This window comes from Coturnix japonica, chromosome 7 (assembly GCF_001577835.2).
Source record: "Coturnix japonica isolate 7356 chromosome 7, Coturnix japonica 2.1, whole genome shotgun sequence".
Classification (NCBI taxonomy): domain Eukaryota; kingdom Metazoa; phylum Chordata; class Aves; order Galliformes; family Phasianidae; genus Coturnix; species Coturnix japonica.
The window spans coordinates 11,133,256-11,205,344 of NC_029522.1; the positions used below are offsets into that span (position 1 = coordinate 11,133,256).

Below are 72,089 nucleotides of genomic sequence, written 5' to 3' on the forward strand. Positions count from 1 at the left end.
AATTATACCAATAGGTTCTAAACTCCTGTTACTCCCTTTCATATATGAACAACAGACACATATACTGTGTAAGAATTCTTCAGATTAATGTCATCATTTATACTGTATTTTTTTCATTATATTTTTCAGATGAGCTGCCATTGTTTCTCGTACTTTTTAATTAAGAATGACCAAGTTTTTGTATCAGTTTTAATAAACATAGTGATTGCTCAGCTCCCCCTGATCGCAAGATATTGGTTGTTCTATCATGGGGCTAGATAAAGTTGCTTCACTCTCAGGTTTCAGATGCCTCAGAGTGAAACGTACTTTAAACATCTGCTTTATGGTTCCTGGAACTAAGACAGTCATAATCCTAAGTGTAGACACGTATTTCCTCTCTCCTCTTTCAACAGTGGAAGCTCCGTGGGACCAGATGTGAATATATGAAATAGTTAGAAGAACAAATGAGGGGACACAGGATGTGTCTTAATCAGTAGCTTGATGGTATGCAGAGGACGATAATGTCCTGCATAGCACCTGTATGGTAGATAGGCTGCAAGAGGAAGATCCTGCAGGAAGTGAGAGGAAGTCAGCCTGTCTGTGCATGGCACAAATCTCATCTCCAAATGCAGTGCCTTCTTAAATGGTCTGGAGCACAGGCCTTATGAGGAGCGGCTGAAGGAGCTGGGATTGTTCAGTCTGGAGAAGAGGAGGCTCAGGGGAGACCTTATTGCTCTATATAACTACCTGAAAGGAGCTTGTAGTGATCTGGGGGTTGGCCTCTTCTCTTGTGTAACTGGTGATAGGACTGGAGGGAATGGTTACGGGCTGTGCCAGGGGAGACTTAGGCTGGACGTTAGGAAATATTACTTCTCTGAAAGAGTGATCAGGCAGTGGAATGGGCTGCCCAGGGTGATGGTGGAGTCACCAACCCTGGAGGTGTTCAAGGAACATTTGGAGTTTGCGCTGATGAACAATGGTTTAGTGAGAACTATTGGTGACTGGTGGGTGGTTGGACCAGATGTTCTTGTAGGTCTTTTCCAACCTTGGTGAATTTGTGATTCTGTGAAATATATCAATATAGAAATAAACATATGAAATACACATAGCTATACATTGAACTGAAGCTGAAGGCTTCCCAAACTAGCTAAGCCAACATTTCATCAAAAAGTTAAAAAAATATGTCACATTCATAGTCTTGCATCTGTTCTGAAATAAAACATAAATTGGCTAAAAAAATTAAATGTTTCTGTCTAGTTACTAGAAAATAGTTCCATGTTTTGCTGAAATGCTGTTTTCAGATCTTTCAACATGAAACTGATGCTCCTATGATATGTGATCACAAGAGATACCATGACAATCTCATATCTGTAAAGTGTTTAAAGAGAATGTTCCAACAAAATCTCAAATACAGTCACCCTACAAGTCATATGGAGCTCATTTTAGTTCCTGACATAATTTATTCACTTAGGTATGTATGAGCAAATGGCTGCCACTCTCCAGTGGTGAACTGGTCCTATTAGTCATTGGAAACTTCATAGAGAGAATGATTATTTATTTAAAAAGCATGTGTGTGTGTGTGTGTGTGTGTGTAGATGTGTGCAGCTGATAACTGTTTTTTGACAAAAATTTCCTTGAGTCAAAATCAGAATTTCTGCACCGTGCCAAAGACAGAAGCATGAAGAGCCGCTTGCCTGAAGGCTGTGGTAGTTAGCGGCGAAGAGAGACATGCAGACTGCTGCTTCCTTGCCTGATCCCACATCAAAGGGAAGGAACATTCTCAGAACACTGACTATCCTAGGATAGTGCTCACCCTTTCTGTACTTTCAGTAGACTACTTTCAAGGCTGGCATATATTACTGATTTTTATTGCAAAACCCTGAGTGGCTGCAATTTTCTCTGATACAGAATAGGAAATTCTTATTGTGAAGCATAACAGATATAATAGTAAACACCATGATAATTTATTTGTTGTATTAAAGCTCTCTAACGTTTTCTTAAGAGAATATGTCATCAGCACTGCCCTGTTACAGCATGGATCAACATCAGATTTAGTGATGAGTACTATGAATTGCTCTTTTCAACAATTTTGAGACACTTAAAAGTTCTTCACACAGCAGAAACTGGTTAAAAATTGTCTAGTGGAGACAAGTGGAGGTGGCCCTGCCTATAGCAGGGTGCTGGAACTAAATGATCTTAAAGTTCCCTTCCAACCCAAGTCATCATATCATTTTGTGAAAACTCTTAATTATTGTTTGTTCTTATGCAAGAAAGATCCTTGATCTGAAAACTCATACATCTTGTATTTTTGTGCCAGTTTTTGTGCTGCCAACTAGAAAGGTTTGAATTTGATCTGTGCTGGTAATAATTATTTTACAGTTTGTAGGTATTTATGCATGAGAGACTGTAGATCATCTTTTTGGAACTTTTTTCACCCCACCCCATTCAAAATAAAATATGTTAACACACTTGCTATGAGAACACTGGAAGCTGCTTAGTTCTGTGGTGAGACAACACATAATCAGTATCTCTTGAATGTATTTAATATGTGATAATATTTGCAATAATCAAGAAGCGTACAGTATAAATGAGTACTAATATAGTATTTGCTTTGCAGTATCTCTAGGTCTGACTCAAGACCAGACATATCAGGCAGAAGCAAAGGTAGATAGATACTTCAGCAGTTAAATAGATGGTGATTTCCACCTCTGGATTCCTAAGTGGTGAAGCAGAAAGCCTTTCCCCTTTGTTGTTTCTGCTGGAAGGGGTGAGTCCAGATGAAAGCTAAAACTTATACAGACACATCATAGAGAATTATGTGCACAGCAGTACAGATGACTGGAACAGAGGCATGGAGAATTGAATGGTTGAGGTGGGAATGCACTGCTGGGGTTTGCCTAGTCCAAACTCACCTGTGGAAAGTGGGGTCAGTTGCTCAGGGCAGTGACTGGCTGGGTTTTGAGTACCTCAAGGGATGAACACTCCATACCTTCTCAGGGCAGCTTATGCCAGTGCTTGACCACTCCCAGCAAAAATGTTTTCTTGAATTTAGGTGGAATTATTTCTTGTCCAATTTCTATTCCTATTTCTTGTCATGTTGTCACAGCCTGGCTCTGTCCTCTTTACCTGTGCATCGCCCTGACCCAAGTATGGATAAACATGAATAGGATGCCTCTTGAATTTTCCCTTCTTAAAGGTAAACATTCCCAGTCTCTATGAAATCAGGAATAGGCCTTGCCATACACATGAAATAAGAAATGATTATAATGGAACACACATCGAATTTCGACATACTTCAACATCCACTCTACATGCTGCAGTTCCACTGGTACATTCTTCCCTCACTGGAACATCTATAAAGCAAATGCTTTTGTATTTGTACTCTTGCTCCCCAGGTTTATATTTGGGAATTCATGATAATACTGGAATAACATAGATGTAAATTGCTTTCCTCTAGACAATTGCACCTGAAAGTATTTATACATATGAATTTGCATGTGTATGTAACACAAACAACATCTTGGGTGTTTAATCAACCAGTTAGACTGTTAGGAGATTATACTTTTTACTTACTTTAAGCAGATTGTCTGCAGGCTGCTCATAGAGCTCTGTGATCATTTTTTGCAGGGCTGATTGCTTCCTCTTTCTGTACAGAATACATCCAATTGCTCCTACCACCAGTTGTGTTGCAGGAGATACTGTGTTACACAGGTGAGCTGGCTGGCCTACAGGGTAAATGGTAGATCAGTTACAAACCTGGAGTTGTTCAGCTACACAGTGACAAAAAGTAACACCTTTCCCTACAAAGCAATTATCCCGCTTGGAAGGCATTGCCATGCCATGACCTTCAAACAAGATGGAGTACACTGTGTATTTTAAGTGTTGATGTTATTTATCAAACCAAATTGCAATTTGCTATCACAGGCATCAACGAGAACATAAGAATATACCTGAGCCCTCAGCAAGTCAGACTAATGATGTTCTGCACTGTTTCTGCTGTGCATTTTGGAACAGTTACCAAGAGCTGATGTCTGCAGAGAGTATAACAGCATGGGAAGTTTGCTATGAAATATCCCCAGAATACTGTTTTAGCTTTCCTTCACCAACAGCTCAGGAACTTCACAAGGTGGTTTCTGTGTATTTAAAAACCTTAAGTGATTTCTCTTCCATGGATTTACACTGTCACTTTTTGAATTCCTAAAAAGAACCTTGAACCCAAGTAAACAAAAATGCTCAGCTGTTTTAGTTGTTCTGATCCTGTTCTGATCTCTTTGTCATATTATAAGAAATGGAAAAACTTGACAAAAACGCAAATGGCCCTGAGAATGGCACAAAATATCAGTGGTATTTTTCAAAGCCTGGAAACAATGAAATGTTTCTTTTTTTAGATGAAAAACTTTAATGTTTCCATATCAGCTAGAATTATTTGTAACTATATTGTATAAAGCTAACTTAAAAAATCACCGCTTGCTCCTCAGTAAACCACTAACACTAATCATCCAACTATGAAAACATGACTAGAAGGAAAGATGCAAATGGACAAATTAATTTTTTCCCCCTCAGTTCCGTTCTTTCTTAAAGAAAAAAAGACACTCAAACCAGTCCATCATGCAAGCATTACAGAGCCCTCACTGATGTCACTAGAAACAGCGTAACCACAGCAACCCAGCAACCCTATGAGAAATAAAGTGGCGTGACTGGCTTTGATTTATATATTTATTTATATGCTTGTTACTGCTTTGTTCTTACTAAGCTCGGTAGAAAGAAAAGAATGGCTTAGTTCCTGAATTAACATGTAATGCCCAAATCAATATCTTGTGCCTTGATCAATAATATAATTAATTAAGGACTTGAATGCCATGTTTTGTGGATTGCATTTACAAACAACCTTATGCATTTGCATGCTTCTCATCATATTATGAACACCAACAAAACAAGCAATGGTTATGTATTCTTGGGGCACAACAGGCATCCTTCAGCATCAGGTGTAAATAAGCCTTTAAAAAGGCCTGAGACCACAAATAAATACACGAATACATCCAAGAGTACCTTTGAAGAGGTATTCAGCAGTGTCTAAAGGGATGCTTTTGCTAAAGATAGGATAGTTAGGCCAATAAAAACATCAGTAGCAATACTTATCTCTGTGACATGTACTGAATGCCACTTTGTCACTATGGTCTTTCCAGTAGCCCAGAATTGCCTTTGCTGGTGCAGTACAGCAGACTGTCTAAGCAGAAATAATTATAGAGACTGACCAAGGCAAGCAGCTGATTTTGAAGTCAAGGGAAAAAGGATTTATGCATGTGAATTTTCAGTAGTCACCTGAAGCAATTGGATGAACAACAGATCCATAAACAGTTCAATGGAGAAAAACAGGAATTTTTCACATCAGTTTTTCCAGGGCTAGCTAAAAATGTGTAGCTCCAGTTTTGGCCTGGTAGGAAACCAAAGGCAGCTTCTAGCCAGAAGGATATTCCTGGGGAATTATTAAGTTTAACCTTGGGAAAACTGCTATGGTTAGATTAAGGATTAGATACTAACGTAACATCGATACTTAACATCAACAGGAACACAGCAAGAACAAGGCGACACCACCTTTCACCTTTTCTGATAGTCATCTGAACAATTTAGGAGAGTATGAACCTCAGTAGGGATACCAGATGAGAGCAAAAATACTTAGTCAAGTATCTTGTCTCCCAGGTAAGCATCCAACAAAGAATGCTTAGTGGAGAGCATAAGAATGTAGTAATGCTATCTCAGAATCTAAACAAATTTGCAGGTCAAAGACTTTTCTGGGGTTGATGTCTTTGTAACTCAGCTGATTAAGATGAGGACAAGGAAAATCCAGGACTTGTCATAATTTGTATTAGCAACATGGACAGTTCTGTTCCCCCAGCTTCATTACACTGTAGGAGAATCCAGCAGATGCTTGATGTCTCCTCTGGATATGGGTGTGATACGCTGCGGCTCAGTCAGAGCTGCTTGAGGCTACAGACCCCAAAAGGAGGAAGCTCTTTGGCTAGAACAACAAAAGCGCCCCTGAGCAAACTTTCACTTTTTACTACCAGTAACCACACAGCTGAGATTAGAGACCAAGAGTAAAGAGCCTACTCTTTAAGGTTTGCTAGCGGTCTATCACAGGCAAGTGGGGAGCTGCAGGTTTCTATAAGATATGTCCACGTCTCCCTGGGCCAACTCAATGTTAGCCATGAACTAAGCTCAGTAAGGATTTATCCTGAGAACAAGAGAGTTCTCAAATCTACCCTGAAGTGTATAAAGTGTGCACTAAAGCCACAGAATGACAGCTGATCAAGACAGGGACTGAGCAGCTGCAGAGCTAGCTATTACAGCTAGCTATTACAGCTAGCTATGGATGCTCTGTCTTGGCCCTACTGATCTTACAGAGGAACATTAGCTGTTGAATATAAAATACGAAAGGAGGAGGAAAGAGATGAAGAGGTGTACTTAACTACCATTGTCTCAGTGTTCATATCCCTCCACTGCTTTACAAGTTCAGCAGTTGTTCCCACTACCTTTCAGCAGGTGAAGGAGGTACGTGACAAAGGCCAATTCATGAGAATATCCTCTGATGGTCTGTAATGTCAACAGGGTAAGTGACGTTTTAGAGTAGTCACTTCAACATTTGTGCTCTCTAGAAACACAGATATCTGATTTCTATTGTTTTCTTCACTGTCATCCTAATTTTTACTCCAAATCCTTTTTCTTGTGGTGACAGCAACAAAGCTGACTGCAAAAGGGGCACTTCAACCCTTTCCTTCTAGTGAACTCTGAAGGAACACAAAAGTCTTTTGACCACAAAAAAAGCCACATTTCACTGGATTAGAAGTAGCCTGTGACAGAAAAAAAGCACATCAGAAGAGTTTATGATCAACTTGCCTGCCAGCTCCTCATTCTCAAAGTCTGGTTTTTGCTTGCAAGTTTAATGTTGGTTAAATCAGTGATTTTCTGAGTGCCAGAAAACTCAGCTGTGTTCTGTGTGATCCTTGCGGAGTTTTTTTTCCTCTTCTCTATAATGTTTTCAAGAACGCAAGAGTAACACCTTTGCAGTTACTTCCTTGCTGTGTTTCCCTGGTCTCTGACATTCAGTGTTCTCCTCGGCTCTTCCCTGGCCATAGCATATTCAGCCAAGCTGTTGCCATCTTTGTACCCTGGAACAGTTCCCAGCTTAGCCTTCCCTCCTGGGGGAGGCACCATCAAAGGCACCATGTACCACAGCAGCTCACACAGGGGCTGTCTTTCCTTGGCATGGGCAGGGCAGCCCCCTGCCCAGAGCAGCTCCGGACCCACAATGTAAGTGCCCTCCTGCTGCAGGCTCTGGGTCTGCCGTTCACACTGGAAAAGAAGATGATGCCTTTGATCTCTGAAGTCTCTACGGGGCTGCACAAAACTGTTTCTGGACAGGATCCAGAACTCAGGATCATTGTAACAGAATCCATCTTGTTATCAATTTCTTTGGCATCTCCAACTTTGTAGCAATGCCAGGATAAGGTATTAGCACGGTTTTCTTTCTCGTTCTCTTGAGGATACCATTAAATGTGTGTTTCTCTGTGAAAATTCTGTTCTTTTTCTTAGTTTAACAAGTGCAGGCAGTGCCACATACCTCCTTTAACACACTCCGCATAACAGAAGTTTCCAGATCTTGTACGGTCGCACAAGCTCCTCCGGTCAAGAGTGATCACAACTTTAATCTTATCAGTTAACTGCTCTGATTTCAGCAGGGTCGTCAGCACAGCTAGGTTGGGGAATCATTACAGATGCTGCAGCGAGGAGGAGTACCTCCCCCTGATGCCGCCCCGCTCTTCACGCAGCCCCTCCCCTCAGCCTCCGCTGCTCCGGATCCCTGACCTGCATGCGGAAGCTTGTGCCGGCAGCGCCCTCGTGCGGCCTCCTGGCGGCGGTGCAGGCATTTGGCCGGGCTGCTCCTCGAGCCCCCCCTGCCGGAACACCCCGCCCGCGGCTGCTGCTTCTGTCCGTGCGGAGCGCATGGGACCGGCAAACAAAACCCGGGGCGGAGGGCGGGCTGTGAGCCGGGGCTAAACCGCGAGCACGGGCTGTGACGGCTGCGGAGGGGACGTGACCAAAGTCTGACCCAAAAGACTCGAAAGTTAAATTTTCGAAGCGGAAGCAGGCGGCAGCACGGGTGTCCTAAACCACCTCCGTGCTGCTGGTAATCCAAGCCTCGGTTGCGCTGTTAGAGCCGTCCCTGCAGTTTTCAGCACGTCGTTTGATTTCTCCCTTTTCTACAAGAATGCATTGCAGTTTCGGGGGCTACCCATCTCTGTAGGGGAGAGCTCCCCTTTGTTATGCTGTCAACGCAAGCGCAGCGAATGTTTACCTTTATAACGTAATTACATCAGTGCTGAGATAAAAGTCACACCACAAACCCCAGCTACCACTACAGCATGCAGCTTTTTCAGCCCCAGTCCCTCCAAGGCAGCTGACCAGATAACCACATAACAGGAGTCCCTGCCCCACTGCAAGCTTTGAAACTACTGGGGTGTGAAGATGTTAAAGAATGTGCTTAATTCATTGCTGTCACACCCACAAGAGGCTTAAATTCAAACCCAAGAGCAGAATCACTTTCATGGTCACCCAGCTCAACTGCAGGTAGCTCCACACGTTCTGCAGTGCTCTGCACAAGATAAACTGTCAGTGTTCCCATGTATGCACTTCATTTGCATTTTGCATATTTGTTGCCCACGCTGGACATCCTCATTGACTGCAACTTGTTTACACACCTAACAGGGAGTGATGCTGATGGGGAGAAGAATTTAAAGCCATCACAGAAACTTAAAAATAGCACAGTGAAAATCATTGCTCCTTTCCTCAATTAGAAGAATGGGAAAGGACAGCAGTCTGGAGGTTTTCTGCTTCAAGGCTGAGGGAATGACCCAGAGTCCTGGGAATATGGGCTGGACACTGAAGCGTAGGACAAGAAGCTGCAGGAGACAAGACACAATTTGTGTCACTGTGTCTCCTCACAGTTTCTTGAACACCACCTGCTCCTCACTGGCAGGGCAGTTTCAGAAATAGAAAATGTCTTGACTCTGTGTAAGCACTGCTTGGCAACAATTAAAACATCTCAGTTATCTATGCTGCTTTCATCTGAAATTCAAAGCATAGCAGCATGTGAGCTACTATAAAGGAAAATTAACTCTACCCCAAACAAATCCAGCACACAAGTTAGAAGTGAGATATGAGGAAAAGGAATTTATCACTGAGATAGTAGTTATGGGTGCAAGATTATGTAGAAAGAATGTAGCCTTGGGGCAGGAGGAACCACATTTCAGAAGAGTGCATGTGCCGGAGGGCAGCCTCTGCCTGAGGAGGTGGCAGAGAGAGGCCAGGGACCATGAGGTTAGAAGACGAAAGAAGTGAGATCTGAGAGGAATGTTTGGATGAAAGACAGTGAAAATCAAACAAAGGAAGAGGAGAAATGAGTGAAAATGGAAAAAGGAAACACGTGTTTGTGACCCAAAGTACTTAGTTATAGGAAGCGTGTCATGGAAAAACAGACTGCTTGTACCCAGGTGGTTGACTGCAACCAACAGTTGTATTTGTAAGAAACATTTCTAGTTGCAGTCATGGTGTCTTTGTGAAGTAGGAAAGCACTGACAGAGGAGAGAGGCAAAGTTGGAAAGACTAAAGGGGTTGAAAGGCAACAAAGGGTCTTGTTGGTGTGGGACTACAAGGTGAACATCTCTCACACTCAGCCCTGAATGCTGTCTTTTAGCTTGAGAACACACACACTGAGTGCCCAGGTTCTGCTGGCTCATCATCAAACACCGTCTGAGAAAAAAATATATATATTATTGTGATCAGCTTTCAGAATGCTGCCAAACGTACCCCAAAGGGTACTGTGGGCTGGATCATTTTGAAACAAAGGAAGCAGTGTATTCTAGCAATCCCAAATTTACTGGGACACAGAAAAGGAGAAGGTGTAGCTCCAGATCTGAGCATAAAAGAACTAAAGAAAGGGAACAAATACATGTTTACTGGACAGCAGAACTTGCTCCAATTGTTCTAGCTTCTGCCAGTTAAACTCTCACTCAAGGAGAGAATACAGTTGTCATTTCTGCACTGGGGTAACTGATAAGGTCCCTGAGAGAGGAGGGCAGAATTGAGATGCACCAGAACGGATATTTTGGTTTAAAAAAAATAAAAATCACTATCAAAAAGATTTTTCCTGGCAAAATGTTAAATTTGGAAAAAAGGCAACATGTTTTTGAATCCTAACAACCCTTATTTGCTTGAAAGCTTGTTTTTACAGAAAAATAGCTAAAAGTAGAGGGAAAAAAAAAAAGAGAGAGTAAATCTCTCTTCAGGTGAACAAATCTTTAGCAGTGGTAATGAAAGAAATTAAATCACTCTTCGAAGAAGAGTAAACCTATAATGCAAAGTAGGAGACAATCTGTAACCCTGTCCTATTATTCACAATTCATTTGATACCACTGCATGAGCATTACAGAGATATCAACCTCAGGCACCAGAATTACTCTTTTGCATTTTCTAGCAGATGTATGACAGTCAGGAATGCTAAATGCATCTAATTCGTTAAACATCATTTAGAAAATCTTTTTCTAATGTGCTATCTGCCCTAAAAGTATTATTACAAACATAATAAATAACCAGTTCTAAATGGTTGTAGAACACTTTACCCTAGAGTGTCCTAAGGCATTTTCTGGATACAGATGGATCACAGGCCAGAATTCAGTGTGCAGCACAAAAGCAGGAAGGGAAGGAGAAAAACCCTGGGGCATTGAGTTAGCTGTCTCATAAGTTTCTCATGTCTGCACAAGAGCAAGCCAGAACATCAGGGTGGAAGTCTGACATAAGTGAGCCTCCAAGATGCCATAGGGATGAATGAATCCTTGTGACCCCAATCTGGTCTTCCACCAAATTCCAGGACCAGGACTGAGAGGAGCCTCCTGCCCAATGGATGTCAGCTGCCACATGGAGCAGCACCAGCAGCTTCAGTGGGGGAAGCCTGGTCACCACCAGCAAGCAAGCACACACATACTGTAAGCTAACTTAAATGAGAAGTCTCTGATCAATGGCTATCTGCAGGGAGTATGTTGTTGATGGCAACAGCACCTATCATGACAGATTCAACCAGAAGTAACCTTTGCGGAAGTGGACATCAAAGGTAATTTAAGAGTATCTATCATCTTCCTGTCTGTGACAGCAAGACATGAGATAGGAAAAAAATAAGCAGTAAACTCCACAGGTGTGGGCGACAGCTAATGCTGACATAGCTGTAACGTAGTCAGGGGTTAAATAAAAAGGTCCTTCTGATTATCATATAATTTCCCCCATTGCCCACAAACCACTTCCTTTGCTACCCATGAATCCTTCTCCATGTTCACAGCAGACAGAAAGCTGATGCCTCTTTGTCAGGCAAGCATGAAGTCAGTTGCAGTAATTTTCTGTCTCCTCTGCTTTCAGTTTGAAGCCTTCTGTGGTAAGTAGTAATTTGGATTATTCTCCTTGTAGTGATGTTTCTACGGAATATAACCTCCCCAGTGAAGGGAGAGAGTAAATGAGATGTGATAGCAAGGGGTTGGAGAAATTACAATAATTAAGGGAAACAGCTGCAAAAAGGCTGCTCCCAACTTTAAGGTAGATAGAGCTGGTGGGAGTAGAATTCTTGCTAGCACAGGGTGTTTAGGCTGAAAGAAAGTACAAGTTTTCATTGTTTGTATTCTCTAGCTCATCTGCTCAGTGTTATCCTCTAGCTGTTTAGACTGTAGTGCTCTAGCCAGCTTCCATCGCTGGGCACTGAGTCTTACAGCAGCATGACAACAAATAGCTTAATAACAAAAGCTAAGTTATTGATATTAATTACGGTCATGCTTGGGTACGGAATTCTTGTACTGTGAGAAATGTCTATAGCATGTGAGAGTGGATGAGATCATTGTGATGCAGGCTTGAAACGTGGAATGACTTAAAAGGAGGTATAGCTCTTCCAGTGCTGTGTTTAAGGGACAGGGTTGAAGAGTGAGCAAAGGCTCGAAATGGTGGTAAGGTAACACTTTGCTATAGAAAGGGAAAGGGGAACTTCACAGAAACCAAGACAAAGGGTAACTGTAGATAGTTTACATTTAAAAGGGCAGGGAAAAGGGGAATTACAGATCTATCTAAAATGCAGTTTCCTGTAGGAAGAAATAGGCTGCAATTCTAAGGGTGAAATTTTGCTTGATACTGGAGTTTTCCCCTTCTTTCTCTCTTCCTTCTGACCCAGAAGATACAACTTTGGGCAAGGCCTGGTAAGAGGAGATGGCAGGTGGAAGAGATTGTTTCCAGTGAGAAGTGGTATTTCTCACATTTTTTTCCTTACAGTGCTTTTGCCATAACAAATATTAATTATTATCATTATTTGTAAAAAGAAAAGAACAGTAAAACACGAGCTTGATGTAATACACATTAGCACTATACCCTCATTTAGAGAGTGTGTTAGCAGTCTGGAACTGTGGCAGATTTTTGGGAGTAAAAACAGAATAACTTATGAGGGTGTTTATTTGTGTAGTTTATAGCAAGCTCTACTTCTGATCTTTGGATTTTGATTTCAATGTAAATAGCTCACAGAAGGTGATATATAAGTGTGTATATATGTACTGTGTAATTTGGTAACCAAACTGTGATAAAGAAATCGTAAGTGCATGAAGCCTCTTATGTGGATGAACACTGGCACTGAGATTTCAGAATATGGAGCAGTAGGACTCCACAGCACACGAGGTTCTTGGCTCTAAAAAGCTGTACGTGAGGTTTTGCAGGCCAACATTTGCAAAGCATTACCACTGTTTACCCACAGATCTTTGGCTGTCAGGGGGAAACAATGGTCATTTCCCAGAAGGGTGTCTGAAACACCACCAGCAATAGCTCCTGTGATAGCAGTATATTTTATATCCATTTCCATATTTCACAACAGATCTTATAGCTTAAAAATAATTCAGAAGATAGTTTCTTTGAGTAATTATGGCCGTTACAAGCTTTGCCCTGAAGCACTGCTTTCCTCTCTTAACCTCTGATTCTCAAATGATAGGAGCATGTTAATTTCAGGTTTATGACTGATTACACTGAATAGGCAGTATTATCTATGAAAATGCCTTGAAAGGCTAAATAACTGTAGCTGCATAAAATAAAACAATATACAAACAATATAGACAAAACTAAAAACAGTGTGCAATTTCTTTATGTGTTTAGTAATAATGAAGCAGAAGTGCTTGTTTTAAAAATGGAGTCTGCACCATACTCAATCATTTTCAGAGACAAACACATCCAAGTGAAATTATGCTTGTTCTTTTAATCAGATAATTAGTTTTCTGAAAGCTGGGGCAGGTAAAACAAAATGCAAGTAAACCAAGCAAGCAAGAATACTCTATTCTATTCTCCTACCATAAAATTCATGTTTTAAAATTAATCTGTTAGGACCAAAATGTACAGTGTATCTTGATATTTGCAAATGGCACTGGGTCTGCTGAAGAGCAATGAGAAAGCTCAACACTGCAGTCCCATTAAAATGAAAATAACCCGCCTTTCAGTGGTCTCCATGTCCAAGCATCATTACCACAGAAATTTCAAAGCTTCTGCCAAAGTATTTCCCATTGCAGTAAAGACGAAAGTAAGTAAGTCTATCAAAACAGATGAGATGGACGTATCTGTTATCCAGGTAACCTCTTATAGAAATTTACATGACTGTAAGTGCACATATCCTGTGTATATGCAAGTGTACATATGGATGCATATACACACACACACACTTCCATAGTTCAGTGCAACAAGATGTTACTCTCTTACACGTGTTCATCCTCTGGATTCACTTGACAACATGATCTGCTTGACATGAAGTGAGCTAAGAACAACTCTATGCAACACCAGTGTGACACTTCTATAATATCAACGAAAGATTTGTTTCTTCTTATCTCAAATTCCTTGTTGTGGTTTAACCCTGCAGGTGGCTCAGCACCACACAGTTGTTCGCTTGCTCCCCCCTTCCCAGTGGGATGGAGGGTGGGAGAATCAGTGAAAAAAGGTAAACTTGTGGGTTGAGATAAAACCATTTACAGAGATAGAGAAAAGGAGAAGGATAATAGTTATGACTACATATATATGTACGTGTGATGCACAAGTGATTGTCACCACTCCCTGACTGATGCTCAGCTAGTCCCCCGAGCAGCAGGAGAGAACCAGATATACTCCCACCTCCTTCAGAACTCCTTCTGCATGGTGTCATATGGTATGGAATATCCCTTTGGATATGAGTCAGCTGTCCTAATTCTGTGCCCTCCCAACTCCTTGAACCCATCTCTGAGGGTGGCTTTGGCTCTGTACAGCAATGCTTAGCAACAGCTATGAACACTGGTGTGCCGGTGTGTTAGCAACATTGTTTTTCTCCCAGAATTAAAAACATAGTGTCATAGCAAACACTCTGAAGAAAACAATTCCATCCCAGCTGAAGCGAAGACACTCCTTGAATTACAATTGAATCCACTGTTTTATGAAAAATAAATGGCCAAGTGCAAGTAGTTTTTCTACTGAGCAGTGATGTTCTTATGTCTATTTTCAATTATAACAATAATGTATTATTATATTCACTTTTTTTTTTTTTTTTTTTAATATATATATATTTTGGGAGTGTTATGAGTAAATCCCTCACTGTTACTGTACATTTTAACCTCCATGTCCTATCCTCAATTCCCCTAAATGTACATTTACTCTGATAGTGGCTTAACAAATGACATTGCAAATGCATCTGGCCATTACCCACAGTGTCCATAGGATTACCCTGGGAATGAACCAATACAAATGAGCACAGGAGAATGGCAGTCAGCTGTTGGGAGAGGGAATAAGCTACATTTTATTATGCAGAGAAAGAGAGAATTCACATCAAGACTGATGCAGAATAGCTAGCGAGCTGGAAATTCATATCAAACCTCATTCGTGTTTATCCATGTAGATAATTTTGTGTTTTAATCTCAGGCACTGCTAGTCTCATTTTAAAATGTGCTCCCTTTATACTGTGCTAAACACACTCTTCTGTATGGTCACTTGTTTCAGAAGAATACTAATTGCATCACATTTTGCAGAATGCTCAATCACAGAAATACATTACCAAGTCTTTCTTGAAAATAGCCAGTTACAGCTTCTGGGCCTGAAAGGATGCAAGATGATCTTTCAGCTTGCCACAAGGTCACATGAACTTTGTGCTTAATCACCTCTCCCTGCCCTTTTCCATTAAAAACAAGGATTAAAACCACAATCTCTAACAAAGATTTCAAACCACCCAGTATAAAAGGGCAATTTCATTAGCCAATAGCAGAATTAAACTGTTCTCAGAGGCAATCAGATGAATGAAATTCCAAGCTGTTGCTGTGAGCAGAGTAGCTGGGGGCCAGTGGTACTGCTGGACTCTGTCTAGCTCTGGGTCAGCACCTGCTTCCTTTCCCTCTTCTTCTTTCTCTCCTTCTTCCTGACCCTCTCCCTCACCCTCTAATTCTCCCCTAGCAGCAGTAAATGCAGAAGCATCGGCAGCCAGTGGTATCTGGCCAGTTTACACACACACCACACTCCCTGGCTTCTGCTGTACCAACACACTTTCTGCTTTCTTTCAGTATGTAAATAATTAGGCACAGAAATAATAAGTCTGCTGTTGGACCTAATTTTAGAAGTATATGCTATCAAACTACAGGACACTGAAACTACAGAGTGTTTTAAAACACCTTCATTTCAAATGTTGTTCTCATAGCAGCTGTTTTTTTTCACTATGCAATGTACAAGTCATTGAGAGCTGTTTCTTTTGACCTTTGCTGTCAGCTTGTCAGGCTGTATACTGCTCTGAAAGCTTTAACAGGCTGTATCTGGGTCTTTAGTTTGTTTAGGGCTCTATTTTAGTGTTGTTTGACAAATGGTGTTTTTTTTCCATCTTATCTGCACACTAGCAGTACAGGCTACCTTGTCTGTTATCACACATTTAAGTCCTGAAAGTGGTACAGATATTGGAACTGTTGCTGTTTGACACAGGGCCACTGGCTGTGCACAGTAGGCCAGGGAAGAATGTGATAACTGGGAAGAGAGTGAATCAAAAAGGGATAACAGTTAGTATAATTTTCCAACTGCACACCAAAAAAGCATCTTCCAGAAGTCCATTACCTTTGTATCACAATAAAAATATTTTAAACAACCCTTCTTTGCAATGTCCTTGCCAGTGGTTATAATTAAGAAGCAAGAAGTCAAAGCAGAAAGAAGCATGGACTCTAAAGGATTATCCCAGTTCAGAAAGAGAGTTGAGAACATATGACAGTATGTGAATGACAATAATCTTCTGTCCCAGTGCATATGCAGGCTGGATGTCTTAGATTATGGATGTCCTGGGAAAAAGGATTATTTATACTGTGTAATCAGTGCAGTACCAAGTACAGAAGTAAAATGCTTCTGTGGGGGCCTAGACTACCATGTAGCACTAACAAGAATATGATGATGTATCAAAATCTTTATATGCAAGTATTTACCCATTATTTCCTTAAAATGATAAAATCCTAATGTAGAGTGTATTTTAATCTAAGCTGCTTCTGAAGAACTTAAATGACCAGAAGACAGGAAAAGCAGATATAAGTTTCACGAGTTTACACCTGTCTGCGTATGACACAAACCTCTAGTTTTATAGCATTGTGAAAAAGTCTAAATGAAACACTGTTAGGCTCTGCTATGCCTACTACTGACATACAAGGTATTTCAAAATATATGTCACCAATACAGCTAGAAAATTCTCAGTGTTTCCACACTGGATGGTGATGCAGGCAGAAGGTTAAAAAAGTCCAGAATAACTATTAAAAGTGTGCCATGCTCCTGTAACAGAAGCTGCCTAAGCATGATGGACTGAAAGCAACTTGACAATCATGAATGAAGGAAGTTTTTTTCTGTTGAAAAACAAAGCTCTATGCACTGCCTGGATACTTTCTTGCTGTTAATCTTGTAGCACCTTCCAAATAGGTATTCATCCCACAAGAGGCTTTGATACAGTGTTGAAGTGCAGTGTGAGAGATAAATGGATAAAACATACCTTGAAGTGGGAAGTCACTATGGTCTAGAAACTAAATATAATGCAGGTTTATTGGCAACACTGGATTTGTGAGAAAACAACACTGTGCTTTTTAATTTTGAGTGTATTTCCTCAATATCTTTGGGGAAATTCTACTTTCATCTCAGTTAGTACTTATTAAATAAACCTATTGCTTCTACAGAAGTGTTTTATGAATTTCTAAGTGTTACATATGTTATCAGTATTAATTCCTGCTCAACTCATTTTTTTCCTACATAAATTTTTACACTTGGAGCTTTTATTGTACCATGGGATTTTACGGTGTGGCACTGAGACAAGATAAGATAGGCTTATGACACATGTATGAACACTAGAAAATAACTCTGGCATCTTAATATTGAATGGCTCAGCCTTTGTTCCTGCATCTCTCTTCCTGAATTTTAAGAAGGCAACAATTTTGTATTTTTCAGGAGCTGATACCTGCTCATCAAAATTGTGCAAAAACATCGGTAAGACATCTGCATAATTTGGTTTATGGTTTAAATGCTTTGTATTTTTTCTGACAGGATTCCTTTGCTACTGATTGTTGGCTTTACAAAAGTGAGAAGCCAAGAGGTCCTCAATTAGTTCATTTTTTCTTCTCCAAGAAAATCAAATTAAGAACGTTTTGCAGCATTAGAGAGTTGCACAACATCTGTCAATGTTTTCTGTCAGTGTTTTTGAGAAGGTCAAATATGATCATTGGATTGTGCATGAATGTATGCATGCAGTTATATTTGTCCTCTACCTCTCTCATCATGTTGATGATAAAGGTCATATAATCACCTAAGAAAATGAGTTCAAGCCTTACGGCACATCTCAAACCAGTATCTCAAAAGGAAAATCTTGTGGTCAAGGCATTATATGTAGTATATGTTTTGGGATTCAAATCCTATTTCATGTTTTGAGCTATAGCATTAGGGTTCTGATTATGAATTCTAAACCAAAGATAATTATCACCATCTTGTCTTGATTTGTCTACAAATAGGACAGCGAGACTGAAGCAGGGATTATATGACCACGTGTTCATTGGTCAAAGGAGACCTTTAAACATTTCAAATAAGTCACTGACCCAGTGCCTGTCCACATAGCAGTCCAGCTGTTAATCTCATTTATTTTCTCAGTAGTGTATGATGCACCAGTATCTCAAGATATGGGCTGCTTTGCAAAGCCAGCTTGTTCTGAGTACTTTAGGCTCTTATCACATGGTTCACTTGCTTTGTTTTAATGAGTTTCTTAACACCTTTGAGAATTTCTTCATTGCTGTTTGAGTGATTGCACTTAACTGTTTTCTGTTTTTTTTTTTTAGACAAGCTTCAGGTCTCAGACCCCCAGGGGATAGTAGAATTTGAAAATGGAAACTTCAAGTTAATATTCCAAAACCCCAAAAATGTGAATGAGTTCAGCATGACCCTCTTTAAAGGGAATGAAAGGAAGGCAATTTGTGCACTCCATGTGAATAAGAAGAAAGCTGTCCCAAAGAGCAATGTCACCTACTGCCAGGCAGAGCATTCAAATACCAGCACCACCTTCATTCTCACAAATCTGGACAGAAAACACATTGACACTTACACCTGCTGTCTGGAGAGTTTATTGCCCCCCCCTTACATAGACTGCCACTTAAAAGAAACCTATTTGTACATCCAAGGTAAGTTTACTTTCCTTCTCCCCTCACCTGAGTTTCCTCTTGAGTAGACACTAAGCAGGGCTTAGTGGAAGCAGCAGTGAAAAATATGACTGAAGTCTGCACAGACAGTTTCAAGAGAACAGAGAATACTCAGTAAGGAACTGGTGGCAAAGGAGCAGTATTGATAGAGAGCTCAGCATGCCCTCCCTGTATTTATTCATCCTATTCAGAAGGTTTGCAGCCAGTGCTGAATTCTGCATGTTGCTGGGGGCACCCAAGGTACATAGAAAAGTACTTGGGCTAACTCCAAAAGACTTACTACACCAACATTAATTATGAATTACCTTACACTTGGCATCTCTTTAATATGTTCAGTTGAAACAGTTAATGTATTTTTTTTTCTCCTCTTCTTGGTTCTCCATATAGATGAATAGCAGTACTGTATTGTCTGCTGTACTTCCTTCTCCATCATTTCCCATTTCTCAACCTCAGGGCTAAACAAAGATAGAAGCTGAAATACTGAGGCTAACATCATGTGGTTGGGTCAAATGATCTACTATCCCCCTCTGTGCTTAAAACACATTGATCTCAGAATCAAGCTGTGACATCCTTTTTTTGCCAGCAGTGTTTTCCAATGCTGTCAATATCCATTTGATCTGATAGCCACTCACTCATAACTATTGCTGCTTGTTTCATGCCTTATTGTATTTTCTCCCAGATCTGAGCAAGGTTCATCTGTGCTCCCTGGTTTGCCTTTCTATCCAAACATGACAGTCAAAAGCCCATCTTCTTTGGAGCAGGCAACCCTTTATATCACCCATGTTTCTTTCTGAATATAAGAATACACCTTCTTCACATCTCCAAATCTGAAATAGCATCATGCTCTCAAGACTGCCTCTGTTTCCTTCCAGTGTACTCCTTTAGCCTTCTGCACCAACTGTTAGGGTTTCACCTCTCCAACTGGAAAACAACAGTGTTCTTTCTCCAGCTGTACACAGTTTTCCAAGGCAGCTTTTCAACTTGGGGAAATCCTTCTTCAGACATGCTTTGTCTGTTTTGTCAGATATGAAAGAAAGAAGGGAGAATAATTTGAGAAGTTATCTATAGGGGAAAAAATGGTACTGATTCTCAGCGATGACTTATTTGCCTCCTTATCTCCAGATAAGGAAGACTGCTTTTCACACGTAATCATGTCGTGGATAATTATTGGCCTGATTGCATTTGCCCTGATTTCCTGTATCTGCTGTGTAGTAGCCTACCGCTTAAGGAACAAGGTAAGCAAGTCTCTAAGATTCTGCACAACCCTCCTTCATTGAGGTCATGGATAGGGAACTTCATTTTATAAGATTTAGAGAATGGGACAGGCACATACTCAGCAAGTAATGTATTTTTTGACAGAGACGCAGATGTTAATTTACCACTTGAATTCAGTCACTGATGACAGCAGCTCATTTAATTTTTTCTAAGACAGAATTGTCTATTGATTTAAGGGTTGGGAATCATGGAAAAGAGGAGAAAAGCTGCACGGGTCAGCAGAATTACTTTGGTAAGCAATTCACCTGATTGTTTTCTTCAGGAGAGGGAAACAAATCATCAGTGGAGCAATTCCAGCTCTGTTCTGGAGCAAAACCATTAAACAAAGAAGCAGTCAGCTCAGGAAAGAAAGGAGATCGGGGACATCAGTCATTTTTCTGGATAGTGTGTGTTTTTCACTTTTAGTTTAGTTTGTTCTATCCCAAGTTTTCTACCTTGGTGCCTGTCTATTCAGATTTCAATATTCCCACTGAAAACAGTCAGATTGACTGCCCCCTTTAGAGAACAACAGCAGGAGTGATGGAGGTTAGTGAACACAAATTAAATACACAGCATTTTCTCTCTGTTTGCAGAATCAGCAGTGTGAATCCAACTCCCATGAGTTCAACAGTGAATACATGCCCATGGCAGCAGTGAATGCAGCTAAAAAACCAAGAATCTGAGGTTGTATTAAGCCTACAAGTGCTTCAGTTTTGCTTGTATGTTTGCTTGTTACAAAGTATTCTCTGGGAAAGAAATAACTGATTCTAGGCGGGTAGATGGGTGGGAGGGGCTGGGGCAGTACCTTGTAAATGTAGCTTTTGCTGCCATGCGGCAGGAAAGGGGAAAAAAAACACAAGATCTTTGGAAAGCTTTTGAATCAGAATGGTGGGCTCGTTCCTAGAATTGCAATTGCTTCGCATCAGTGCGCAGTGATGATCTTATGCATGAGGTAGGGGTGTATACTGTTCCATTCAGATTATTCAAATGCTGTGTGATACCCAAGATCTCTCTGAAGAAGTGATTTGCTAAGATTTGCTCAGGGTTACTGGTAAGGAGCAAATAATCTGTAAGGAATTAGTGATTTCCTAACTACTCAAATATTTGCATGGTAGCCAGAATCAGTTTGGATATAGAACAGAAGCAGAGTTTGGAGTGATTCAGATAAACATACGTTGCATGTAACTTATTATCCACTTCTCTTCCAGGTTTAAGTTGCTTCTGGCACAGAAATTCTGGCAGCAGAAGTTTCCAGCTACTTGAACCTGGATAGCAGGAAATCAGCATTTCCTCACCTTCTTCTGCCTCCCTGAGCTCTTATGATGGCCCTGTGCTCAGTCATGATACTGTTGTCTAGTACTGGTACTACTAGTTTTGCTATCACCTTGCGTTTCAACTGGCAAACTGCCTGATCCACTGACTTGTGCATGAAGTGCTTACAATCTGTTAAAGATGTCAGCTTTTTGCTGAAGAAAATGCTGTGTGTGTTTGAGAGTAGATTCCTGTAGTGCCGCTACGGAGGGAACTTCTATTTTCTACAGTCTCTATGGTAAACTTTCCACTGGGAACTAAGGAAAAGACTACCTCCAATGCCAGTCCTTGTGACTTAGCAATATGCACTGTCAGTGCATTGCACAAGACCACACTAGGAGTAAGCAATATGCACATATTCTCCTGCAAACTGTGAGACAGCAGAGAAACAAAACCTGAGAAAGCACAGCAGAGACTTTACTATGACTCAGAACCTCAAGTACATGCAGCTGCATTTTTTCTTATTTGTGCTGTTGGTACATATTTGCCATTTGTACATTAGGGGCACTCTTATCTAATTAAATTCTGGATTCTTCTATCAAAAGACAAATTTTGACTATAGGTGTTTTTTAAATTAGTTCAAACCTGCAGAACTGCTCCCTCAACAAGGAGGCATGATCTCTTCATATCTTAACAGCCCAAATACAACAGAGTCCACAAAACCAGCATATTCATGGACTCTGCTTTGCAATTATCTTCCTCTTGCACTTTGACATGAAACTTTTGCCACTTCCCTAGTGGGTTTAGGGGTTACTTGACCAGCAGATAGCTCAGAGCCTATAATATGAATGAGATAATTTAATGAATGAATAAATTAATGAAATGATCCATCCTTCATTCTATTTGTGAAATCCACCAAAACTCTGGACCATAAATCACCAACTGACCCTACCTGAATATAGTGCTAACATTTGGCTGCATGAAGCAGAGCAGTGCACTGTTGAGTCTCTTTGTAGTTCTTTGGCAAAACGAATATTGGTTAGAGGATGCAATTCGGTTTGTCTGGTAAACAGAAGGCTGGTTTCAAATTTGATAGGGTAAACAGGGATCAGCAGACATGGAAAGGACGTAAACTAGCATGTCAGGAACAGAGTTTCCCTCAACAGAAGCCTAAATACACAGAGGTACTGCAGAGAGAAGGTGCAAATTTTTCACTGTGACATTAAGGAAAGGGAAAATGAGAAGGGTACTGAAAGAAGTGAGGACTGCCAGTTTAGCAGAAGCTAACCCACTAAGGAAACCAGCTCCTAGGTATGGATGTAGAGGGGCAGGCTGGCATGCTAGGTAACATTCTTTTCTGTTGTTCCATCACGTTTGCCAGTTTACTTAAGCTCCCTACTGAACAAAACCATTCCCCACAGATACATCCACAGATAAATGGCTTTAATATTTTGAAAATGGTTGATAAAAAAAGTGGATTTGAAAATTATCAGTGAATAATCTCTACAGTTTACAATAAATATTTGATATAAAATACTGTGTAACTGAGGAATCTTACTGCCTGGAACTTCCAACCAGAATGAGAAAGAAATTCGTGGAGCAAAGAATTCCTGAAAGAATGACAAAAAAATGAGGTTTGCCTTGAGACGCTGCTGTGAAAAAGATGTGTCAAAATATGCTGTACTCTAGAAAGACAAATGGATTGAACCCACAGTAACAAAGCTTTGGGAAGTCTCATGTTTCATCACTGCTTTTTAATTCTTAATACAACTTATTTTATTTGTTATACTACATGTTGTTAGGAAACATAATAACTGCATGAAAGTCATGTGAAAGAAATAAGCTCTGCAACATCCACAGTTCAAGAGGGAGGTGGTAGGGGCAATTTGTATCTGTATAGGAACTTAATGGGAAACATAAAAAGAGGGGGGAAAAAAAAGGAAAAAAAAAATTTAAAAAAGTGAAAAACAAAAATTTGGAGCTGTTTCCATGCAGTGACAGAATCACTTTGATTTGATTGATTAGTTTCCTGTTTGTTTTTTTTTCCATGAAAATGTCTTTTTTTCTTCTTGCCTTTGTTCTTCATTTCTTTTAATCCTTTATGCCATCCACAGTAATGTTTTAGGAATATTTTGGAACATTTTTCAGTTTCTTTCTGCCACTTCAAAACCCCCAAATTAAAAGGAGAGGGAAGAAAATGAATAACAGGAGAATTAGAAATAATGTGTGAAAAAAATAACATGAGCCGAATCTACAGACTGAGTGACCAAAAAGAAACTAAAATAAAAAGAGAATAAAGAATGATTCAAGAAAAATAAACAAAAGGTCCAATATTCTCATAGGCCAACAATTCAAAAAGTCAAAACTCTTCTTGGAAAATCATAGTTTTGGGAAAATACCATTCTAGCAGGAAAAAAAACTCTAACAGAAATATTTCAGCCAACTCCTGCAGAAAATCCATTTGTGAGCAGAAACACTGGTAATATCCGAACAGCCTCCAGGAAATGAGTTTGGGGGTGGGGAAATAAACTACTAAGAATCAACCTCAACCTGTTTCCTCTGTTTGCAATATAAAAGTTTAGGATTGTAACAACAATTTTCCAATTGTGCAGCAGTCCATGAAGGGAGTTCTACAACCTAGGCCTCTCCATCTGCATTTTTACAGTGAATAGAATTTGAAAAGGATTTTGTTTAGGGCTATTCCAGGAACCAGGTCTCTAAAACACATGCACACTGAGGATCAGTGGTAAAAAGAACCAGTAACTAAGAGGCTTTGATCCTTACTAATCTATCCTTGTAACAAATTGTCAAACATTTATTTAAAGTCAGTAACGCACTTTCATTCTCCCAGCCAGTGCCTCTGTGGACTTTCTGAAGTCAGTAAATCAGTGAACCCAATAGGTTTCTATGGCAAAGAACTAATTGCAGGCTAGGAATAAAAATTTACAATCTGAGCAAGCTCAAGTGAACCTAATCTTGTTAAACTGGCAATACAAACTGCTGTGAATAGGTGAAAGATATGGGTGACAACCACAGCTACTCCAAAATGTAAGTACAGAAAAACGACAAGAATCTCATAATTTGAACACCTGCATATCTTGAGGTAATTTGAAATCCATATCTCAGTGTATATTTTATAAGTTTACCTCCTAGCCTGAATTATGAACACAAATCTACATGCTCTTGGATTTTAATGATTGAATCAAGATTGCAGTTTTGTACCTAATATATAATACTGTGAAAGAAATGACATTATGAAATGATGTGTACCATTTTGCCCTATCGTGGGTATTACATTATCTTTAAAGTTCAAGTAGGCTGAAATTCTGTCATATTTCTTATGGACTTTAGAGAGATTTTTGTTTATGGCTAGAGGAAAAGAGGCTCTGCAACAAGGGGAAAGCAGGCAAATCATCAGAACAGAGATTTAAACCATGGATACACATTCTCTGTTACTGGTAAAATGTTTTACATATGGAGAGTTCATAATACACACGAATATGTAACTTGCCATGTACAAGAACATATCAACAATAAAAGCAAGAAAACTACAGGTTACTGAAATTTCTTAGTTAAAGATAAATTCAATTGTTTACTGGGGACTCCTGCCCATACAGTGTTTACTGGGGAGCTGTACTTAAGTCTTTGCTTTCAGTTTGACTTCTACTGCAATGAAACTTTTTTTCAGTGGTGTGTAGTGACAGAACAAGGGGCAATGGGCAAAAACTAGAAGACAGGAAGTTCTGTATCAACTTGAGAAAGAACTTCTTTACTGTGAGGGTGATGGAACACTGGAGCAGGCTGCCCAGAGAGATTGTGAAGTATTCTCCTGAGATATTCAAAATCCACCTGGATGCTCTCCTGTGCAATCTACTAGAGGGAACCTGATTCAGCAGGGGGTTGGACTAGGTGATCTCCATAAGTCCATTTCAGCCCTTATGGTTCTGTTATTCTGTGAAACACTCCATAAATCTAAGTCCCTTGAGTTGTCCATTCCTTCATTGCTAAAACAGTCTATTCACTGTCATAAAAATTTCCCATTTCCCTTATGGATTAAATTTTGATTTGTATTTATGTTCAATCATTATGAGTTCAAATCAGTACTGGGGGTTTCCTAGAATGAGGAATAGGAAGGATTAAATGGCTTTTCTGGCAAAAAGAGCTGGACAGGTATGAACTGGAGATATGAAGAAGAGGTCAGGGGGTGAACTTAATCTAAATGAGTGTGCCTTAGCTATTTAATTCCTCTGGGGAGTAATAAGATCTTGTATGGCGTGAGATCAATTTTTAAGAGATGAATCAGCTCTGATTATCAACGGGAAAGATTTAGTTGCTGCACATAACAAGCATCATCATTTTTTAAAAACTGCAAACACTAATGACTTTGAGAAATTGAACATCTGCATATTAAACCCTGCATCAATCCTCCCCAAATCCATCACCCACCGTATTTCAGCTTTAGCTTTCATGAATCTTACATAGTTTGTTGCCATCTCAAATTTGAGGCAAGGACTTAAGGCCTAGACTGAGCTAAGTCTTACAATCTGGTTGCTTTCCTTCTGCTGAGAAGGAAAGTATATTTGCTGCCCTAGGGTTCTCCTGAAAAGCTACGCCTAGCATATATCAAGTTGTTTGACTAAGCCTTAGGCAAGCGGTGACTTCTGTGGACTGCAACAGAGCAAAGCAAACAACTCTTAGGACATCTTGTCAGAACAAGAAATACCTTTGCTTCCAATCTGGTACTTAGAGTGAATATTGAGGTTCAAGAATATGTTGAAAACAAACTGTACATTTATGCATGTGTTATTTGGAAAGGGGTTGTGTCTTTTTGGTTAGAGCATCATTTTACTTTGCTTTTTGTACTTGTACCTCTAAGAAGTCTAGACTCACAGAAGTTTGAGAGAAGGTCACAGAAAGACATGCCTTACTGCTAAGGGACTGACTGAATCATGCATCAGGTGGTGAACATGGATCTCTTTCCAAACACCACATATGTGTTCAGTGAAACACCCCATCCTGGGGCTCTATGTCTGCACAGAGGACTGGTGGGACAGTCTGTTTCCCCCTGCCAGGGCTGTGCCATCACAGTAGGTCATGGCTGCAGTAGAAGCAGCCTGGCCCAGGTACAGCATGGAGCAGTGCAGGAGCTGCGAAGCACTTCTGAAATTCCCCCAAGCCAAGAAGTCACCTTTTCTGAATCATTTCTTTTTCATACAGCAAAGGCAAAGAGGTACAAAGAACTTCCTGCCACAACATCTGTCACACCAGCTTCAAAAGCTAAAGGAAACTTCATCTCCATCAGGACTGTGGCCTAGATGAAAGAAACCCTGTCTTTTCTGCTAAGTGTGTTGGTAATCTTTCCATTTAGAGAAAAGATGTGTTCTTTACCGGGAAACAGACGTATCAGTGAAAATGGCTGCCGATGTTGAATAATAGCTTGTGACTCATAATTTCCACTGAAAATCGGAGTAAAAGGAAATATCCTATTCACACAACATGATGAAAACTTGCATTTTATTTGATGAGAAAAGAGGACTTTTCATTTTCTTGAGAAAACTGTTAATACTACGCACAGATACTAATTCAAACACAAGAACACATTTCTCCCTCTGTAAGTACAAATATCCAAAGCAGCTTTCAGAGATCTGAATTGTGTTCCAGTAATGGGGACTCATTTCCCCTTCCATGAAAAAAGAGCACTTGGTTCATACGCACTGACAAAAACAACAGCTACAAAGAAAAATATGAAGAAAAACATTGCTACAGCTTAGATAGTGAAATGAAATGTATGCAGTGGAATTTTTTTTTATGCAGTTATACTGTCAATTGCTTTGATGCCAAACCAGATCATTACACCACATGATGATGGAATCAATTCTGAGTCATTTTCAAGATGCACTTTCTCTGCTTTCTGTGGTGCTAGAAAATGCAGACAAAGACTGTGAGTCTAGAGCAAGAGCCACAAGGATCTGAGTTAGAGACGTTCTAGTCCCGTGGCACCTTTGGGTTTCCAGAGATCTTTCCCTAAGAAACTGTTCACACAAAATCACAATTCCTGTGACTGTGCACAGTAACTTAACTCCAGCAAGTGTGCTCACAAGTGCTGTCACAGGATGAATGAATTTAAGGTCAGAAAGGGAAGTTTTTTAGTTAGGACATGCACATAGAACAAAGCTCATTCCCCATCAAGTGTACTGGGTAATCTGAATTCTACTGAAGAGTTTAGAAACTGAAATGCTCAACATTCTCCAGCCCAGTGAATGGGTGTTTGGTTCTGTCAGTGGATGCTGCAGCACTGAAACACCATGTCTCTTACCCCAGGTGCTTGACTGCAGAAGCCTGTAAATCAGGAGGTAGACATGGCACAGCCCTGCAACATAATGGTTGTATGCTTGAGGTATCATCCTGAGCATAGCCTATGATCTTCTTGTGAAAAATTCAGGGGTGAAGTTCCAAAATGGATTTTCAATGGACCTCTGGCTTGTCTCTCCTCAGACCGACTGCCAGCAACTCTGAAACTACATGGATTTTTCTTTCCCACATGCTTGCTGTTGGATTTTTAGCTGCCTCTTCTGCAATGTGCTCTTTGGCAACCAGGAGGATAGTCAGCCTGCACAGCATTGTGTAAGTACATGCTACTGACACAACTACAAATCACCTCAGCCAGGCATCTTGCAGCTGGATGCTGGCTACTATCTGTGCCTGCAAGAAGATGGCGACTCTCATCTGCCAAGGGCATGGGAACACCTGCAATAGTTTTGAGTTTTGGGAGGCTTTTTATGCAACCACCATTGTCTGCTATCTCACACACCATCCGCGCTTCCTGTGCCACTAATTAATACTGCTGTAGGAAAAGCACTGAGCATTTTTAGAGCTACCTCCATTTACAGCATCTTAAACACATGAACAAAATTCAAGCTGGCAGTGAGGCTTTGGTACAGTGACGGTAGTGAGAAAAATACTGCAGTTTGGAGGGAAGGAATTTTGAACTTTTAGGAAAATTTAGGAAGAAGGAGAATCTTCCTATCTCCCTCTTATCCTGTCTCACCTCTTTGGGTTACAGAATTCCAACTAGGGACTCTATGCCACAGCTGGTTAGTTTTATTCTCTACAGGAACCTCTGCTCGTGGTGCCTTCAGTGATTCTGGGGAAAAGGAAGAAGAGAAAGGCTTTGCATGTAGCTCTACTTATAAAGGAAGCCAGGTGGGAGAGCTGAAATCTGCTCTGCAAGCCAGATGAGGTCCCCTTTGTACTTGGGGGAAGATGTGCTCAATGTCTGTAAAGTGAACTGTCTCATTTGAAGGGAAGAAGGAAAAAGAAACCAAAGCAAAGCCAGGCAGATGAAGAAGGTTGAATTGCTCCTCTGGAGAATGTGTGTTAGAGTAATACTTTGCAAAGCCATTTTGTTTCATTATGTAAACTAGCTTTACATTAATTAAACTAGCTAACCCTAACTAATTTTGATTAACTTTAGCAAATCTGTGCAAAAGTAAAATGATTTGGACTTTACAGAATCACAGAATAATAGAATTGTAGGAATTGGAAGGGTCTTCTGGGGTCATTGAGTCCAACCCCTCTGCTGAGACAGGTTCCCTCCTGTAGGTTGCACAGGAAAGCATCCAGGTAGATTTTGAGTATCTTCAGAGAATGAGACTCCACAGCCTCCCTGATCAGCCTGTTCCAGTGCCCTGTACCCTCATAGTAAAAAGATGTTCTTCCTCATGTTCAGGTAGAAATTTCCATGTTCCAGATTTTGCCCACTGCCCCTTGTTCTGTTGTTGCACACCATTGGAAAGAGCCTAGCCCCAACCATTTTTATATCACACAAAACATATTTATAAGCAGTGCTGAAATACAGCTTCTTCTTCTCTAGTACAAAAACTCCTAGGACTGTACGAAGTCTCCTAGGTGATCACTGCTCACAACTTGCAGGCCAGCTCCAGCACTGCTACAGTAGAGCTCCCCCTGAAATCTCCCCTCCTGCCCTCAAGCGCCCTGGGATCTTTCCTTGTATGTGGCTCTCTGGGGTCCTGTTACACTGGCTGGACATTTCAGAACCAGCTTTCTTCAGGAAACTACAGGAACTAGAAATAAGTGAAATATCCTCATAATGAAACAAAGCCTATACAACCTTGAATGATAATAGTAAGCAGATCTGCTGAAAGAAGATTCTCTCTCCCTGCTTGTGTACATGACAAGCATAGGCTCCTCATAGCAGTCTGCCTTCTGAACAAACCCAGACAGTGCCTCATGACAGCCTGGGATCAAAATCAGCAACTTCAGCAAGACTCATCCTCGGGGAAGAAGGTCAGAAATCTTCTATCAAGATTGCTTGTCTGTTGAGAATATTGATTTCAGTATTACTAAGATAAAATTAGTGATATTGAAATGATTGGTTAAACATGCAACTTCCAGGAACTGAAACTCTACGAACTACGTCTCTTTCTGAAAGTTTTATTTTATCTAAACACACTGAGACTTTGATGATCAAGTAACTTAATCTATCCAACACGCAAAGGTGTTTCTGAGGAGCGAAGAATTGTTGCACATTTTCTTACGTCTTTTGTGTTGCCAAATAAATATATACGTTTCCTTACCAGTTCTTAAATAAGAAGTGATATGAGGAGCTAACATGGTACATCACACAAACTGTTTTGCTTTTTCTCTAGAGCTCTGTTTCATTCTTTCCCTCCTGCCCCTTCACATTTGTCTTTTGACTTTAACGTAAAGGTTCCTTAGTTCAGAAAGCATGCTGTATGCTGGATAGATACTGCAAGGCTCTTACCACTCTTTCTAGCCTTTTCAGTACATGCAGTATAAATAAGCTAAAATCAAAAAACCTCAGCTGATCTTTGTGCATATTCTGACCCGCATTGGCCCCAGCACCCACCAGCGAAGGCAGCAGCAGCCTTGCAGGTGCCAGCTCAGCCTCTTCACCTCTGTGCACGCTGTGAAGCCACAGCAAGTGTGCCTTGTTACATGTGAACTGATAAGGCATCAAAACTCAACTTTGGTCCTGACCTCCATCTTTCAAAGACAAACAAGAGTGGGCCAGAACCTGTTTACCACAAAGCAGAGCTTGAAATGGTTGTATCAAGGGCAAGTGGAGTTTGTGCACTTCAGGCCCAGACATAATAGGTACTGCGCAGAGCTAAAAGGTTGTCTCTTTGTCACCATCAGCAGTTTACCTGTGATCTTCACTGGGGAACTCAGAAGATCCCAAATAGCCCCCAACAAATTTTACATTCTGCCTCCTCCCCACTATGTGAGACACAAGATTATTTTTGCTTTCAGAGGTTTTCAAGAGGTTACCACCAAAAACCACTGCTCCAGTGGCAGTTCTGAGGAACATTCACAGAAAAACAAACGAAGTCGAAACGTAACTACCAACTGCTGCTATAGTGACAACCCCCAGCAGGGAGGGTAAGGCATTTTTGGCTTTATGCCTTAGGGAGTTCTCATGCATCAGAAGAGGAGGTGTCAAGTGGATTAAGTGCAACCAGTAATCTTCATTTTGCACTATCTCTGTGTCTTTCACACCTACTGGAGTTGCAATGAAGCATAATTATAAGAGCAATCAAAAATGAGGTATTGGGACATTGTGGTTGAAAGGTCAATGCACAGAATACCAAATCATTTTAAAATTCTGCATAGGTCAATATTTGGATGTTTCCTCCCAGTGAAATAAAGGTCCTGTTCATTAATTTTTTTTATGTGTTGTATTCCTATGAGGACCAAAAGTGTTTTCATCCAAATGTGCATGGACTTGTATTAGGTTACTTGCATGAGAAATATTTCCATGTTGAGCAAATCTGGTATCACCTTGTTTCTGATTGAGTACGGATGCAGACAGCAAAGAATGGCCTTTGAGATGCCCTAATTGCAGACGGTATTGTTGCTCTAGAAACTGCTTAGACATGTATGTGGCTTTGACTTCTGAGAACTGAGCTGAACACTGGTTGAAAACTTCAGATATAGATGGCATTTATGTGTATATTAGATTTACAGGTGATAAGGAAATCATTATAATCTGTGTCTTACTACATTATACACCAATAAATACTATACATACAGGGAGTGTATAATTATTATTGCATGTACACATACATATGTGCACAAACATCATAATCAGCCTGTTCTGGATAACACATAAACAATCATATCTGTATTATTATCTGAATAGAAGACCTAGAAGAGTAGGAAAATTATATGATTCTGTATTACTTAAATATGATTCTGAGTATATAAGGAGAGAGGGAGATACATATGCTGTTATGTTTTTGTAATAATCTCAGAATGGGAAGAATGTGTTTCAAGGGTGAGCAGTGTTTACAAGCATTTGGTAAAGGATCCATGGGCACAAATTTGGTGGGCTGTAATTTGAGTGCCACATTCTAACAGCCACCCAGGCTATTTAAATTGTGAGTCCATTTCATGGGTTAAGACAAGGATTTGAACACTCAGGGTAAGAAAGCTGATCTGGTGTACTTGAAAACGAAGTCCCTGAGCCTTGAGTTCACAGATCAATCTTTTTTGCCTATAAAAAAAATGACAAACTCCCCTGTGACAACATATATGAAGGCTCTAAAAAGCTTCAACACAACTTTTAGGCCATAATGGAAAAAAATGCTTGTTGGTACTTAATTGAAGGAGGAATACTATGGCACTGACAGCACAAGGCCTGGGAAGAAGCAGAGTTTCTAGAATGGTGTCAAAACAACAGGGTTAAAACTTGTGATCTGCAGAACAAGGTTCTTCAGTGCTACCAGCAGAATGATCGTATTTTGAGGTGAGTCTGAATCCTCAGTAGGCAACAGATCAAATCAGTGATGAAGAACTCCTTTGTTACAAAAGAAGAGGAAAAGTTCAGGATGGGAAAAAGTATTTAAGCCTTACCAGTACAAAACTTTGGTATGTCTCAGCATGGCTATATACAGAATATGTTTTTAAAGTCCTGAAACACAGCACTTCCCCTCAGGCAGCTATCACAGACAAACAAATTCAGTCCCATCAATACCACGGTTGTTGTGTATGTCACACAAAGAGATCACTGATAACTGTCATGCACTGAAGGATAGGAGCATCTAGATTCAGTTGCTATTGGGAAACTCGTAGCCTTTGAATATAAAATTTTTCCCTCTCATTTTTTGTCCCATTATTGTAAAGCAGGGTGATACCCATTAAGGAGACCAACATGCAATTTTCTTTTCAGCAGAACATGGCACAGAATTATTTCTCTGTAACTCTGCATCTCTAAGCATGCTGGTTGGACCATTTGTAAATGTCAGAACTGGACGTGAAGCCTGCGATTTTTTTAAAGGAAGCTCAACAACATCAACCTTTGGTCCCTGGGGATATTCTTTTTTAGGGAAACAGTTAATACTGTGTGTTTGTATCACAAATCCAAGCCCGACAGGGAATTCATTATTATGATTTTAGCAGCCTATACCTTCCTTCCTGGATGTCCCAAATTCAATCATCATAATTTTGACACTCTCTCAAAATAATCTAGAACTGCCAAAGCCACAACATGTCTTCTGAGAAAGCTTTTCTCCCTCACATCATTTATCTGACTAGGTAACGAACTTACATTCTCTCTCTAGCACATATCAAAAGGAGGTGTTGGGAAACACAGTTAGGGAAGTGCCCTCGTGGGGAATCAGAGCTAAGGTTAGAGGATAACAAAAAGTCTACAGTATTTGTCACTTTGAAGAGAAACATAACTTTCTCTTTCTCATTATGAAAATAAAACCATTTCAGGCAGAAGCATTAAACTCATTAAGTCCATTGAATGACAAACAGTAAAACTATTCAAGACACCTATGTGCAGTAAATTTGGACAAAAATTCCTCTCCAAGTTCCTCTCCAGAACTATGAAAGATGCTGGTAAGTACATTTGACATCAGTTTTCCTCAGAACAAATGGTTCCATTCTGTGAAGTAAGGGGTGAAAGAGATGCCTCTTCAAAACACGGCAGCAGCATGTCAAAGATTACACTGCTGCACTCATTACTCCTGCAAACACATTTCATTGTCTGTTTTACTATTTTTTGTATTGATTTGGAATGATGCAACTTGTCACACCAATTGCAAATGTCTGTCTCAATCATGACACAGATTTTGTGATATCTGAGGTTGACAAAGAAAACAAAACCCTTCTCTAAGTGGTAATTCAGAAGAATTCACAGATGAGCTCCTGGCAGACAGGGTCTTGAGTGTTATCGCTGGCAAGATTGAAAAAGCATGAGTACAAGCTGATGAGGAAAGGCCTGTGTAAGTGTCATCCAGACTGCTGTATGCTGTGCTGATCATGTAAATCTTGTAGCTTGGACAGCTCAAGGGAATATTTTCTGAACTAGAGCTTGGTTTCCTGGAGAAGAATCCTAAAAAGAAGAGGTAACTGGTGCTTGTACAAAACCAAAATTAGATGAGAACTAAAAGGAGAAACACAAGCCCCTTACCATACTGGGAGAGTGGTTTGATAAGTAGGTTATCAGCAAAAGGATTAAATCTTTCATCTTATTGGCTGACAGTGGAAGTATCCTATTCCTATCGATATTGCAGTAATTCAGGAACCACACTAGAAGTTATTTTATACAAATGGGGACGCTAAGAATTGCTTGAAAATATTAAGTGGTAGTCTAAAAGTTGGCAAATTTTTCTGAAAAATCACTATGGTAATTTTCTTTCATTAAATTTGTGGAAGCTTTGGCTTTCTGTTAATGATGATCCATTGTTTCTCAGCCACAAAAATAAGCACAATTATTGCAGAAACTTGTGAAAGTGGTCCTTTCCTCAAAGAAAATACTAGAATCACTTTGAAACTCAATGATGACTGAAATGCGAGCAACTATCTAAAGGATGTGCTAATTTGCATCTAGGAAAGCCAAATCTTATTCCTCTGTGCGTCAAAAAATATCTGGCATAATCCAAGCTAAGTGATGTGAATAAGAGAAACTTAAGGCTGCCTCACTCGGATCAGGAGCAGTGTGAGCTTGCCAAATTTCTGCTGACTCCAGAGGTCTCTGCTCTTGATGTTCTGGAAGTGCAGAAGAGACTCAGCATTTTACATTCACAGGCTGAAGTGCTGTTTAATAAAATGTGTCAATGCAAACATCCTCTTAAAATGACTTAGACCTTTTAACTCCTTTTGACGCATATCACAGTTTCACAACTCCACACAAAGTTATTTTGTTATATGACATTGGTATGAACAATCTGAGTAAGGTGGATTCCTTTTCTCTCTTGCTATGCTAGCGCTGCTAAAAGGGAATCATTGGAATACCAGAAAATGTCTGCAAAAGACTACAAAACAGCAGTACAACCACCTATAAAACAAAACGTAGCAAAAGGACAAAAGCATGAAAGCATATACACATCAGCCAAATTGAACTGTTTTAGGATGAGCAGGTTACCAGAGTCATTTTCAGGGGAACATACCTAAGAATGTCATCTTCATATATGTAGTATCTTCATAAAATATGGGTGAGCAGAGAGTGTCCACAGTTCTGTGTAGCCAACTTGTCCTATGATTTCTCCCCACACTGTTGTCAAAAACTCCCCATGTAGACCTGTTAACTGTGGTGAACTCTTTGGATCCCTGCAATGTAAATTTCTGCCCTCAGATTCTTTGCTTTTATTAGTGAATGTTGTCCGGAACGTACCTCTTGGGAAGACAGGTGGTACTTTAAATCCATGTAACCAAGGCCATCCTCAGTAATAAATGTTTGTTGATAAGCAGTGCAGGAAGGACCTTTACTCAGAACAGTGGGTCCCTTGCCTATTGACCTTTTTTTCCTAAAGGTTTGGGAGGACTTGTAATAGTTTTCTTTTCTTTTTGGGTTTATTTCCCTACATTGGACACAAGGCTTCTCTCAGAGGACAAAATATAAGTTATTCAAAATATCCTACCACTGCACAATGCTTGGCAATCTCTAGACTTTTTCTCAGAAAAGGTATAGAGTTCTAACAGAGAGCACCAAGTGTGTGCCCTACACACATCACATTCACCACAGCAAATCAGGAACCCACTGAAGGACATACAGAAGGATCCTCATAACATTTACCACAATCATTAACTATTCTTATACAAACTCCAAAGGTTTTTTGAGGATCTAGTACTTAGCTTGACCATCACCTTAACAAGAAGTAATGTTATGATGGTTTTACTTGCCCTTATTTCTTTGGTAATGATGTCAACATAACCCACAGGAACTCAGTGTCTTATGTGAGGACAACAAACACTGTTCTTTTCCTTAGAGATTATGCAACATAACTCAAGTATGGAAAGTCCCCCACATGCCACTGCTTTACCATGCCCATGAGTATGCATCAAAGACAGATGTCTAGTGAATCTCTGTGGTGGTGAATAATTCCTGAGCAGCCTCTCAGAAGTATCACCTAATATATGGGCTAGTTGTCCATCCCTGGAAAACATTTAAGCACAATTAAAAATTTCCAGGATAATCTTTCCTGTCAACTATTCACTACTTAGCAGAATCTTGGGCAAGTTGGCCTACTTGACCAAACTTCGTTCATCTGGAAGAATAATTTTTGAATAAATGAAAAATAGCTCTGCATTTCTTATATCACTCAAGAGATTTGAAAAGTAGTATCTTCAAAGATGTCGTTACAGCTGTGGGGATAGCATATTTTCACTAAATCCATTCTTCCCACGAATGTGAGAGATTTGAAGATTTAACTGATGGGATTCTAAAACGTGAGATGATTTGTGTGAAAACTCCAGCATATGCTGTGCTGGGTAGAGTGCATTAAAAGCTCCTATTTGCTGTACTCTCTCCTGAAAACACCCCTGTCCAAACAACAAGCTGTTGAGACTTCCATCCAGCTGCTGAATTTAGTATGCCACCCCAGCTACTTCACAAGTAACTGTTTTGTATTTCTTTCCTCTTACAGATATAGTGATTTCAACCGTATAAAACTTGACCATGTTTGAAGGTGACTTTTTCTTAATTGTTGGAGGTAAAAAGAGACAATGTTCTTCCTCAGTAATCTTTTACTTGCCACCTCATTCTTTACATGCTAATAACTCTAACATCTTGAAAATGTCACTGGCTTACATCTGCTAATAACCTTTTTTCAAATGCTCTTTTGATTTCTAACAGTTTCCTGTGGTAAAAGGAGGCCCAGGTCCTGACCTGTCCTGGCCCATTCCCCTTCTTATCTTCTTTCAATTGTTATTCTTCTACAGGCTGGACTTAAGAGGAAAGTTTAAGAGGCAAAGGATAAAGTATTTGCAGTCCTTCTTCCAGGTGTTGACAGTGATTATAACCATATTTCATTGCTGTTATTAGAAGGAATTTTGGAGGTTACTTAAGGGCCATCCAGCCTGCAGAGTCCTCCTACTCTTGGATTTAGGTGATTTAGTTCATCTATTCCCATATTTTCCCATTCCCACTTGCTCATTTCACTGGCTGTTAGTTTCCCATCAACCATATATGTTTGCAGATTAGGTCACTATATAGGAGACTAAGCCTCAAAGCAATGAGGTGCAAAGACAGAGAAAGCTGTGATGTAGCCTAGCCTCCCTGACAGGCAGCCCACCATCTGCAGGCACTCTTTCCACAGAGAAGGTTTGTGGCCTGAACTTCACATGGCACACTTCACATCACACACTAAGGGGGAAGGTGAAATAAGACACAGCCCTCATCACTCATTAAGATACTAGAAAACTGTTTTGCTGGTTGATGGACCCACACTCCAACAGAGCAGGATGTTGAGGGAAGGATTTTGATGCTGCATGCAGCCTAGAAGGCTGGAACAGTGGGAAAGATGCATTGGCATACTTGCATTTCATTATTTTATTATCCAGATTTATGTGATATTACATATTTATCTAATAATTTATACAAATAATCCCTGGGTAGGTCTTGGTCTAGATTCTCCTCTCAAGAAGAATTGCAACTTGCTTTTGTCAGACAATGGTCTCACCATAGTATTAGAGGAAAAGAGAGGAAAGGTGCTCATTTCACTAACAACTAAAGATGAAGCAGTCCTTACTGGCACACACATTGCCAGTTTCAGCACAGGTGACTCAAGAAATATGCAGACTGAGTCATTCTTTCACTGACATCAATGACAGCCAATAGTCAAAGCTCAACAAAAGTGTTGCTTAACAACACTGTTTCTGTTTTTACTCATCCTGTCCCTGTTGTGGGACAATTAATGGATGTTGGTTTTGAGCTGAGGTAATCTGCAATGTTTTCTAAATGGGGAAATGAAGGGTAGTGCAGTGTCTGCAGCTGGAGATGGGAGATCCCTCCATGCAGCAAGAGTGTGTCTTCATTGCCTCTGCCAGCTGCCAGAATGGGCTCCAGTTCTTGAAGCAAATGGTTTGACCCAGTTACTTTTGTACTGCATGCTGCCACAGAGCAGAAATGTGCCAGTGGCCTGTCCTCCTCTTTTGCAAGAGGAAGAGTAGAATGAAAATAAACATATGGGCAGGGAGCCTGGGTTCAAGCTTAAACCTCAGCCTAATGTGGTAGCCTGTGTGAAACCCCCCATCATGCAGTTACTAGAATTTTGTTCTCTCATAGAGTGAGATCATAAGGGGTACAAAATTCACAACTAGAACTGAAATCAAAGTATCTTACCCATAGCTTCAGAAGGATACTGACAGTGTCATAGCTGTAAGAAGATACAACCCTTTTCCTTACATCATTTCTTCATCCCACTTTGATCGCAACACTTATATTTAGGATGCAGCAGTTAGAACAAGCTCTCAGTGAGGCAAAGTAGGAGGTATAAAAAAACCAAAAAACTTGCTTTTTATTTCCTTTCTTCTGGGCTTAAATTTTTAGATCAAATCACCTAGAAAAAGATGTTTGTGCAACAGGAAAGTGTGGTATCAAGATTATCAGAAGAAGGTAGACAATAATATATTTCGCATGACTCGATTGCAAAAAGTGACAAGGAAACCACAGGACATCACTGTGAATGCAATGGAACAAGGCTGTGAAGCCTGTGTTGTGCACCGCAGACGTAAGGGCTTATATAGACTTGAATGAGATTCAATTTAGATCAAAAGGGCCTTCAAATTTTTTTTTTTACTTTTTAAGATAGAGACGTACCTTTTTGGCATTACACAGCTTGTGACTATTGAGGCAGATCTGAAGATAACAGAATATAGAGCACTTACTTCTGATTTACTAGCACAAATGGCTTACATAGGCTTGGAATGTAAACTGTTTTAGGCTCTTCAAGATCAGAGATAAGACTCATTAGCAGGACTGGCTGGGGAGTTTTTTCTCATCATTTCCTTGCCATGTTAATTTAGTACAAAGGTACATCCCTGACTGGCCTATTTGCACAACATAACACGACTCCTGGATTTTGTATCACAGTCCCTGCTTTAACATTCACACATGAACTCCCAACCCCTTCCACTCTGCTGTTGCATCTTGCTAATGGTGTAGAAATGGGCAATTTGATCACCATGACCTCCTGGCACAACAGCACTTCTCAGAAATCTAACTTGTTCCTACCTCAAACAGCAGTCTGCAAGAATCATGATGCACTCATATCAAGTATTGTGACAAGTTACTCACAAAAGGTACTTCACTATGCTCTTTCCATAGATTTCTTTCTACTCCAGAATTCAGTACGCCTTGAAGAAATTTGTGATGAAATTTAATATCCACTAGGATATCCTGGAATAGGCAATTAGCTTTATGGAGCTGCTGTCAACTAGCAGAAAGCTTTATCCTTCAGTTCTTGTCAGCATACTAATTTTATAGTTTAAGGCTCATTGCCATTTAAAAACTTCAAATGTAGCTTCTTTAGTATTATCAGAGCACCCAGAACTACACTTGCTGCAGAACCTAGAAGAGGCACAAAGTAGCCTCTGTCAGCCATTCGTAAACACAACACAGACATTCATGTTTAAGAAGAAACTGACCAACCTGAATTTTGAAAACCCAAATCATTTTAAAAGAATCATTTTTGTGTGTGTGTGTGTGTTTTTATTGCTGAGTTCACATACAACCAGCTGATTTTAGTCTTCCGAGGAAACAAAGCAGGAAAAATGTGTTCAAAGAAAGTGTTCAAATGCACAAAGAATACCTAATTACCCCTTTCATTCTATATCTTCCTTTCGGAATTTTGCAGAAATAGCCACTTTACATGATAGATTCTTCTAGCCATGGTGCTGCCCACATTAATAGAACCATTCTTGAACAATGTTAATATTCAATGCATGTAAACTCTCTATTTAAATATCTATATGCTCTGAATTTTTATGTCGGTACAGAGATTTCTGTGCAATGTATTCTCCGTGTGCAAAACCAAAATCTTTTACATCTTATTTTCTCACATCAAATTGTTTTGTGTTTCATTTTACTTAAATGGTTACATCATGTCTGCTCAACTCACAGTGATCGGATGGTTCTGCCTTTATCACAAAACAACCAACCAGTGGAATGGGTCTCTGGTGTGATGTCCAGCATCTGGACACAGGAGGAATTGAAGTTGTTCTTTATCAGAGAGTAAATATCAATAGCACATTTCAGCACTCAGGGAAGACTTTCATTCAGGCATCAAGCTATGGGAAACATTTATTCAGAAAAAGGTGTATACTATTGCTACCCCTAATGTTTTCAGTGTGTTCAATATACTCCTTTTATTTTTATTTATTTATTTTTTTTTTGCAAGAAGTGCCTCTCTCTTTCACAGAAGAATTTCACGGTCCTAAAACGTGCTAATGCAGAAGTGCCCTGATTTTTATTTTTAAAATATAGTCACTTCTATTAACTAGTACGATTTCAAGGCCAGGCTGGATGGGGCTTTGAGCAACCTGGTCTAGAGGGATGTATCTGTGCCTAAAGCAGGGGACAGAACTAGGTGACCTTAAGGGCCCCTTCTAACCCAAACCATTCTATGATTCTACCACTTTCAAGAATAACATACAAGTTTTGGATACATTATTCAAAAATTCACTCAAAAATGACTACACGATAAAGATGATTTTGATTGACATTTTAGGGTTGGTTTTTTTTTTCTGGAAAATCTGAGTTCACATAATGAAAAAGAAAAGATTTACAAATTACTCATTTGTGTGTTACATTCAGGTAATTCACTTTCAAACAACCTTCATTTCAAGAACAAAATATATTTTAATCTCAAATTTCTGTAGAGTCTGAACACTTAACAGAAAGGTGTCTTAATAAATGCACTTTGCAAAATGCACCTTTTAGAGATGACTAAGCACAATCAGTTCCGATACTAAGAATGGGACAGTATTACTAAATCTGGCCTCACTTTGATTTTATTATTAAAAAATAAAAAAAAAATTATTATTAAAAAAAGTCTGTTGAAAATAGAAACATTTTGTAGCTATTAGTATAGAGCAATTTACTTCTTAACCTTTTTCAGGTTCTTATATGAATACTCTTCTTCTGCTCTTCATTCTGAGTCCTCATTATGTTTAGAGCACTAACTTTTAAATTTTGACTTATTTAAACAGATGGAATATAGAATTTCTCTAGCCTGTCTTTCTAGGGAGATAAAATGTTGTGCTTTAGTAAAACATAACTTGCAAAAATATACACACAGTAAAGGCAGCAAAAAATTGAGAAATCCTACCATTTCTTTTGAGATCTTAATGATGCTACTTATCCTTTTTATTGTTAAAATCATGGTCTTTTATTTGTGTGGGTAAATCCTTTCAGTCAGGTTAACTTCTGAAATATTCTGTCTGTGCTGGGGCAATGTGGTTCTCTGCTTCCCTTAAAGTATTCAGAATTTGGGACTGCAATTTGAAAACGTGAATGAATACTTGTTTGTAGTTTGCATTATATTAGCAGATAGAAATCCCGGCTAACATTTTAGCAATATGTGCATGGTAACTGTGTTTCTGCTACAGTACAAAAAAGATGGACAGAGAGGTGAGAGAAGAGTCATTTGTCCTTTTACAGACGAAGAAATGAGGCACTCTGCATCCTCTTTTGAGCTCATATAGGGTAGTTTTGACCAACTGCTATGTGCTGGATTCATCTGAATTATTTTGAATTTATGAAGGAATAAATAAAGATCAGAATTTGGCTCTGAATCTTGTCTGAGAGGAACAGGAAGTTTGTGGGAGCTGAACCCAGAAAGAAAATTCATGTCTACACAGCCCTGGAAAAGAGCCAACCAATTTATATTTATAGTAGATTAGAACTCCTGTCCTAATTCTATTTGCTGATACCCAACCGCTTACTGCTACATATCCTGTAAACTCAGACTGTGCATTGATGCACACCCACATATATGGCACCAGACTGACACTACTTTCATCGCTTGAGTCTAAGCCGACTACAGATTTGGAAGCTTTTAGTCAGCAGCTAACTTGATAGTTTCACAGGATTTAATGTATCTGAATGTTGCGCCTTGTTGCATACATTCTCTTGTTTAGTCAGTAAAAGCATTTTTGTGCTCAAAGTACTCTGTGGCATATTGGCTTTCTGTAGGTGTTTGGTGACAAGATGAAGAAGCTCTTTGCTCACTACCCGAGGAACTGTATGAAACTATTTTTGATTCAAATTCTCTGTCTTTCAAGGATGGGACAGTAGATCCTTTCCTTAGCTGATCGTTTGTTTCATGCTTTGGCCTGTTACATCTCAAGTGACACAGTACAACTGCTGATATCCTCTGTCTTGGTTGACCCAAAAGAGAGGATGGACAGACAGACCTAGCTAATCATTTCTAAAGCAGCCTTAATTGTTAATTTTGGCATATCATATTTGTCTCTTACTAGATTTTGTTATTTTAGTGTTGCTTTTACTTCACTGTTGTATACAAAGTGTATTTCTACTAGTCAGATCATCTGAAAAAAGATTATTTATTTTCTTGCTTTGCGGAAGATTTGCATATATCACTCCTGTCAGCTGTAATGAAAGTTACACGTGTAAAAACCCTGGTGGCAGATTGTGATAAGGCAGATTTGACACACATCACTCTGCAGACAAGTGTGCTGCAGGACTTTGACTTTTGGGCTGAAACACTTCAAGGTAGGACTGTGCATAATTGATAATGAAATGCAGATAGCCTGAGCAAAGTGGACGTCAAGAGGGTGACCGACTTTACAAGAATGTTTCTGGCAAGAAACACAAGAAATTTCATTCTCTATTCACTTTGAGTGACAGACATAAATTCTATTAGCTTCTACTTCAAATTGTTTTACCTATTACTTATAGCTAGTTTAGGACTTTAATACTGAATTTTTTGTCACTATTCTGGTGGTTGCTCATACAGTACAGTTTAGGTTTATGACTTATTTTTTGCCTCTTAATATTGATGCAGTAAGGCTGTTCTCTATTCCATGAATGTTTTGATGCTGGATTCTGCTGGTTCACAGCCTTCTTTCTGTGCTTAAGGAAGGTGGAATCTAATAGCCTGCCACCTCAGAAAGATGCTGCTACCTTTTTCCATATATTACTCACAAAAACAGATCCTTGCATAGAGGAGTTGTTCAGTATTCACAAGCATTTCCTTCAGTCAGCTAAAACCAGAACTAGTAACTGTAGGAAAAAATTAAAGATGTCTCAGATATCTGGTTAAGTGACTGACTGAAAGCCAGCTTATGAAAGTTTGTATGTCAGGTGAAGAACCTATCTGTTTTCATGCCCCACAGCAGTCTGCACTGATGCTGTCTTAAAAAGATAGCACACCAGTTACTTGACAACAAATAAATCTTACGAAAAGAGAATGGGAAATACACTGAACTAAAATATAGAGAGAACTCTACTTTCTGCTACATTTTGTGAACTCTTTTTCATAGTAAAAAGGAACCTGGAAAAGACAGAGAACAAAGATGAGAAACTATGAGCAAGGATCATATAGACCAACCAAACACCTCCACAGATGTTCAGTCCCCTTTCAAAGGTGATACGTGTGAGATGATGAAACGCAAGGCCTCTGTGCCATACAAGAGAAGACAAAGAAATTAGCGTCAGAGCTCACTGAACCCCTTTGTAAACCTGCAGCTCCATCAGGGCTGAGCTGGTCCCAAGCTAATGGCTGTGTCCCAAAAGCCCAGATAAGTGTTGCTAGGGCAGCTCTCCCCCTTTTGTGGTATTTGGACTCTCTACATGCATGGCAAGCTGTCTGCTGTGGTATCAACACCAACCTATCTTGGCTGTGCTGCACAGCATAGATCTGTGCCACACAAATCATCAGGGAAGCCTGCAGATCTGTCCCTGGAGATCTGCTGACATTTCATTTTGCCAATAGCCCTCTAGTGCCCATCAACTAAGTCTCTGCATAGCTGAGTGAAATCTCCATCTCCACCCTTGCCAAAACAATCCTTTCTAATCTGTTCTAAACGTTGCCCTACTAATGTGTCAGATTTCCTTTCTTCCCTTCCATCTCCTTCTCCCGGCACAAGAGGGCACCAAAGCTGCATCCGTGGAGACATTTATTCCACAACTAGAAGTCTGCCTCAAAGGAAACTGGGCGGAGAGGAGGCAGAGGGACCGGAGCAGCAGGTTTCAGAACCGCGGCAGCCTCCTTCCCCCCAGGGCTCCAGAATTTTAATTCCAAGGTTTTGATTCAGCAGCAATTCTGGTGTCAGCTGCATGAAGCCCCTAATAGGAGACGGTTGCATAAAGCCACTAATAGGAAATGGTAGCTCACGGGCACGTATTTGTTTTTCTTTCTCAATTTTGTCTCTTGGACCCTGCTTTGAACAGTGATACTACGGAAAAGGGCATATCTGGAATTAGAAACGTTCATGAATCTTAGAAGGAACTAGTCAGAGAGCTGAGAAATACCAGACACTGAATGTCTCCAGAAATAAAAGATACACGAGGCAGCCAACATATAAATCTTATTCAAGGAAACTGAAATGAAGTGAAAACACAACTAAAATTACCATAGCAGAGGGATAATCTAGTGAAGAGAACAAACTAAAAAAAGCCCTTGTAATGCGTAACCTGACACAGTGACAGCCATGAGCGAGACAGGATAAATATGCAGAGAAAATGAAAATCAAGACAGGATTGGAATTACTTAATGTAGTTTATAGGTCTATGCTTGCAAATATAAAAATAATTCTAAAGAACAGAAAATGTAGGTTAAGTACCAAACAAGCTCCCTGTATAAGACAGGGAGCCCACAGGCTCCTTAGCAGTCATTAAGTGTCCACTTTTAAGCCACCAATTTTGTTCCTTAATTCTCAAGTCTTTAAATGGTGGGCAAGGCTCCAAGGACAGGACACAGCCATCAAGAAGGTATTGCTCTGTATTCTGCTACAGCTCTACTTTGTGCAGATCCTTACCAAATACATTTTCACACCACTGTGCAGTCAGGGAACTCTTAAGAAACCCATGGAATGCTCTTTCTTCCTATCTCTTCCTACACTTCCAACATCTGACAGCAGTACTCCCAAGAGTAAAGGTGGGACTGTTTTTACCAAGTCCTAGAGCATGAAACACTTATGAAAGCAGGAGATATGGTCAAGCCATGAGTGACAAACTGTTGGTCTGACTCATGAGTGCACTTCTACTCTTCTGATTTCTGTAGAGGAATAATAACAGCAACTTTTCTGTTTTCTATGTTCACTTACCAAAATGGTTAACTAGAGGCTACACTGAAAGAGGAAATAGTATAAACTGGTGCACCATGAACAACTGATATGAAAGAAGGACAAGTGAGTGTATACAAGCCTTTCAAAGCCACCATGTAATATCATGTTTGAGGTGTATTGCTGTACACAAAAGACCCGGTAAATGTAGATAAATGTTCTTGGAGACCTTAACAAATATGTATCAGTTTGGTTTACATTTTGTTAGCAACAGAACACCTAACAGACAACACTGTTTTCTCTGTCAGGCTCAAAAGGTACCTGAGAATTGAGAAGGGCTATTTTCCTACCTTTTGATGAGGAAGGCATATCACATCAGAGAAACAAAATCCACTAATAATTGTGAATCATTCAAACGCTGTAGCGGTGTAGGCGGCAGGAAGAGAGCTGAATTGTTTTCTTACTCTATTTACACCTACTCATGGACATACTGATTCATATCAGGAGCATCTGGAGAACACACTGGATTGCATTTATTGCTTTTTGTCACAGGTATGAAAGTGATGTTTGAATCTAGCACACCTTTATACAGTTTTTCATGTTTCCCTTCTCTACTGAGGTGTATTTCTTGAAATGACTCTTTTGTTCTGAAAGTAACTTTGAATAAAACCTACTGAATACTATAGCAGCTTCTGTAGTATTTCTGACACATTTCACAGCTCAATCCCAGGTTTCACACTAAACAGTTCCACTGTCTGTTTTTAAGTCAGAGCACACAACTTCATTCAAATGACTACTGACATTCCAAGCTGCATAGAAAGATATAATAGAAATAGGCTTTTGTCCTAGGCTCACTCTGTGGTGTGTCAAAGAAAAGGGAGCGAGTTACACTCAGTATTTTGCAATCTGCCAAAGTTATATGTTTTTTTCAGCAGTTGAATTTGAGGTTTGTACTGAAAGACTACAAATATATTAAATAGGGAAAGAGAAGTCTGGAAAAGTAATATTAAAATACTTACCAGGTTCCATGCATTAGCACAATAAATGATGTAGAGGTTAAATTGTCTGTGGACTCAGCATATACATGGTGCCAGGAATCTGCAAGTTCTAATCTCATCTCTGAAGCTCTAGAAATAAGCATAAGAGAATTAACTCGTCACACTTTATTGCCTGAAAGCATCCATAAACTAAAATTGTATTTCAAATATTCTTCCATAATTGATTCACAATTTTACTACAGTTACTTGCTTAATGGCCTTTCCAGGCCATAACTCTTAATACTCAAGCCTGTCCAAAACATGGAAGCTTGTTTCCTCAACCATTGCAGGAAGTATTGAGACTGGATGCCTGTTCTGAGTGAAGAGGATTTCTTACCACTTCAGCATGAAATTTTGTTTGCTCCAGGATTTTCTAGCTGAATCACAAAATCTATTTCATAAGCTCCTCTTGCTGTCAGAATTCATTATGAAATCTCCTGTCTAGGAAATGCTTCCATCCTTTCCTCTTTTCCTTTTTTTTTTTCTTTTTTTTCTTTCAAGTGAGATAATACTTGAGAAAGATGCCAGATCAAAAGCTCTCAAGTCCTCCTTGTTACACTCCAAATCCTATGTCAAGAAACACTTGTCTCTCCCAGGCATGACTCTTAACCTCTGTCTAATAAAATAATTGAAACCTGCTCCCAGGCTCTCCTGTGCTCAGCCATCTCCCTTGAAATTCTCAAATAGGATGCCCAGCTGTTGGCCTTTGAACCCACAATAAGTGTACGGAAGTCAAAGTAATTAGTTTAATATATCTAGAGAGTACAGAAGTTCCTCTCGTGTCTGGGTCTGATCCTGCAAGGGACTGCACATCCTCAACTGCCTTTGACCAAGAATGTCTAAGATGTTCTGAGAAGGACATGCATAGCTAAAACTCTGAATGGAAGAAGTATGCAAGTATTAAAGGAAAAATAAAGAGATTTTGCATTAGTAAAAAGTATATATATCTATAGTAAATGCAAAAAATATATGTGTAGAAGATGATGAGAATAGTAACAAAAGATAAAATTAACAGCAAGAACTGTATAGAGGGAGACTGAAAGAATGTGGCCAATAATAAAGACATAGATGCAGTAAAGCTAATTCCCAAGGTATCAAATTTAGCAATAAACCTGTTAGTAAAATCCTAGCTTGTCAGAGTAGAACAGAAATTGTAAAGGGCTAATCTTAGGTACAATTTTATATTGCCATCTCTTAGGAGAGATGGTGCAGGTACATATTGCCATTGGCAGCTCTTTGCTGAGTAGGAAGAAAAGAAGAGGTATCGAAACTAAAGCACCCAAGGCACTTCTCTGTCCCTCCAAGGCTTGTCTGGTACATCTGTAATGTAGGTCCCAGTTTCAGGGTTGTAGAACTCCTACTAGGTCTCTTTGCTTTCCATGAATCTGACTCTCCCTCTACTCACAGGGAACCCATTAACCATGGCAGATCTCTGCCTTTCTCAGACTGAGCTGCTACCTCCTGTATTTCTTAAGTCTCTTGAACTGGGAGACAGCTGCTGAGATCTCTGGATTCCCCTGCCTGTGAGTCCTGACAGCGAAATAAAAAATGCCTGGATAAAGATTGTAGATGCTAATATGGGATTTCCCAAAATAACAAAATATAAGGGAAAAGAATGCAGGTATTTGGAGTAAACTACATTCCACTGGAGAGAGTCTCAAGGCCATTTTTTATCAATATGGACATATTAATGCACTTTCTATCAACTTTTTTTTCTTACTCTTTTATTGTACTGTATTAGTTGTATGCTCTATCACCTCCCAAGAAAACAGACTCCAGTAGTATCCTTTTTATAGAGGGGGGTGACTGTTCTGCTTTCAGAGACTGTTTTTCAAACCTCTTTGCTTTCTGTCCACATCACTGTTGAGAGAAATGGATCATCATCCGCATACGGACCTGTTTTTCATACTTACCGCTGTATTTTTAATTGCAGTGAGAATATTATTAGGACAGACTACAGATAATTTGTGTTATAGGAATTGACTATAGCCTCTTACTAAACTTTTGCATAAATTCTGATTCAGCAGTATATTCCATGCTGGATTCATTCTTTACATTAATGAAAATGCAGCTTTTAATGCAGTTGGAATACAGTGCTGGAGATTTTGATTCAGCAGCAAATTATTTGCTGAATTCATTCGTAGTATTAATGGAAGTTTTAAGTGCTGCTGGAAGACATCACTGGAAGACTTTTTTTCTTTTTCATTCCATAGTGTTTTCAAAAACACACTTTTTAGAAGTTGCAGCACATCTAGATGACACAGTAAAGAGATACAGTGCTGCTTAATTCACCAAAGGCCTGACATTGTTGTGCGCAAGAACTTCTTTACAGTGAGTGTGACAGAGCACTGGAACAAGCTTCCCAGGGAGGTGGTGGAGTCTCCTTCTCTGGAGATATTCAAGACCCACCTGGACACCTACCTGTGCAACATGGTGTAGGGAGCCTGCTTTGTCAGAGGGGTTGGACTCGATGACCTCTAGAGGTCCCTTCCAACCCCTACAATTCTGTGATTCTGTGACATCACAGTCTTCTAAGTGTTTGACTTCACTCTTCTAAATTGTGAGCTTGGACCACTGAAGACTTAGCAGCCAAGATCAGATGCAAGCTACTGCAATGGATAGAGGATAACCTGTGTGTTTTGAGAAAGGACTGAAAGGTGCAAGGCCTCACTTAGCAGAAAGAACTTCATGGTCCTGCAGGTACATCTAGGTTGGTCAGTAAATGGAGAGCTCATTTTCTTCCATGTTGTAATTTATTGAGGGGCAAGAAGATGCAGAGGCAAGTGCAGAAGCTGTTGTAGAAGGAACAGAGCAAAACAGAATAGTTCAGTTGTAAGGGACCTTCAAATATTGTCAAGTTGAAATGCCTGGCTTTTTCAGGACTAACCAAAAGAAATGACAGAAGCAGATAGGAGAAGATAGCAAAGGCCTGGTAACTGAAACTCCTAACTAAATTCAATTTTAAAAAGCAATGAGAAAAGTACCCTTTACATTCCACAAACTACTTCAAGCCAGGACAGAGATTGCTATAATCTTTTGGAAGAAGTCTCCAACATGGGTTGCTTTAGCCTATAAGGCTCTGCCTGCACAGCTAACACCACTGTAAAAATGTTTATACCCCCACTGCAGGACAAGAAAGATTTCCCCCAGATGACCTGTATTGCCAGACTCTCATTCCTTCCCACAAAAGTATTGAAGACTTGCAGCTGCTCAGCTGCTTCCTCTCTAGCACAGTGCACTCAGGGCCTCTCAGAAACTCATCAGGAACCCAAGCTCATTGTATCAGAGAGGTGTGGGATTTTCTGTCCCAAATGTCATGATAGTCAGTGTTCAGATGCTACTAAAATTGGGAACCACCTGCATATGGTTTCAGAGCTCTGGAGAATCCAGCTGAGTTTGTAAGATAGAAAGAAGGGAGGCTGGGTGGCTGCTGGGGCCCAGATGTCCTCAGCATATGAATGCAGAGAGGATAGTCATGAAGTGTATTGATCCTCTTTCTAGATGCTGGAAGAAAGCCCAGACCTCTGTGGGCTGAGAATGATTTTGTGCCAGCAGAGTCATAGGATGGCTGACTTGCAAAATTAGAACAACTCATGGAAATATGGACATTTTACGATCACAAATAGGCCATTTAGATACAGGTTTTCAAATTAAAGCACTGAGTATCTTGTCAGTATTGTAAAATGCTACAACTTAGTCCCATCTCTGCCTGAAGCTGAAGTTTAAATTGCTTTATAGTGCATATGGGAATCACTTGGTTCTCAGTAGATGCTGCAGCTCTTCAGCAGAGGCATCCTGGAAAGATATACCCTATTCCAATTCCAAACTCTTCAGAGATATGGCCATTAATAAGAACAATCTTGCGAGAGTCTTTAAGTCACAAAAAGTACTGCCAAACTTGACTGTGTCACACTGCACGTTTTTGCTGACTTTTCATTTCCTCTCTTTTGTTTTGTGGTAAAGGTGTAATCACAGGTTTATTACCCAATCATCCTTCCTGTGGTAACAGATAAAACTAACAAAAACAGCACAGAAAGAGGATTATTAACATCTATGGCAAGCTTTTCAATACTCTGGACATTCATTTTGAGTACTGCAAGCTGGAAGTTATTATCACGTCAAAATGCACCCAATCTCCAAAGAAAGGAAAATAAATAATAGAAAGAACAGACATTTGGTAGAGTATTGATCCAGAAAGAGAGAAAAAATATTTGAAAATGCATACAACAATGAAATATTGTTAGGAACAATGAAATTAGGTGAAAAAAATTGAAAAAAAAAAATTACCAGCTTTGTGGACAAGTTCTTACACTGAGTTTCAGCTGCTGGAGAAATAGGTTGCTGCTGAACAATGGGCTATGGCATGAGCAGTTGCCTCTTGCAGCTGTAAGCTCAAAACCTGCTTTTGGATGCAGAAAGAATTTGGTGATCCTAGTCTTGCTCCTTTGTGTGTGTGTGTGTAGCTCATAAAAAATACTGACAAAGTGGCTGTCCCATAGCAAAAAAAAAATAAAAATCCAAGACTAGATTAACAGGAGTCAGTGTTGAGGTGAACTGGCTAAACTACGAGATGATGCTTGTACAGAACACACATTGTGTCTAGTTCAAACCAGAGCAATTAGACATTCAGTTTCATCAGTATTAAATGCACCCATAATTAAAATTTAAAAGTCTGAAGACTACACTATTTTTTTTCCAAGCTCCAATTATGAGTAATAAGATTTAAGCTTAAGTTTAACTTGTACCTTAATAGAGGGTAAAGAGCTGTTATAAATCAGTCAAATAGGAATTGTCATTGAAGAGGCATTACTGAAGAATTGCTGTTGAAGTAAAACCAATTAATTTCTGTCACTGCAAATAGTTAACTACAGAAAACTTTCCTGCTTAACTATCAGCACTATTAAATCACCAGGACTTACATCATCAAAAGAAAAAGTAGGAAAGAACACACTGTCTCTTTTGACACCAGCTTTTATCTTCTGCTCTGGTGAGATTCTGAAGTCTTTTTTTCGTAAAGTCTGACCAGACAGAATGAAAGCCAGGTCTGGCTGCCCAATTAGCTTTAGTAACGTGGCATAAGATCACATTCTCTAAGACCTTCCTCTTAACCAAACTTTTCGATCACAAAAATACAAAAAAGAGCTATCTTTGAAGAAACTGAGAGGGTGACAAGTTTCACTCAAGTGACCTGGAGACAACCCTGCAGCACTGAGGCCCACAGGTGGCAGCCACAGCCTGTAGGATCATATTAAGTTTTCCAGGGGCTCCTCTGTTCCTATCTGAAATGGAGCAGCACTGCCCAGTTTCAGCCAGCATCGAGCTCACTCACTGATTTCCATCCCTGGTGATATATAACTGCTGTTCTGTGGTTATATATCTACTCCTGCACCTATGTACTACTGTGCCAGAAGACATAGAGACATGCCTTAAAAGACCTAAAGTACAAGACCTGATGGCTCATTGGTGCAAAATCAGCATTTTCTTCTTTGTTCTGGGACATCTATCACAGTTTTTAAGCTAGCCTCGCTCTGAGTGGGGGAATGGACCTCCAAAAGCCACTTACAACCAGAACTGGTCTCTGTTTCTGTGTTCTTCGTATTCCATTTTGTGTGCAGAAATACATGACAATAAATTTTTATAGTATGATTATGCTGAAATCAACCATTTTATTTAAAAAAAAAGAAAGAAAAAAAAAAAAGCAGCAATCCTACATTGATTGCATTCTTCCAGTAGTAACTCCCCAGTGACAGCTATCCTGAAAAAGACATAACAGCTGTAATTGCAAGCTATATATCCTAAATATTTCTCTGGCATAAAAAATGAAAAAGTTTTTGCTTGCATTCAACACAGAACACTCCCCAGATATACTTTGTCTCTGCTCCTTTACTTTTGGGCTGCTGCATACCATATTTTCCATGCTCAACAGTAATTATTATGGGACTTCAGGCTGGTGGCAGTCTTGCTGCCTTTGGTACTGGGAAGAGAAAACAGCAGGAACTATCCTTTCTCTCAGGCACCTCAGAGCGCAGCAGATATTGGTAAACTGGAAGGAATTGAGACCTGATTAATGAAATGATGGATACAGGAGGGAGGGGATATTTAAATATATCTAGTATGGCTTTCTTTTATTCTTTAAGAAGATAAAGGACTTGAGGCAGAAAAGTGTCCATCTGCATGAAGTCTGAAAAAGCAATTGGAAATGATTATGGTAATTGACTGAAAATGCAGGTTTCTCAGATGTACAAATCAAGATGGTGCCACATACTTTAAGAGGGAAATTCTTCTTCACTTAGGATCTAAGTATGTCTGATTCTGATCTGTTTGTTTGAGCACAAAGTGCACAAAGTGACAAACCATGCTTTCCTGTATTCTCTGTGCACTGCTGAGCTGAGTGGCAGCAGTCAGCTTAAGGAACAGCAGAGTAACTTGATCTTTGCACCTAGCCACTCCTTGCACATCCTTGCTGAATATCTGTACTTTTGGTGGCATTTGCACTGCTCCTTATCCTCTTCAAGAGAATGTCTGCCCCCTACAAGCAGGGATGACCTAAGCAAATTTCAGAAAAAAAATGCCTGAAAGGGAGATGTGTGCAACTGCAATTAGTTGTGGCATAGCTGTGTTGGAAACTCCACCATTTGAGTTAGTCAAATTGAACCACACTGAGCTGGCCTATATTTTTTCAGGGAAGCAAGTTAATGTGAACTTACCCCCAGGCCTGCCTCAGCATCACAGTCTCACACCTCAGACTTCAGTACCAGTACTTATTGGCCTGCTGGTCTTTCAGTTTGTTGTTGTGCTTGAGCATGGAGTGGCTTTGACACCTGCACCAGCCTGGGGAGAGTGCTGGTGCTGAGTGCTACTCACCTGTCTGGGCTCATGGACCCCAGAACCAAAGGGCTTAAATCCAAGTAGCCGTGAAATCAAACAAGATGGGAAAATAAGGAAGGTGATCCAAAGAATAGAAGAAACGGAAAGGAAGAGGTCTTAGTGTAGGAAACATATGAAGAGTTGATAATCTTTCTCCTGTTAGGGAATTAGTTTGAGGAAACGGTTTCAGCTGGAGAGCTCTGACAACAGCACATGCTTGGCTTTCCTACACATCAACTCCTCTGCATTTCATCTCTAACTAGCAGAAGTCTTTTAAGAGGTGACAGAAAAGGCCAGCCTCCAGGTCCTCTATGGTGCTCCCTGTCCAAGCAATCCAGCTAATTGAGAGAATTTATCCTGCTTCAGCTCTGCAGTTTTCAGCTGATCACTACAGAGAAGCAGAGCCACCTCCTGTCCATCTGTGTCTTGGCAAATAACTAGGCAAGCAATGATTAGTTAATCCATTGTTTTGGATGAACATTCCTTAGCACTCCCAAGAACAGAGAATATTTCACTTTGCAGTTCATAATAAAGACAGTCAAAGCGCTCGACTGTTAGCAGTTACTATGGTAACTGCTGGCAATTTATTTTAAAAAGGGGAAAGATTCATTTTTCACTTGTTACTCAATTTATTTTTTGTTGTTTTTGTTGCTTTTTTATTTTTAAACTTGAAATCTGCTATTACAACTACTGAAGTCCATTGTTATGGCTAGCTCAGAGATCCAGAGTGATCCAAGAGGCCAAATCCTGCCTGCTGAGCTTGAAGTGAAGTTTCAGTGACTTCAACGGAACTACTTGGAAGAGCAACCCAGCAGGATGAAGTTTAAAAATCTCTCTTTTGTGTGACTGCTTCCACTTATTGTACTGAGAAAACAACACAGCCACTTTTGAGAGCTCTTCATCAAATAAAGTTCTGAGTTCAGCTTTAGATTCAAGCTCACCAACTGAATTTGAAATTGGGAGTGAAATTCCTTACCAGTAGTTGATTATCACATATTAAGCAGTAAACTAGCTTCTCTAATTCTTGCTTTGGTATTTGCCAATACGCTTAATATTGCTACCACCTGTACATAACACATAAAATCTGGAAATTTCAGATCCTTCTATCTCCCTTCATATATTTTTGTTCCTACAAAATCAAAACTGTTCCATGCTGGAAGTATGAGTGTCATTCTTTATTCTGGAAAAAAATAACAGCTTGTGCCTTTATAATAAGCCAAATGAAAACCACCAAGCTTAAATTCTGGTCCAACTGTTGCAGCTGGATACAACATCATTGTAACGTCATGAGGCTGGAGAAGGCAGATCTGTCCTTAATGACAAAGTAGCCTGTATGCATGTGAATTCGTTTTACTGTTTTTACAGGTTGGAAGGGAATATAATGATCATTTAGCCTGACCTTCTATGCTACACAGGTCTCCTATGCTATGAACTTCACCCAGAATATAAAATACATTTCTACTGAAAAATATAGCCTATTGTAGCATGAGGACATTTGGGAACCATTAGCAGCATACGTGTATCACAAGTATCAGAAGCACTGAGAATATAGAAAGCCAAATATTTTACATAGAGACAAAGAAAATACCCACGTTGTAAATTCATAGTTAAAAAGAACAAACTGGCAAGCATCTTAAAGCAATATTATGAGGGAAAGGGAAATCGGCACAACTTCATGGGAGTTAAGAAGCTGTTCTTCAAAATCAATTAGAATACACAGCATGGAAACATACAGTGATAAGAACTATTTGGCATTTCATCCTTTTCATAAAAAAACATTCTATGTTAATAAATCAGGTCATTTAAGGAAGTGCTGACTTTGTACATTTTGGCTTTATCAACAGAACTTCAATAACATTTAGGAAGTAAACTTCACAGGAAAACCTCTAATGTTCAATTAGTTTTAAATGGTTTAGGATAGGAATGGAGATAATGAAATTATAAGGATAATGGTGGCTTAATGCTTTGTGGCTCACATGAGATTTATATGTTTCAACATAACCTCAAGCTGTACATATGGCATTAGAGAGAAAAAAAAATGAAGGGGAAAATAAAAGATTGTGTTTGGAGGAACAGGAGCATATGGGATCTGACCGCAGTGGGCATATTCTGAATTCTCATTTTTTGTTTCTTTTTTGGGGGGTACAGCGTGCAAGTGATTTATTGGGATGAAGTGACTATGAAATGCTCTTGCTATTTTGTAAGCCTTCTTTACTGTTGTCCAGTCCTCTGAAACCATGAACAATGTAAACTTAACAGCATCTATACACACTAGGATTTACTTTGCAAGATTCATTTCCTCTCTATGCAGATTGCGCTCAGAGGGAATGCAGTGCAAACCACAAGCCTGAAAAAGCTTGCAAAAATATGTCTAACCCCCTCTCAAAGTACAAATGCTTTTGACTTTTGTTGTGTAAACTCTGCAAGCTTAGGAGGGGCAAGGGCTGTGGGATGAAGTAGCAGGAGAGCATCAAGCAGGAGAGAGACTGGGTTCCTGCTGGGAGATGGGAGCTCTGCAGCTCCTACTTAGCAGCCAGGAGTGCCTGCTTCCCCCTCTTATTCTCTGGCTGCAGTTCAGTCATGCATTTTTCCTTGCAGAGATAGGCCCCTTACTCTGAGTGCTCCCTGTATCTCTTAGAAATGCTCCTGACAGATTTCTTGGGAAGCCTTCAAGGAGCTAGCAAAACCACAGTCAAACAGTGGAATATTTTGAGGTTTTAATTTCAAATAAGAATGGCTTGAAAAAGGAGGACACCATTTTGGTAACACAAAAAGGATATCATCCCTGAGGACCTCATGGCAGGAGAACAAACATTAGGAATCTCCAGTGTGACATGTGGTGAACTGATCTCTTTTCCCTCTTAAGAGTAAATGTGGTACAGGGCCAAGTGGATGCTCCCAGAGGCCTCAGGCTGCCTGGGCTAGAGGCCACAAGCATTTGGAGCAGATAGGGGAGCCCACCTGCTGCTTTTGTGGCTGTGCAGCTCTTACAACCTTCCAGAGCAGGGATGCTTCCAGATGGATTTCCACAAATGAATTTGAGACTGTAGGAGTGGGAGACTCTTAGCATCTGCAAAGGATTCTTTAGATACTGATTTAATGAATGGAAAAGGAGAGGGCAAAAAAGGGGTGAACAGACTTCTCCAGTGAGGGAAAAAACATCAAAATCTGTATTTCATAGCAAATCTGACTCTTGTATACTCATTAAATATCATCAGATTATTTGGAAGAAGCTTTCTTTTGGATCCATTCAAGGTCATATAAATTATAAAGCCTGCAAACTCCAAGGACCAGCCAGAGAATCATTTGTGGCAAGGCACAGTGCCCTGTGGCCACAGCAGTAAGGGAGCTCAAGGAGAGTGAATTTTCATTTATCCTTTGCCACAACAATCCTGAGATAATCAGTTCCTTCCCTGAATTTTGGTTCTCTAGTTTGCAAAATGTGACATTTCTGACCACTGCTTGCCCTTCTATTTTATGCTCTGCAAGGCAATGACTATTCATAGCTGCTCTATCAGCAGGGAATGCATTATCTCCCTGATTCAACTTGTCTCTACAATTTGTCTATACATTGGCACTCATACAATGAATTAATTTAGTTTCATATGGACATGTATTCGTGTTGACTCAATCAATAATGTCTTTAGATTAAATATTTTTTGGAATCCAAGCTGGTTTTGTAGGTGAATGAATACACACCCAATGGAGGTGAAAGAATACACACCAGTGTATTTTTATGCTGAACCAGTGCTATTCAACAGAGGGGTACACTTCAAATTTGAGAACAGCAGTACAAGCCCATTTAACAGCCTTTTCACTTATACATGGAGAACACTCAAAGGTAAATATTATTCCCTGACTGCTTCAAGTGAAGGTTTCAAGTGAAGCTCTTCCATCTAACCTGTAGCTGTTTCAGAAATTACAAGAGTGGGCTTTCAGAAAGACATGGACCAGCTGCAGAGAGGCCAAAGGAGAGAATCAAGAATGATCACATGCTTAGGAGAATGTGATTTACAGGGAAAGATGAAATTATTTGGGACAGCTCAATCCGAAAGGCACTTGGAGAAAATGTGATAAGTTATCCAGTACTTAAAAGACTGCTTCATAAATGAGAGGTGTCACATATTTCTGGTGGTGGATATAATGAGAAATAATGGATTTAAATTGCCTCATAACAGACCTTGGTAAAGTATGGAGAAGAACTCTCTAAGGATATAAAGAACCAGAAAAATTGACTGGGGAGACTGTACAGTCTCCATTACTGGGAGTCAAGAATGGCTTAAGTATAATCAGTCCTTCCTTGGGGCAATAGATGACCTCCTTCCCAATCCTGTGATTCTTTGTGTTCCCAAATCTGTCTTCATGTATAATGCAGGAACTCTGCACAGTGAGCAAGAAATAATAGAGAAACCAGCACAAAGGAAATATTGCACTGAATGAAACTTTCACTACTTCAAGTATAGGAAGTACCTTTAAAGGACTTTATTTTATTGGTTATTATTCATTTTATTCCAGGTATTCATTTTATTGCTTGTTATATACAGGGCTGAATACTGAATCCAGAAAAAGATACCAATTGGATATCGGTACTTTATGTTAGACAAGCAGAGCTCTAAACTTGCAGTAAGCTTGGCAGAAGCAGGTGCATTTATACAAATGGAGCCCAAATGGACTCTGTGGACTTCTGCCATTTGAGCAGCTGCCTACATCTGCCTGGAAATCCAGAAGCATGAGCAGACATTTCCAGTCCTTCCGCCTAGCAACAGCCTTGAAAACCAATCTTGAACTTTGAGAGACTGTCATTGATTTTTCCTTAAGACTGCAGGTTATTCACACTTCCTCCTGCAGCCCCATGCTGGATGCAAAATACCGTTTTTAATGTTTTATTACATCTTTCTTCTCTTAACTGCTGAGAACATTGTCAATGCTTTACTTGCAACAGCAGCAGGAATAATAGAATAGTCAAGTTCAGCCCTCACAGGATAACACTGAATTGATAAAACATAAAGCTGTGTATTATCTGATGCATGAATAATGCTGGTAAAAGCTATTATTTTTAATGTTCAGCTGAGTTAAAAAATCAATAATATGTTGTAAAAGGTTAGATCGTTTCAAAACTTCACAATTTCAGAACAGCACTTTTTAAGAATAGATATTTGACAGCACAGACAGTGCTGGCACGCCACTTGCTACACTGACTTCATCATCTTTCCTCTTCTCTCTGAAACATTCTCTGTGCCTAGTGGTACAGCTGCTTGGCTGAGAATATCTGTAGGCTATGGCCATGGGCTGTGGGTGGATGGCAGAGAAAAATCTCATTCTCTGTCATGAGGCAAAACCAAAGAGATCTGAGCTGAAGCTGTGGCTGCTACAGGCACGAAGAAATCTAAAAAACTCAGAAATCCACTGAAACACATCCATAGGTGACACACCTACAGACTCTCCCTATGTCTGCAATAGGATTCACCCTGGTCAGCAGCGATTCAACTCATGGCTGGTACAGGGGGCAAAGTTGTCACCTATGAGTTGCTTGGCTCTTATATCACTCCCAGCAGTCAGACAGAAACTGGAATAAAAAGATGGCATAACAGAAGGTGTCAGTTTTCTCCTAGCTGCCTGACCAAAGCTGAAATTTGATAAATGAGCATGAAGAAAACTGGAGAGAAGGATCAAATTTAGTTCGAGCACCCTCCACTATAATTCTACTCACTGTGAAGGTGGGGGTGCCTTCCTCAGCTTGAAGATATGGCCCAGAGATAAACAACCAAAGAAAAAGAGCTACAAGCTGCTGCAATGAAGAAAAACATGTCTGTTGAAACATATTGCTGTCTTCAACCATCTTTTATATTTTTCTTTTATCTCATGTAAAGAGATCTATATACATGTAAGAAGGATATTCAAGAAGTCAACATCAGAAGAAAATCCAGGAGAGGAAGTTTCTACTTCTCCTGTACTATTAAAAGCAATTTGCCACATGCATCAAAAAGGCTCTGTCAGGAAATCCAAATTCTTAAGACAAATATGGAGAAAATTAAGCTTCTAGCACTAGCTGATGGTGCACCATTAATTAGACAGGACCTAGGCTTGAAGAACAACTGCAGCATGGAAAGTAAAGCTAATGACAGCACTAAACTCACAAAAAGAATGCACAGCAAAGCCATGTAAATGCCATCCCCAGACTTCTGAATTCTCACATTGTTCTGATTTTGAAAGGTATCATATGGTGGCACAGCAGGCTAATGATGTAGCATGTTCAGAGGAATTAGTTTAAGGGGCTTCTTTTTCCCCCCAACCCAGTGAAAAATAGTAGGAATAGTGAATTTTTGGAACTTAATAGGATCATACTGTTCTTTCCTCACATTGTCAGCTACACTTAATTTCCTCCTTCCCATTAACATGTCTAATGCATATGTCAGGCGGAAGCCTGACACACTAGTGGCAAACAGACTGTTGTATGAAGGCGGCAAAGTGTTAAAACAATTGAGCAAGTGAGTACTAAAGTTTGCTGCTCTGGCCATATGGTACAGTGTTTAATTTCCCGTAGTGAAAGAACGTGGTTGTCATAGAAAAAGATGATGAATAAATTTACTTGGGGCAACTTATTATAATGAAGAATGACTTCTCAGAGGAAGCAAACAGAGGAATTTAAACTCTGATGAGAAGCATATGGGAAGCATTAAGATGGGTAAGGGTAGCAAGGCTGTGTGCTTTAAAAATGAAAGACATTTAATCGATGCTTGTTGCTGGTGTTGACATACGAAAGTGAGAAATGGATTTTGATTTGGAAGACAGGAAGAAGGTTAATAGCAGTAGAGGTGGTTGTGGAATGATTGATACTTGGAATAACTAAGGCAGAAAAGGAGAGCGCACTTCATGCAGTCAGGCAACATTCTGAGTAGAACAATGTAATCCAAAAAATAAAAAACAAAAATGGCTGTGGTAAGGTCATTGGCTGTGAGGAGAACTGACAGGCCAAACTAGCAATGAGCAAGCAGTAGCTCACAGGCAGTGGGGGAGACCAGGGCAGGCAGCAATGGCTGTGCAGGGGCAGAGCAGATTAGCTGTTTATTGAGATACAACTGGTACAGAACCCCTGTGCAAAGAATAGTGGCAGCTGATAAATCTGGGAAGCAAAGGCTGATGTACAAGTAAACGGAGATGCTGATGTAGGTGTTTATTTTCCAAGTGTGTATGCAAGATAAATGAAGGGGAGTGAGCAAGGTTGGATGGCTTTCCTTGCAGCAGTTCATGCTCTGTGAGCGTATTCTCTCTCAAAACCAAAAGGCCATGCCCAGCCCTGGTGGCTTGCTCTTCCCTCTCCACTGCAGGTCACAGATATTGCATAAGAATAAATGACCTAAGGATCCCCAGCCCTCTGCAGAATGGGGTGACACCACGAGAAGGTAGCCTGACCCTGCCTCCCTAGCCCCTGCTGCTCAGGCTGTCCTACCAGCCAGCTGAATGCCAGGCCTGGACACACTGGACACTTCCATAGGGGATGTCCACCATGCCAGTACCAGGCTATGCATTGATAAATTGAGCCAGTATGTTCCCTGCTCAAGAACAGACTTTCTTGTACAGCTGAAAATTCCTGCTTGACCCCTTCTCATATCCCTGTCTGGAAAAGTACAGCATCAGCCTCCAAACGCTGCTGTTAAACCCCCATGATGTCAGACAGGTCATGATAGCAGAGGCCTCCCAGAAAGCAACACCTGCAGGAGCTTACTGCCTGCCTTTGGCAAGCTCCCCCACTCACATTCACTGCCTGGGGTATGCAGTCCTGCACAGGGGCTGAGCTGAGCTTGTATTTTTCTCCCTCCAATGAATTTCTATTAAATCCAGCTTTCTAGAGGTGAAAGGTGAATTCATGTGCTGCCACATGATTTAGCATTTAAGACCATCTTATTCTGTCCTTTTCTGTTACTTTCTCTAGATGACAGCCATAACTCCAACACACAGAATTCATTTTTACTTGTTAGGTGCTGACATTGTGTCTAGATAATAAACAACCTACAATATGAATGCATAGCTAACTAACACCATACTCAAGATACCCTTTATTTTTTAAGTAGAGAAATGTGCAAGTCTGACCTTTATGGTGTGCAGGGTATTCCAGAAATTAAGAGCCATTGAAGACAAGAAGTTAGAAAATGCAACATGGAATTTTACCCTTCAAGGCAGCGATCTGTGTTTAACTAAATGATCTTCAGTAATGCATTTACTATGATACTACATAGAAAATACATAGAAAGATAGGGGTTTAGCTAGGGAAATCAGACAAGTTTGAAACTGAGATGAACTGTGAAAACTTCTTAACAGGAAAGAGGCATTTGCCTCTCAAAAAGATTTCTGAAGGAAGTTGCTTAGCTTCAGACCTCAACAGATAATACTGAAACCAGTCTTACTCTTTATCTTCTGTAATGTAATGACCTCATTATGAAGAGCTGGTGTATGCAAAAGTGATTTAGAAATGTATGAAGTTGAAAGACATTGTCAATAAAGAGAGACAACTATCAATATAGCAAGTGGGAAGAACTAGGAAACAGAGATGGAATGAAGTTAAGTATCATGAAGTCATGTACTTAGAGACTAGTAACAGAACTCCTACTGTAAGCACTGGCTTATTACTTAGAAATTATTAGGAAGAAAAACAAAGCCTATTATTATTTGGTCTCTGGGTGACTATGAGCCAGCAGTGTAATAGGTCCATAAAAAAGCAAGTAATATCCTAAGACATGCTGGATGAAGTGTTTCCAAGAGAAATAAGGAAGCATTAATATCATTGGACAAGGCTTGAGTTTTCATTTGGAGACCAAAGCTGTGCAAGGCAGAGCTTTAGTCTGGATCAGGTCTAAAGAAGAGGGATGGGCAAACTACTGTGTATGAAGGCATTGTAGAAGGCATGTACAAGGCACTGTAACCGGCTTATCCTCATAGAGAACTGTTTACACTAAAGAAAAATTTGTCACAAGAGATTAAGTGTCTAAATCAACCAGACTTTGATTAGAAATCATTCTTCCAGAATAAGTGGATTTCTGATTAGTTTCAAGTAGGGTTTTATCTGATTGTGTAACTGCGTACACAGTGGTTAGCAAGTGAGCTCATTACGGTCCTTAGCTCATGTTCAGATACGTGGACAGGAATAAATGTTAGACCTGCAAATAATGGAAGAAGTGCTGACCATAGCACAGTTTCGCCAAGACATGCATCATACTAACCTGGCAGGCCTATGACTGCAGACTCTCTAATATGTGGTACACGCTCCCAAGAAGCTTAGTGTGCATGCAGCACTGCACTGAGTCTCCATTTTCCTGAGATCACAAGAGGCAGAGGTTAAAAGTAAAAAGCCTCAGATAGGCCAGCCTGACACCATCAACCAGGTAGAGTCCCAGAATAAAGAATGAGAAAATATGACAAAAAGGATCATCTGAATTCACCATGTTCTGGCCCCACTAAGCTTAGTAAATAAAAACCTTTGTGATCTAGAAGAGAGAAGCTTAGTTATGTGCTGGGTCTATCCAGACTAGAGATCCCTATAGATCAAAACTCTTCTGCACACACAGCAGTGCTACAGTCAACCCTATCTACTTAGTCCAGATCCAGGAAGGAATTAGGTGGACAGAAGATTTAGCAGAAGGTACAGTGAATCGGCTGTTATGATACACTGCTTCTTCAACACCAGTGGTGTCATATGGTTAGGCTTTGAAGACTCTCTGCTAACAAAACCCTTAGAAGTCCAAACAAAACAATTTTATTTTATTTTTTGTAGGTGGAAGGGCAACTCACACCCCCCTCCTTCCTACCATGAATCCATTTCTGCCTGGAATTTAATTAAATATTTACTTACCACAGTAGACAAAGATGAGATATTGTGTTTAATTTTTAAATTACACACTTATTAGACCTTTAAAATACCAATTTAGTTTTAAAAGATAATATTCCTTTAATTTTCTCATAAAGGACACAAAACTTAATTAACAAGAAAAAATCTAATTTTAAGGAGTCAGGAATAGGTAGTTAGAGAGAGAACTGAAATAACTCATAAGCCTGTTGAGGGGGAGCTGGGAAGCTGCCTCTGCACTGACCCACTGGACAACTCCAGTAAGAAACCTTCTTTACCACTGGGTAATTTTTTTTCCCCTCTATTGTTCACCAATACATTACTGGGAGAAAGGAGAATACTTTCCTTTCAGTACACACCACAGAATTTGGGTATCCAATCACATTAACTAGGGAGATGCCGTAATAAGGTGAAAAAATAATCATCAGTTGTTATGAATTGGCACAGCTCTCTTAAAACAAATTGTGCAATAATTAAAATAAAACTGAGTTCTATTACCACAGCTAAGGATCTGGTAAAAAATCTCACAGAATGGTGGAGAGAAAGGGGAATGTTATGCTTCACAGTCAGAGAGCATCTAACACTGTGCTTGGGAATAAGAAGCAGTGAATAAATTGAGAGAAGATTAGGGATAAAATTGGTATTGCCCAGCTCCTTGAGCATGTGCCAACATCAGGGTAGCTATGTCCATCCAGGCCAGTCAAGGACAGCCTGCAGAAATCAAATTCATCTGGGGCAGTCAAGGTTTTGAGGGGTAGTCTTCAACATCCAGGAACACAGCTAGAAAACATATCTATTTTTAACTTGATTCACCTCTGAATAAAAAGCATGGATGAAGTTCACCAAAGGCTCAGGAAATTAAATTAGTTATGCAAATTCAAAAACTAGTTAAGGAATTCACAAGCACAAAGTGATATTTTGCTCCTGCCTACTGAGGGAGACTAAGGAGACCTTGCTTAGTTTTCCCATGCATGTGTGCAGCAAATGCTCACTCCTCAAGCCACTCTGAGGAGGCTCCAGAAATGCAGGTAAGTGCTGCCACCAGAACAACTCACCTGACCTAGAGATGTAACTTGCTGTGACCTTCCAGAAACACTGTGATCTTCTCTTGTTGCAGCAGTTTTTATGAATTTGGTCATACTGGAAGACAAATCTAGTGATAATAACTTCATAGATCAGCATGGTAGCCAACCATCTGAAAAGCAACTGAACAAAATAAGTGATAACAGGATTGATCAATACCCAGAGATGTGCCTGACAGCAATGAATGCAACAGCGTCCTGGGGTGCAAAAGGAAGAGCACTGCCAGCAGGCCAAGGAAGGTGATACTTCCTCTCCACTCAGCACTGGCAAGACCACAGATGAAGTGTTGTGTCCAGCAATAGGCACCCCAGTAGAAGACAGATGTGGGTATACTGAGTTGAGTATGGCAAAGGGATTCAAGCATGGTAAAGGGATCAGAGCATATGTCAATATAAGGAGAGAAAAGCCTGGAGAAGACTAAGGGGAGAGGGATTGTCTTACCAGGGTCTTTAAACATCTTGTGGGGGAAGAGAAGACAGAGCCAGACTGTCCTCAGTTGTCCAAAGGCAGATCAAGAGGCAGTGGGCACAAACTGTAATGCAGGAAATTCAGTTTAAGCAAAGAAAAACCTTCACTGTAACTGAACACTGGAACAGGCTGTCTAGACAGGCTGTAGAGTTGATGTCCTTGGACACACTCAAGAGGTGGTGTGGTACAGATCTGAGCAGCCTGCTCCAGCTGATCCTGCTGTGAGCAGAGTGTGGGACTGGACTATCTACAGAGATGACTGCTGACCTCAGCCATTCTGTGATTCTGTGAAATACCACTTCTTGAAATCCTCCTTAGCTACTGACAGGTTTGAGTGGCTTGGAATTGTTATCTAAGAGAGATACTGAGTTCCAATGAAATTAAGTAGCAAGCACTCCTTTGTCTGAATAGATCCAGGCCACTTTTTCCCTACTTTTTCCAGTGTCCTCTTCTGCCCTGCCACCTCGGGCCTCCTGATAATTATATAACAAGTACACTTCAGGACTGAAGTGATTACAGACTGGGAGCTGCAATCACACCCCACACAAATCACATTTTCACCTTTGTATGTGCTGCAGACCTGTGACCTGGTTGCAGTGCTGTCACATACATCATGTAAGAACAAAATGCCTGTAAGCAACTCTTAAAGCAGCCTAGCTGCTCTTTGCAAAAGAAGCAAAATACCTGCTTCGAGGTCTACATGAAGGATGTAATTATATGCATATACACAGGCTGTGTCTATGGGTGCATAGCTGTGCACTCGCTGTTCAAGTAGAAAAGCCAGAAAAGCACATTATGTATACACACAAGTGGATGCCTGGCACAGGTTAACAGCACTTGGAGTCTATAGTTCCTGGAGTCTAGACAAATGCATGTAGTTACTTAGTAATATTGAAGGAAATTTTCTTTATTCCTGGTGAAATTTGCCTTCAAGAATGCTGAAGCTAGAGATATTCAGCTTATTACCTGTGAGAGTGAATGGTAACAGGACATGGATTCTCTTTATCTTCATAGAAACATTCTCTCAAACTTGAAAAAAGCCAAGAGTCACTTGAAAAATAAAATGTATTTGCTAGCACAAAGAGCCAGATCTTATTCTTTGAAGTATGCAGTTTGCCAGGAGGTGAGTGGTCAGGAATTCCTTGCACTTTAGAGAAGGCATCAAACACAAGTTTGCTTTGCATGAACTTCTGCAACTACTGAAACTCAGTAATTTGTCATTCTCTTCTCAGACTCATTCCCTTCCTTACTATCAGAACAACTGTGCACAGAACTCTCCATGTGATCCAGTACATGATTCATACAAAAGAGACGGAAATAATCTGTACAGAGAGATAGCCAGGAGCAGTAAATAACTTGTATCAGAGCAGAGGCAGCTCTGGAGTCTGGAAGCATTCAGACTAATGGGGAATGGGGCTGGATGCAAAAATCCTCATAACATTAACACATCAACATGAAACTGGGTGTACAGAAGGTGACAGCTATGCTCGTGTAGGACAGATACCTAGCAGACAGATACCTAACATTAGCGAAGCCCAATTCCCAATGCCTTTTTCAGACTTGCATGAGAAAATAGCAGAAGTAGGGGATTAACCACAGAGGACTGTGGTCCATGATAAGAAAGAGCTGTCTTGGAAGGGAGCATATTGGGGGATTCTCATGGAAAAGCAAAAGTAACCACACTGCTCTGCAAAATCCTGGGAAACATTTATGCTGTGGTATTAATTTTAAGTCACAGGAAATTATTGTAGTATTAGTTAAGGATATGTGAGGTCACATTTGAGATGCTGACCGCCATTCTAGTCACCTTATGACAGAAGAATATTATGGAAAAGTTCCAGAGGGCAGCAGAGATGATTCAGGCACACAAATTTTAGAAAGGTTAGATAAACTGGGTCTGCATTCCTTACTGAAAAATAAGATTATTGGACTCAGTAAAGTACTGCAGGCAACTTCTGAGAGAGGAAGAAAAAACTGCTGTGGTCTGCTTGAGCCAGGGTGCATGAATGTCATAAGCAGAGGAACAGACAAGCTAAAAGGACCTATGAAACGCTTCAAGGAATGAATTAGCTGGAAGAGAAATAGAGAGCTGCTAAATAAAATGTTGAAACAATGTGAGGGAGTGATTTAGAGAGAGGAAAATAAAATATGGTCTGACAGGATAAGATAACCTTGGGCAGTACTTTTAAAGTGAGGAATAAAATATTAATCCAGCTGGGTTTCTATAAGCAGTATACATTATGAAAACCATGCTTGGCTACACACATGATTGCAGGAGTCTACAATGCAAGCAGCACGAAATACTGCACAGTGATCAATTGATCAAAAGATGTATCTCTCCCTAGATCATGAGAATAGGATTATACCATCAGCACAAAAAAAAAATAACCTGAGGGGACTGGGAAATGCCACAAATTTCCTGTTTTCTGAGTTCCCTATAAATTAGATGGTCCCACAGGACTAGAAGGGATAACAGTTCTCCAAAATTCATGAGTATTATAGACTACAGGAGGAAATCCCCTGGATAACACAGCATGTCAGGAGGTCTGAAACATCAGTTTTGGGGCTGCCTGCTCTCACGCTGTGCTTCCAGGCACACCACTGTGGCAGCACATGTTTTTTCAGGAGTCACATTCCCCCCCTTTTCCTGCACATGAGGGCACAGTGTAAGGTGAATTCACACAGGACATACCAGAAGGAAAGAAACTCCTTCCTATCTTGATACAAGTTGATTTTTCTAGCAATGTTTTCTCCTGTTCATTTTTTTTCCATGATCAATAATGTCTCATCAGTACCATACATGAAAGTCTGTTACAACCACAGGTGATGTTAAACTGAGTTTCTCTGGGCAAGGTACTTGTCACATGCTCAGCACTGCTATGGGATAATGGGTGGGGAAAGAACCTTACAGCACCTGAGCCAGGCACCTTTCTCACGTTCTGCTTAACATCACTCTTATAGGACTCACTAGCTGTTAGGCAGGCAAGGAAGACTCCTGTAACTGTTAATCCTTAACTGATGCTGAGGTTCCATTCCTGGGCCCATCCCTTCCAGTTGCTCAGGTGTATTGCTTGTACCTGTGCTACCTGTGCTAGCTATGCTTTCTCACCCAGTGCTCAATCACCGGTTCAGCTGACCTAGCAGCTACTATAAACCACCCTTCCCTGAGAAACTTTATTCTGGTTCCTTTGTGCTTAGCTGAGAGCTAAAAACACAGCACAGGAAGAAAGTTAGAGCTAGAGAGAGGATCTAGTAATGCAAAGGCCATCTAGCAAAGGGCTTCACTAAATTCATGACACAGCAGTGGCTTTATGGCACTAGAAAGAAAGACAGCAGAAACATACCCTAACAGCAGTGCGGGAGCACGTGATAATCAATCTGGGAACCGCTGAACTTCTCCTATTGTTCCCCCAGGTCTTATATACCTTGACACGTGCAAATATACTGTGTGTTCTTCCAACCTCTAATAACCTTGCTGTAAAATCCCTTGTACCTAAAAAAAGACAGTTTTATAATGATAGAATCAAAGATGGTGGAAGGCTCTACAGAAAGGGCAAAGAAAGTGAAAACAGTTATTTACATCATAGTAGATAAAGAGCCTTGTGGGACCAATTGCAGTGGCTCACTATGTGATACTGAAAGAAGTAGGGGCCAACAAGCCACAGGAGCTGCTGAGCTGCTTGGGCAGTGTTCGTTTTTTATGCAGATCTTGGAAATTGTTATCACTTCAGGAAAAACATAACTAAGTAAAATGGCTCGGAGGCAAACAGATTTGAGTCTAAACAACATGAATTTAAAATACGAATAACCATCTTGGTAGATTAATCAATCCAAATGTTGGGGTTGTTGTTTGGGGAATTTTTTTCCTCCACTGCAGCTGTATCTTGCTAAGTAACACATTTCTATTTCAAGGCTGTTAATGCTGAAGCAGCTGCCACACTCTCTGGGAATTTTTAAAAATCATGATGAAATTAAAGACAGAGACATAAAAACAAATCCTTCACAGCTACCCTGGCTGATGGCATTATAACAGTAACAGTCATTTTCAGTACATCATTTTCTTGGCAAATGCTACTTGTAGTCAGTGCAAGTCATAACACTGTATGGATCTTAATGCATTCTTCTCTTTGCCACCTAAAGATAATCATCAAATATTAAGAAATTGAGCTTTGTAATCTTCTTTCAAGGGGAAGAATGTATTTAATCTCCTTCTTTTTTCCCTTTTTTGGTATGAAGACTCACCAAGCTGACAATAACAGCAGGTTTTGTTTATTTTTTTTAAAAAAGGTCTGAGTTCCACCTGTGTTCTTTCTTTTTTTAAGCCCTATTCAACCATGGAGCTGTAAGATCGATTGCTTTCAGTAGTTGGTTGAGATGAAGACCTGGGAATCCAAACTTCCACATCACATCAATGCTGTTCAGAGAAAAGAGATGAAAGAACAAGCAAATCCTTTCTCCAGTGTGAAGAAACTGCCTCCAAACAATTTTTCTTCTGGAGTATCAAAAACCTCAGCAGTAACCAAATAACTTGTAAAACCTGAAGCTCTTCCCTTTGTCACTTCTGTCAGGCGCTCACATGTGGAAATAGAGCCACCACCACTGGAAAAGCACCATATGCCTTAGACCCAGAATTCGTTATCTATTTAGGGCTGAATTTGTAAGACCACCTTCTGCTTCAATAAGATATAAAGCAAAAGCAGGTTTCCCTTGCTTATTAAGTCAAGATGCTTGAAAATACTGACAACAATTAGAGCTCGAGTACAACAGAAGCTCTGAAACTACAACATGCTGCAGGAAGAAGGCAAGAGAAGTCAGACAGACTAGTAAAAAGGCAAGTTGCTGTCATGTTGCGGAGATCATGAAGCCTTATCTAAGGGAAAAAGGGCTGTGGGATGTTTGGCAAACAGCAGAGTGATCTTGATCCAAGGTTTTCCTCTATCTTACCATGTGGCAGAAGAAAATACATCTGTCAGGACTAGGATGGATGTCTCTCCCTCTCATTCTGCTGGGGATTACAGAGAGGAAGAGGTTAGAGAGAGAAGGCTTGTTGTTCACTACAAGAAGGCAGGAGCTGAGAGCAAGGGACTCTTGCAAAAGCTATCAGGAGGAAGATGGCTTCTGTCCACACAAGTTATCAGATGTGAAGGGGAAGGAAGTTGGTGAGGTGATTCAGGTTTATAGAAGTTGCTGGTATCTCTCTGCCTATCTGGTGAAATCTAATGTATATGTATGAGAAAGGGGATAGCAATGTGCACAACAAGCTCCAGGTTTTGTGGTTTTCTGGCAGGATTAGGCAGGTGTTTGTTCCCTTGTCCAAAGGAAACAAGCTGTTCTTTGGCCTGGTCCTGCAGAAGGCTGAATCACGGCAGGTGTCTGTTCCTATCATCAGAAGGGCACTGCGCCTGCCAGCTTCAAGGATCTTCTTCATTTTTTTCTGCCTTTTGTGTTTCTTTCTTTCCTTCTTTTCTTTCTTTGGCAGAATGAGTTTCAGTTATTTCCCCATGAATGGTTTCCAGCTTTTTGCCTTCTAAGACTGATGACAAAGGAGAACGTGTGCTGACAAAAAACAGTTTTATCAAAGCACGTTAAGGTTCTTGCTGTCTGCCTTTATCACAGATCTAAGCAGTGTCAGGCACCCAAGATTTAAGCAAGTGACAAAGCTAAAAATAGACAGAAAAAATGCACTACTTGTTTTGAGTTTTAGGAATTATTTATTACAGATGAAATCTGCATTGCATTTAATACACACAGGGAAAGAGAGGGTGACTCCTGGGAGATATAGATATATTCAACTCTCCCTCGGCAACTGCAGCACTCCCAAGACCCTGGGCCTGTGAAGATACATTAACCTGAACTCTGCCTTGAACTAGAAGAGCCCCTGTTTCTGCAGCTGGATGTTCCCGATTCTGCTGCTGCATGTGCACAGAATCTCACTGATTTCACTGCCAGATAGATCCAGATGCAAGCTAAAATCCTTTCAGCATCTTGTTGCAGTCCAGACAGGAATAGTATCCAAAGACCATCATTTACCTTTGGACTAAGGGCTTGTTTCCCTGTCCAGAAGCCCTTAAAGAACAAGAAGCCAATCTGTTTTGCAGTCCACAACACAGAAGAGGTGAAAACCACCGTGGAGAAGAAGAATGACCCACAGAGCAACTGGACTGGGTCCAACAAATACTCTAGAGCCCTGGAGAGCTGGACTTACATCTCACAGATATCATTCTACTTGTTCTGCACAGAGAGCAGGGCTGCTTTCAGACACTGCTTGTTCCAAGGATAAAAAACAACAGTTCATTCAAAAGCTTTCTGGTTCACCCTCTTTTTTTTTCACTTAGTCCTTCAATTTCTGTCACTTCCCACTCTTCTCTCTCTCTCTCTCTCTCTCCATAATTTCTGTAGTTGTGTGATCAACTCCTGTATACCTGTGCAAATCCCTTTCTTCTCAGATGCTGACTTGGAAGGATCAGTATGCAGAAAACAAGGCCTGCTGCACTTCACTGCCTGTTGGAGCATGCAGTCTATCAATGAGCTGATAGTGACAGGTTTGATCAGAGGCAGGTATACTCAGTCTTCGACAGACATTGAAGAAATGAACTAGAGAAATAAATGATTCTCTCCTTTAATATTTCTCAAGCCTGGATAGCTGCATTACTGGTTGGATTGTATCATGGTTTCCTTTCCACACCATGCCCAGCTACAGTGTCCAGTTCATTTTTACTCATCAGTGGAGGACAAAAATAGACACAGGCTAAAAATGACTGGTTGCTTTCATGGCAGATAGATCCACCAGTGGTTTTCAAACACAATAATGTATATGCTTGCAATGTCCCTAGCCTATTAGCTGCTGAAAAGGTACAGTAGAGGAAATACACTGCACTTTTCCCTTTCCTTTACTTAGTCCCCAAACATTTGCTACTGGCCAGAGTCAGAAACAGGCTACAGAGCAACAAGAATCTTTGAACTATCCCATCTAAACCATTGGAGTCATCTAAAGGACTAAAAATTCCAGTGGTTCCCTTATTCACCCATGACCCCTGCACACACCTTAAAGTGCTGACTGGTCTCTGCTGACCAGCTAATGACTTCATCCTTTGCTTATTACTGGAGGACTAATCTTTATTTGACTAATCACTCTCTGTATTAATATAAAATAGCCTCTAGGTTTCTCAAGCAAATTACCATTTCTGTCAACTTATTCCTTCGCTTCTCCTCAGAAAAGGAAAACAGAGAAATGATGACTGTCAGTCCAAGGCGAACGAAACAGATGCATTTTAAATATAGCTTGGGGAGGAAAAAAAGAAAAAGAAGAAAGAAGATAGTCTGCCAGTGAGTTAACTTTTAATATTGATTTGATTTGTGAAATAGAAGATCAAGAGCCTTAAAGACTGAAACATTATATTTTAGGTTTCTAAAGATTTGGGTGTGAAAACTGGGTGGAAACATCTTTTGTTGTTCTCTTATATCGACTTCAAAAATTAAGCTTATTATTCTTGAAGAATAAGGAAGAATGTGATGGAGATTTTCAAGGTGGAGAGAAGATGACTTCTATAAAAAGCAATTAAAACTATATTTTACAAAAAATAAAAGATCTATAAAACCAGAACCAGTGGGTCAGAATAGATTCTCAGCATTATTGCTCCTTGAATACACAGCACACACTATAAACCTATGATTCTTCAACGTGGAAATATGTTTTGAGAGACATTTTCTGGTTTGGGCATGGACCAGAAAGCCAGTAGCACTTAGACCTCACAAGCCCATTTCCAATGGTGCCTTTCTGTGAAACACACTTCCACACTTTACACACACTGAGGTATAACATGTTCCCATACCACTGCATAAAGTGCTATCCATTCTGCTAATGGGAACTTGTGCCTGATCCCTGTGAAATTGATGGGATATTTGCCACTGAGTCAGACAGAAGTACAAACAGATCCAAGTTTATTGTTATTCCATGTCCTTAAAGTTCACAGCTGTGCCATACTGCTTTCTGTGTCCTGTGCAGAGATCAAAAGGTACAGGAATGTT

General features: G+C 40.1%; 2 protein-coding genes and 2 long non-coding RNA genes across 8 annotated transcripts in view; 2 read left to right on the top strand and 2 right to left on the bottom strand.

Moving 5' to 3' along the window:
• The window catches only part of RAPH1 (Ras association (RalGDS/AF-6) and pleckstrin homology domains 1), a 178,645-nt gene extending 174,941 nt beyond the window's left edge, over window positions 1-3,704 (bottom strand). For all 4 annotated transcript variants that reach the window (XM_015868252.2, XM_015868251.2, XM_015868246.2 and 1 more), the window contains exon 1: window positions 3,553-3,704. The gene's annotated coding sequence lies outside the window, so the exon portion shown is untranslated. The remainder of the gene's footprint in view (window positions 1-3,552) is intronic.
• A 7,628-nt stretch (window positions 3,705-11,332) lies between these two features.
• Window positions 11,333-24,812, top strand: ICOS (inducible T cell costimulator). 2 transcript variants are annotated; one of them, XM_015868255.2, is made up of 6 exons: window positions 11,333-11,461; window positions 17,509-17,547; window positions 18,387-18,725; window positions 19,866-19,978; window positions 20,591-20,716; window positions 21,206-24,812. In XM_015868255.2, the coding sequence occupies exons 1-5, from the start codon at window positions 11,359-11,361 to the stop codon at window positions 20,678-20,680; spliced, it is 684 nt and encodes a 227-aa protein (XP_015723741.1). In that variant the 5' UTR covers window positions 11,333-11,358; the 3' UTR covers window positions 20,681-20,716; window positions 21,206-24,812. The 2 variants fall into 2 exon arrangements, with proteins under 2 accessions (XP_015723741.1, XP_015723740.1); XM_015868254.2 differs by having other exon boundaries at window positions 20,591-20,681.
• Window positions 19,678-48,263, bottom strand: LOC107316582. Its single transcript, XR_001556457.2, has 3 exons — window positions 48,224-48,263; window positions 45,785-45,892; window positions 19,678-19,755 (listed from the first exon to the last, which is right to left on the bottom strand). It is a non-coding gene; the product is annotated as an uncharacterized LOC107316582 (long non-coding RNA).
• Window positions 48,264-48,345: 82 nt separating this feature from the next.
• LOC107316570 lies at window positions 48,346-53,618 on the top strand. Its single transcript, XR_001556450.2, has 2 exons — window positions 48,346-48,502; window positions 53,366-53,618. It is a non-coding gene; the product is annotated as an uncharacterized LOC107316570 (long non-coding RNA).
• The last annotated feature ends 18,471 nt before the right edge of the window (window positions 53,619-72,089 follow it).

Coding starts and splice junctions, on each gene's coding strand:
- ICOS (XM_015868255.2), top strand. CDS start 11,359: ATGTTCACAGCAGACAGAAAGCTGATGCCTCTTTGTCAGGCAAGCATG. Junction 11,462..17,508: donor TCAGTTTGAAGCCTTCTGTG/GTAAGTAGTAAT, acceptor TGTATTTTTCAG/GAGCTGATACCTGCTCATCA. Junction 19,979..20,590: donor CCTACCGCTTAAGGAACAAG/GTAAGCAAGTCT, acceptor CTCTGTTTGCAG/AATCAGCAGTGTGAATCCAA.